The sequence below is a fragment of the Hesperophylax consimilis genome, chromosome 2 (assembly GCF_061612785.1).
Source record: "Hesperophylax consimilis isolate HC1 chromosome 2, BYU_Hcon_1.0, whole genome shotgun sequence".
Taxonomy (NCBI): domain Eukaryota; kingdom Metazoa; phylum Arthropoda; class Insecta; order Trichoptera; family Limnephilidae; genus Hesperophylax; species Hesperophylax consimilis.
In genome coordinates this window covers 39911724-39983812 of record NC_142837.1, presented here as the reverse complement: position 1 = coordinate 39983812, position 72089 = coordinate 39911724, and the positions used below count along the sequence as shown (strand labels likewise).

Here is a 72089-nt window from a genome sequence, read left to right as displayed (position 1 = left end):
CCACTGCGATATCTAGTCTTAGGCCTGGAGTCCACTGCGATAACTACTCTTAGGCCCGGACTCCACTGCGATAACTACTGTTATGCCTGGACTCTACTGCGATAACTAGTCGCGCGATGAATTGCGGCGACCAAAAAACAAGTCCAAGTTATTTAGTCGAATGTGTGCGCCCCTGTAATTGAAACAATGATTTTTATTTTCATGAATGAACAATCGCCTGACTATAAATCGCAGTGGAGTCCAGGCCTACGTAGGTACAGCTTTTCAGCCTCTATTATCTACAATTAACTTAATTATTTATTAACTACAAAATCGACTCCAAATGTGATGTAGATTCACCAGTTTCCCGCTTGTACTACAAGTTTCCGGACACCATGTATATGTTTTCGGATTCACTCCCCATATTTAAAAGGAGCAGTATGTCAATGATATGATCTGTTCAATGCGCATACATATACACACACTCACAAATATACACACACACGTATACACTATCCACGTCACTCGGTAATTATTATATATACATACCACATATCAAACATTACAAGGAAACATATCATTGGTATAAACCTTGAACTATTTAACAACTGTAATTTTTTTCATTACTGTCACAAATATACGGTTTGTTTCTATAATATAAAATAAATAAAAAAAAAACACAAGTTGTAAGTACAAAAAGAATGTATTTGTTTACATTAGCTCCACACAGGAGGCTCCGTGGAAAAAATATACTTAAGGGCCTATGTCATCTTTGGGGATGCCGTGTGGAGAGTCTTTTTAGGAAAAAGAAGGAGATGAAGGTCTGGTAAGGAAAAAGGTAAGAGTGCAAGGAGGTGGCTCGAGAGTCCGGCTGGAGAAGTCAAAAGGTCTCCCCTAAATGTCTCTTCCGATCCGGGCCGTCATGCAGTAGATGGGCAAACGCAACCGCCGCCAAGACTTAGACAAACCTATCCCCTTGAACCGGGGCACCCCTGCTAAGTCACCAAACGTAGCGAACCACTTGGGGTGACCTATGGCAGCGGTTTTGGTTATCCAATAATTTGTTCCCGCAGCAGCGGTACCGAAATAATGTATTTGCTCTCCGACTTAATATTTATAATGCCGATAGATTAATATCTATTAGACTAATAACATACAGTTACAATGCAGTAATGGATTCTAGACATTACTAGAAATATCAATTATTCTTGAAAAGACAATAAGGTTTTAAACGTTTGGCATTTCAATTTAAACGTACTGGACCGTAGTAAAACCGTGAAGCCTTTTGTAAAGCCTTTTGCCGCTGCGACTCTTTTAATTTGTCCATTGTTTCCTCACGTTTTGTTTTCCTTCAATATCTACATTATGCAAATTTTTCTTCCACTCCATCTGTTTACGCTCATTTTCATATTGTTTACCTTTGAAGTACTTCCTGTCGTAAATATAAAACAGAGTATATCTCTAAATAGAGATGTAGTATAAAGCAAAGTCGCTATCCGCGTCTATCTGTGCGCTTAATTCTTCTGAACTATGCAACGGTTTGCATAGTTTAGTACTGACGCCTACCCGGCGTTGCTCAACTTTTCTCTATGTTCTATAATTACTGAGTTACTCCAATTAATCAGCATCCACATACCCAAAAGATCTTGCCGAAATTTACTACCCTTTTATTTTTACAACACCAGGACACAGTCTCGGAAATAAATACTCTGATCTGAGAGATATATTTCATCTTAAAAATAATCAATATGAATATTATTTATTTCAATTCTTTTATATATCGAGACATAAATAGACATCTATAATTTCCGCAATATATATATTTTTATTATTATTTTGAATATCTATTTATCTGAGACTTCTTATCATTTTTACTAATGTATCTTATTTTATTATATGCTTTTGTTGTAACATTTAATATTTTTTTTCTTTTTTCGTTGTATTATGTTTCCTTTGATGTTTTAATTTTGTAGAATTTATAATAACTGTGATACTCTACTATTAAACTTTGTAGTGTGTAAAAGCCCATTAGGGCGTGTAATAATGAATAAATAAATAATTATAAAAACACAAAAATCTCTCTAAATGAAGGTGAACAACCATACATCAATGTGAACAACCTACATGAATGTGAACAATTAAACATATCTTCATGACAAATTAACCACACGTTTTTTTTATTGAATACCTTAAAAATTCATACACTTTAGGTTTAGAGTATGATTAGTCACCTATGTTTCTTTTGAAAATTGTAAATTCAGAACTCGACTGTTGCGAACTTCTGAGTCTGGTAAATTTAAGAGTACCTACTCGACAAACTAGGTATAATGACCTATTTCAAAGTCACTCTTCACAGAGAAATTAAGTACCTAACTCGCCAATTCGTCACCTAAATAGTATAGCAAATGAATATACCAATGATATCGACATACGTCGCCTACATGGTACAGCAAATGAATATAATTCGTCGCCTACATAGTACAGTAAATGAGTACACCAATGATGTCGACATTCGTCGCCTACATAGTATAACAAATGAATATACCAATGATATCGACATTCGTCGCCTACATAGTATAGTAAATGAGTATACCAATGATATCGACATTCGTCGCCTATATAGTATAGTAAATGAGTATACCAATGATATCGACATTCGTCGCCTACATAGTATAACAAATGAATATACCAATGATATCGACATTTTTAATGTAACAAATTCGATGTTTAAAACATACCTGAACAATTTTGATATGTCATGATATTATTTCTGGTGATTTCAATTTATAAATTTCTTTAACCAATTGTAAACCACTGTAATGTAAGAAATTAATTTTTGCACCATTTTTTATAATCCTTATACATAAAATTGTAAACATTGAAATGTTTACAGTGTACCAAATATAAAAGCCCCATGGACGTATAAAAAAAATTGCTTTGGAAATTGAATAACATTTGAATTTTCCGTCTCATGATAAAAATTAAAGAAATATCATTCGTTGAATTTAAACCCCCGGGCTAATTTGTTCGGTTTTGTAAACAAACAGCTAGTACCCGTAGAGTCATTTTGTTCGCTTTTGTGAACAAACAGCTAGTGCCCGTAGAGGCGATTTGTTCGCTTTTTTGAACTTTGATAGAAATTGCCTGATAGAAATCATTGTCTCCATTACTGTGTCATAGTTACGAATATGAACTCTGAGTCTCTTCAAGACCTTTGTTTACTCGTGCTTCTCCTCAAAATTAAACTCCACCCAGCATCTACAGAGATGAGGCTAAATATGTCATTTAATTTATTTAAGTTTATTAAATTTCTATTTTGAAATTATCTTTCTGTTTGGCGTTGATATTTTTATTATGTCATCCACCGAAGTAAATTATTTCAATCTTGCTATATTTCTATTCTGTCTTGTACAGATAAGTTAACATAATTTATTTATTTATTGAACAATTTGTATAGCGCCGCTTTTGTGAGATATTACCTCAGGGGCGCTTTACAGTTGATGCAGGTATTACAAAAATATTAATATTACAAAAATATTAATATTACAAAAATAAATGAAATTAAGTTTAAAATGAAGTACATGAACATGTGATGAAGTACAGGAACAGGTGATACGAAGATAGAAGATGGAGACTCTGCAGCAAGAACCCTAAGTGGTGACGAAACTGGACCAGCTGCTGCAGCGAAAGAGTGCACCGCGTCCACCAACAGTGCCAGCTCGAGGTTCGTCATCCGTCCAGGTACGTGTCTGCTGCTAATGAAGCGCTGACACAGTATCCTCACATAGATAACAGACCTTGGCAGCACCGCTGTGACGTTCGGCAATTCCATCATTCATCTCCATGTAATCTTGTTCCTTGTGATTGTGTTAGTGGTGCATTGTGCCCGCAATAAAAGGCGACGGTCGGAATAATAAATTACCCTGGACTTAACGAAACATTTCTTAGGGCCTTCAGAGTTTCGAGGAATTCCATTGAAAACATCTGGCGTACCTTCAGTTACCCTCGTCGCAAGTTCAACTTCATCGTATTTCGAATATTTTTTAGCAGAATTTTCGATTATTCATTTTTAACACACTGCACTCTAATCACATTACTATAATGTTCGGATTACTAATTGTTAAGTGAATTTAAAATGTTGATTGACTGATTTAAAATACTACAAATGGATGTGGCTTCATTTCCCTTGAAAATACTAAAAAAACACAAAGCGGTTGGAGGAGGTTTCGGCTGCCACGAAGGGCGCTACAATACTATGTTAGTTAAATTTATCATCTTATTATGTATTATGTTAGTTAAATTTAACATCTAGGTTTATAACTATTTGTTAATTATTATGTACCTCAATTAATTATTTTTTTACACCTTATAAACCATAATGACGCCACTCCCCAATTAAAACACGTGAAATAATTTCTCAATTGGGCAGTTGGGCAGTCTCGTTAAAATTAAAATAAATCACATTGCCTCGAATGTCTATATTTGTAAATTATTGTAATGTGTTTGTATATTGAATAAAAAAGAGAAAAAGTCCCAAGGAATATTATCTTCTTCAAGGCCTTGTGAGTGGAGTTAATGTAAAAAAAATGTTAAATAATAATAGGTTTTTAAAATGTGTCTAAGAACTAGGACATTAAATTAAGTTGTTCTTTGAAATTCGCTAAGACAATAATTATTTGATCGATCATTTCATTATGTAGAGCTTAACATAATAAGATAATCTAGAAATGAGTAAGATGCGTGAATTTAAACTAATCTCGTTTTCTGTGACGATAAATAATTCAATACTAGCAGATAAAAATTCTTTACCGCCGGTTTTTCGCTGGTAGGCCCTGCACTTGATTTTTTTTTATGTAGCCCAATTTAGTAACTTCCCTTCTAGTAGAGTTTTGCCGCTTTGTTTGTACAACAGAAATTATTAGATCAAGCGATACAATAGCCCACTATATCCAAAACTAGTTTATATTTATACTAACTTAAGTCAATGTACGTATAATTTACGCGTTCATTGGTTGATTGTATCGGTGATTCAATCCAATATTGTATTCGCATGCCTCTCTTGAAAGAATGTAGTTTGTATACGGACAGAACTATTAATTAATATTTAAAATGCGTATCAAATGATTCGTCCGAATATTTGTTACGCATAACTTGCAAAAAGTGGATTTTAATAAAATAATTAAATTAACGCCACGTATGATAAAACTTCAACTGTTTTTTTCAAATAACAGAGCGCGCCACTTCCGTTTGCAACAATTCTAAACTGTGCGGTCATTAGGATAATAATTTGTGCAAAAATTTACTAATCATATAGGCACCTATTGATTTTTCTAACCAAATAAAAACCATTTATGAATGCATGCGTAATATATGTAAGTTTGTCGTATAATTTCGTTCATTTCAATCCACTGGACTAATGAAAACTAATTTCTACCAAGTATGTAACAAACTTCCACTAACTAAGAAATATACTGCCAATCAGAACTCAATAAATTAAAGAAAGCCGCCGAAATTGTGTAATTTGACATGAAAATTGAGTTTCTATTGCAATTTTCAACCAAATCCGTTTGAAAGTTCCAAAAATTAAAGTTTCTCTTTTACACTAATGTCGGAAAATTTTTATTAAAACAGTAGCTGTACCCCGCCACGCGTTACTGTGACCCTATATGTGCAGATAGAGAAACAATAGTGCGTGTTGCTTTTACGTCCAACAGATGGCACTGTTTAAAAAAAAAAGGCATGTCTTCTTTACCTGTCACAGATGACATCTATATAATATAGGTATATAAAAACACACATGTATTCGAATGAAACGTTGTGTCAAAATTTCAAAGCAATTGGAAGATAAAATATGATTTAAGATTTTCACGGCCAAAAGTATTTTTGGTATTTGTTTTTGGGCTTTTATGCCGTGTTGCGCTAACTCCTTCTTTAGCCAACGTTTTGGACAGCATTGCAGTGTCCATCATCAGGGCAGATGTTTTATTTATTTATTATTTTTCGGAATAACTTATTGAGTAAAACCTCAAATTATAATATTTTTAAATATTGAAGACAATATTAGTGATTCTTAAACGCAAATCTGAAACAGAAAAATCAGAAAAGGAAACGGTCACATCCCAGATGTGACCGTTTCCTTTTCTGATTTTTCTGTTTCAGATTTTTATTTATTTATTTACAATTGGAAGATCTTTCAAGATTTAAGATTTCCAACAAACGGACAATTACTATCTTTTTATATAGATAGATAGATAGATGGTGGTGCGCAAATCCTTCGTTCGCAATTGTGCGGGGTTGGATGCGGTGGTGCGATAAAGACTAAGACAAACAAAAACGAATTGAATTTGCCTTAGTGTTTGCAAGAGGAAAATAAGTGGGAAAGGCCAAAGACTTACCCTGGTCTCGTTCTCCTTAGCCGCTGGTTCCTTTTCACTTATCAGCTTGCAATTCCCTTTGACATTCGCTCACTCAACACAAAACAAAACAGTGACATTCACTGCGGCGGGTAAAAAACGTTTCACTAGACGATGTGTGCTCCAAAACAATCACAGCCGAGTTCAACATATGCGGGTATTCAAGATGACACGAATGTTCGCGGTAAGATGCAACGATAACAATGCTCCTTGTCTTTGGGCCCGGGTCAAGGAAAGGGGACAAGGGGCAAAGGGGGGGTGAAGGGTACACATTTTAAGGCTATTCAATTTTAAAACCTCACGCGCAACTAATAGATTTATAGTTGCAGAGTAAATATTACAACCAAACTAACAACACATGTAGAATAAAACACGAGCCGAAAGGATTAAAACAATAGTAATCGCAACATCATACAATTAGTTACCGTTTTAGGTGTAATTTAAATTTCTATGAATTAGTAATTTCGATTGCATAAAGTATCTACCGTAGTGTAGTCGTTATGATTAAGTTAATATTATTTAATAACTGGTCAATGTCACAGCAAGCGCTCTTCACACAGCTGGGTAAATATTAAATTGATTCACATTTGCAGATTTCCGGGGTTTGCGTATACGGAAGCTGCCAGCTATTTCAAATCACTCAAATAATATCTCCAACTAAATATTCAAACTAATTTATTGACAATTTATGCGCACAGTAATTTACCTAAGTCTAAAAAGGGTTATTGTAGCTTCCGTGGTAGAGTGGTTACGACTCTTGTTTACGAATCCGGATATCGCGGGTTCCGGTGTGCGCAAGAACTTAAAATTTATTTTATTAATTTGAGTTATTTCACATTATTTTTATTAAATATACAAACACATTACAATAATTTACAAATGTAGATATTCAAGGCCAATTTCTAAAAAAAAAAAAAAAATTAACGAAACTACCCAACTCAATTGAGAAATTATTTCTAGCTTTTGAGTTGGGGATTGGCGTCATTATGGTTTATAAGATGAAAATTTTCATTAATTGATGTAGCTAAAGATTAACAAATAGTTATACACTGAGATGATAAATTTAATACACAATATAATTAAGAAAATAAGAAAGTTAATTACCAACTAAAAAAAATATAACTTAAAAAACATAATAGTTAAAAATAATAAATTAAACTTGCAAAAGTGTTCAAAGACCGAGCTGGCATTATTGTGAAATGGGTTCTTAATAAAATGCAACAACAATAAACGCATATTTCGAAGCTCATAAAATAACTTTAGAGGATATGTAATATATATATATATATATATATATATATAGCGTTTTTTTTTAATATTACATTTTATTTGTATTTTTTTAATGAATCATTAGTTAATTATCATTACATTCATAACACGATTCAATCAATAAAATTACAAATGGGCTCATATAATCAATTATGTGAAAAATGTATCCAATGAAATTAAAACTTGTGATTACCGTTGGGTTTATTTAAAAGTTGTTTGATTTGTGCTTTGAAATTTTTTATAATTTTGATTTGATCCGGAAGGGCATTAAACAATTTTATACCTTGATAATTGGTCTTGACAATTGTTAAAATAATATATTATATATCAGTTGTTAAAATAATATGTAGTATATTTATGACGGTGACCGGATAACTCATAAAAATGACAATTCAACACATTAAAAGTGTTATAAAGTTATGAAAAGTGATGAAACAAAAACTAGGTTTAATAGGTTACATATGTTGCAGGTACCAAAGCAGAAATAAATTCAGTAATGAACCGACTGCACAGTGCAGGGAATAAATATTACATGAACACCAATGGTACTGAATTTCTATCAGCCTATAAAAACATTGTTATTAAATCTGTATATCTATCTTGATAGCTTTGTAATGTTTGTAAATTTTCAATGTATCTAAATTAATAGAAATGTGCATACTATAGTTTACTCTGTTTGTTGCGTTTAAGCTAATATTTTTATACTTGGTACATATTTAATTATTGTATCTGTTTTACTCTCTGATTGCCCTATTTGGGCGTGTACAAATAAATAAATATGTAACTGTTAAACCAAGTTTTTGTTTCATCATCTTTAATGACTTTATGTCACCTTTAAAGGTTTGTTGAAATATCATTTTGAGGAAATATCATGGCACCATTTATGACACGTTCTAAAGTGTAAGAAGATACTCTCAGTATCTCCCTGGTGAAAGACAACTATTTTAACCGGCCTAGGGTCCAAACTCTGGGTGGGGGGCATCGGCCAGGAACTGATTTTTATTTATTTACTAACATTATTTATTTATTAACATTAACTCACAAGCGACCTCGACGGAAAATAAGTTTCTTATGGCATAATAAGTCGTTTTTGGTGATGAAAATGGTGCGCAATAAGGACACAGGACTTGAAATTTAATGGATAAAATTTTCGTTACGGCCCCAACGTCGGAGGGGGCCCGGCTAGGTGCCAAAATGAAATGCTTTGAGGACACAGGAAAAATATATTTCACATTTGCATGTGGGCCCCCATATACACAATTTCTAACGATTTATAACAAGTTTCTCGTTAAGGCGATGCCATACGTGGTAATGCAAAATCATGTGTTTTTGGTTTGAAATTTTGGTCGCCTAGAAATGTTTCAGATGCTTTAATTAAATACTGCGAGTAAAATACATCTTGGCCTTTGAAATAATCGAGTCTTTTTATAAGCCCAGAAAAAATAATGGATAGGCCTATGAAAACTGCTTTAAAGTTCAAAATCTCCTACTTACGAACCCATTTTCGGTTATGATTTTACTGTATAATGTGGCAAATTAAGTTATTTATAAAATGATTAAATATTTAAATATTAAATATTTATGCCTGAGCATAAAAGGCTCTTTTTGGCCATGTTTTTTTCTTGCATAAATCAAAACAGGCGGATGGTGTTAAGCGGGAATTTAAACCTTATAGCAATCTACGTAAGGGTTGTTATTGATAGCGGCTCAATTTAAAATATTACACGACGTAGTGCATCGCCTTAACTCTTTAAGTTATTAAGTTACAAAAGAATATATGTTATTTTTTAAGATAATATCTATACATTTGTTATCCCGAAAAGTTAATTATATGAAATTCCCTCGATAGAAAAAAATCGCAAAGTAAGCTCCAAAAATTATTAAAAACCCGTTTTGTTACGTTATTTAATATGTTATAAGCATGAAAAAATTCACAGTGTATCTTTAAATGCAACTAAAGGCATTTGTCTGGAGATTTTTGCTCTATTTCAAACGAGTGTTGTTTTATTAAATATTTTCACCATTTTCGCTTAATTATTATCTTCCTTTCAAACCATCTTTGAATGCGAAATCCGAAAAATATAATTTGAAAGCATTTATTGATTTGCGCTTCGACTTACAAATTTTTTCGCCTACGGAGCTTTTCTGTTTCTTTGTAGATGCAATCATTCATACTTCACTCCCTTCACCCGTACAACACGTCTATTCCGATAATGTTAATTAAGTGTTAATCTCAAGTGACCTACCAGGTAAGTATTGTACTGTATATTTTCTCCATAAATAGGTAAGTAATAACATAGATCACTGTAGAAATGTATTATAAGTTTGTACAGCGCCCTTGAGGTGATTTTGCACAAAAAACGGCGCTATGCAAATCATCCAATTATTATTATTTTATTTTATTATTCCAATTGGGGATAACATGGAAAAATGTAAAAAAGAGTACAGTTAAATTTGTATAAGACTACAGTGGTATGAAATTATGACTGTGAAATTAGACAATTTTTGAAGGTTGATTTATTTTAATTTTAAAAAAAGCAAAAAAGCGAGACGGTCTATGTCACTCCGCAGTAGGTTTTTCATCTCTGGCTTTCACCATTGAAGTAATAATCATGTATTGTTTCATAGTGCTTTCACACAAACGAAGTATTGAATTCCGTAAGTCTAAACTTAAACTTTAGGGTACACAGTTTACACCCGCGCTGTGCAAGCGAGTTTCCTACAGAGCATCGGACCATCCCGACAGAAGTAATTTGGAAGTTGTATATATGCAGTTTCAACGCTTGGTTTCACATATTCGCTCTATTATACGCTAGTGGTATCTAGGGAGATTTTAACAAAACAAAGACATGACGATAATAAACTATCTTTCTCTAAATCGTTCATAGATGTCATTGTGAATAGTTCTCTCTGACAGGCCCTATCTAAGAAACAAACCATTTCAATTTGCTGAATAATATATTGAATATCACAATATAAATCATCAATGACGTCTGTGGTGAATATCCAATATTAGCTAACAAAATAATATCGCTATGTAGCAGAGTTATACCCTTCCTAACTAAGCATTATATCTTCCCCCCTAAAACCAGATCGCACTTGATCCAGCAAACCATGTTCATAAATTTTATACTGATTACTGTATGACGAATATTATTTAAGAAAAATGACAATTTAATTAGTTAGAAGAGAATAGTGTTTTAGTGGAGAGTTTCTTAAAGTTAGAAATAGCTTGTCGCTTTTCAATGATTTTACCAGGGGCGGTTCTTCCCTTAGGTCAGTTGGTGTTTGACCCTCCAAAATTATAAGACAACAGTAATTATAAATTATGTGCATCAAAACAACTGGTCTAACTCTTAATTTGTTTGAAATGTACTCAGAGGCGGATTTGCCCTTAGGCCTATGTAGGCCCGGGCCTAGGGCGGCCAGATATTAGGGGCGGCCAATCGTGACAATAAAGTCACAGATGATAACAAGAAATTACTTCCTAAGTACCTAAATATTCTACGTACGAAATAGCGATATGCAAGAGCGTGTTCACACACAGCACACAGCGCGCCCCCACGCCCCGCAGCCGCCCTCGCCACACCTATTATGCTCCGTCGCTCGCCCCCTCGCGTATTTCCAATCGACAATTATAGAGTAATTGAACTAGCATATTTTTTTTACATTAATTCCACACAGGAGGCTTTGAGCAAAATATTTTCCCTCACGACCTGTGTCATCTTAGGTGATGCTGTGTGGAGGGTCTTTTTGAGAAGGGAAGGATAGGAAATTCTGAAAAGGAAAATGTATGAGGGGTGGGTAGGAATCTGGGGATTAGTGTGTCCAGGAGTGACATACGTATGAATACATCCCTCCAACTGCAGTGCAAGGCGATGGGTCAAGATAGTCCGGCTGGAAAGGTCAAAAGGCCTCCCTCACCCAGTCTCTCTCGATCCGGCCCGCCACGCAGCAGGTGGGCAGACGTATCCGCCGCCAAGACCTGGACAAATCTCACCCCATGAACCATGAATGATAATGGCAGGAAAATTAAATCGGTTTTGACCCTAGGAACTTACTGAAAAGTTTGGATACTCCTGGTCAATATGATGGGTACTGAGAAAGGGGCGGCTACATGGTCTGGGGCCTAGGGCGGCCAAGGCTGCAAATCCGCCTCTGAATGTACTGCGAAATAGCAGAGCTGAGAGCTGCGGCTGCGAGTGACGAGCAGTGACATTTATTGTCTCAAATAAAAGCTTTCATTCACAAGTCCACACGATTCGATGGGTCAATTTAAAGAATGTCTCCGGCTTTGGCAGCTTCTGTCCCCATGCGCGCCATAGAATAAACCAGATGGCATTATGTCTTTCTTCTGAGTAAAAATTAGGTACCGAAGAAAGCTTAGCGACGCTTAGGTCATGGCCCTGAGGGAGACAGCACGATGAATATTATATGTTTTAAAGAGCTCATTTTACACGCTTGTTATGTGTGGAACAATGGTTGTTTTTCAATTCGGAAAAGGTCTGGAAAGCATTATTTATGTTATTATGGCTAAATTTAAATGGAATTGATGAATGTCGTGTTGCTTCGCACCACGTAACCACCATACTCTTAGCTTCGCATACAGTATCTTTGGATACTGCAGACAGGTGTTTCAAAATCTTATTTTATTTACTTTAATGTTATGCACAACTACATTAAAACGTAATCTCTTTAAAATAATTTGCCGTAAGTACATGGATTGTGCAGTTATTTCTAATTTACTATATTAACATAATATGTATTTTGAGTGGCGAACTCATGACGTACTACAAATTGATATAGATAATAATATATTCACAATATCAAATAAAGATTAGTCACACATTTTTTTCAAATGACCTATCACGCCTGGATCCCTCCGGACAGCCGCCTCTGGATTTTACGTTTAATTTCTACAATTACTTGTACATATTCTCTTATGGATGTATTCTTTTGGTCTTTCCTTCAGGGACATTTTTGCAAGGGTTATTAAACTTTGGACTAAAAAATTACAAATAATGTCTGAACACAAGTTTGGAAAAATGTGTGATCACATGCGACACTAACGTGTTAGCGGAACGAGTGCTAACCAGAGACTGACGCACTGGGGCAGAAGTCTCGGCTCGCAAGTGAGTGACGAAAGATGGGACTTGCCCTTTCTGCTTCTCTCATTAAGTGAGCATTTTCTTCAACATCTGTTTTGCTCATTATGCAAATTACTCGTTATAGGAGATGCTTGTTATGAGAGGTTTCACTGTATTTTAATATTATTGTTGGAGCTTTTAGTATCTCTTCGCAGCATTTAGACGACTTTAGTATTAGTGTTTCTACTATCTTGGTACGAGATCACCCTATGGTAGGCAGGAAAACACTTTCTTCTTCTTCTTTTCTGCACATCAGTTTTATTTTTATTCAATAAAAACAAGGGTCTAAGTTCCCTTAATCTGTAGTGGTAATACTCTCTACCAATTGTGACAGCCTACCGTCTCAGACTATTCTTCGAGACTGTCTCTCGACGACTCTACATCACTGACTTGACTGCCTTGACTGCCTCAGTTAGTCTTGGTAGTTGTACAACATAACCAACTATACAACGGTTATTTGAAAATAACCGCAACTACGCTGGCGAGAGCTCGGTTATTTGGTTATTCGGTTGTGGATGTTGTTGGGTGGTTATGGATATTAACTCGCAACTCGCAACCATCTCGCAACTCACAACCATCTCGCAACTCACATCACCACATCACATGGGCCATGGGCCGTTCAAAACTATTCTGACCATGACGAAAAGAGTCGGCGCTATTTGGGCTGCATGTTTATTTTTTTTTTTCTTTAGTAAGGCGAAACGAGATAGGCGTATATAGTCTGTAAGACGCTATCCCTTTCTGTGGACCAAAAACTACCACATACCCCATACTCCCTCCATTGACACAACCATAACCTATAACAAATAGTTGGCAACTGGCAACCGTCAACTAGGTCAACAAGACAACTACCAGAATATCAAATATCAATCAGCCGACAGTTGTAAACCTATACAACGAAATAACCAAATACCCATACAACCGTTTAACAACCAGTTATTTAGAGGGTAATAACCAGATGGTTGTGTTATTTAAATTCTAGCCAGTTGCCCAAGACTAGCCTCAGTGCTTGTGACTGACTCAGTGCCGATACTCGGGGTATCTGCCTTTTAAATAAAAATACACAAACACAATAAAAAGTTGACCTTGCTAAAGCCTTTTTCTCCCACGTCTTGGTTGCTGTGTGGGGTTCATTTTTCCTTAGCCTAAAACAATAATTTTAAAGGGATGTGACACAATAGGAATATATCTACATTATCTTAGGGTTTCATTTTGCAATTTGCAAGCTCTTATTTTATTATAGCTTGCAATTATTAAATTCAGAGTGCAATAAAGTCGGTCTTTGAAGCTGAGAGCAATAAAATTTGAGAGATTTTAAACAACAACAAAAAATATGCAGAGGCTTCAGAAAGGTACTTAAAAGTAAAACATACCGACACTAAAAACATTTTCAGAGAAATAATTTTTAATCCTAGAAGGACATTGTGATTATAAATTACCAGGCTGTTACATATATCTTTATTTGGGATTTTACATATCAGATGTGGGAAGGAAATATTCTGTTGTACTAATGTTAAAATTAAAAATGGTGGGAAAATTAATCTTAAGTCTAAGTTATTAAAAATGGGTATTGTCGCATTCTGGAATGAACAATTAGTATCTCTCCATAGCATTTGGATGCCTTTAGTTTTATTGTTTGGAGCGTTTAGTATCTCTCCATAGAATAAAATGACTTTTATTTACTATTGGCGCTTCTAGTATCTCTCTGTAGCATTTTGATGCCTTTAATTTTATTGTTGGAGCTCTTAGTATCTCTCCATAGAATTTAGATAAATTTTATTTAATTATTGGAGCTCTTAATTCCCTATATGTCTTTCATTTTATTGTTGGAGATCTAAGAATCTCTCCATAGCATTTAGAAACCGTTAATTTTATTGTTGGAGCTCTTAGTATCTCTCCATAGCATTTAGAAACCTTTAATTATATTGTTGGAGCTCTTAGCATCCCTCCATAGCATTTAGAAATCTTTATTTTTATTTTATTTTTGGAGCTCTTAGATCTCTCCATAGCATTTAGAAACCTTTAATTATATTGTTGGAGCTCTTAGCATCCCTCCATAGCATTTAGAAATCTTTATTTTTTATTGTTGGAGCTCTTAGATCTCTCCATAGCACTTAGAAGACTTTAATTTTATTGTTGATAGTATATCTCCATATCATTTAGATGACTTTAATAATAATGGTCTTTATTCCATAAAGTGGGGAGGTAAGTGCAATGCCTCACATCCCATAGAGAGTATAAGTACATAGTTACATACGGGGCTTCAACTACACATTAACCGGTCAGCAACGTAAGCAGATATACACGATAAAATAACGATAGCAGTCAAGTACAATAAGCGTGTTTACACGTCAACGCGTGTGTTTCCACAAAAATCGTCATAACTCCGTTATTCTTCTAGTGACATCCCTAAAACAAAAAGTAGAATATTCGTATTGAATGAAGCTTCACATCTCTATTCAAAGTTATCCATAGAAACCCGTAAAAAGACCTACTCAGTGGAAGCAAATTTTACCCGCCAAATCGTAAAACGACGCCAAGAAAGCCGTTTGACGTGCCGACCCGCCTCGCAAGTTTAATTATTTTTTTAAAAATATATTTTGTATGAAATGGTCAAAAAGTGAAGTGACAGAATTGTTTATTGTACATTTGTACGATGAAATAAGTGTTTTTTTTTTACATTATCCGTGATTTTAGTATCGTTTTTACATAAAACATTACAGGTGAGTCATTTTTACAATTTTTTCATGTTTCCATTCTAAATTTAAATATTTACAAATGTTAATATTTATTTATGATACAACAATTTGAAAGCCTATTTTGTAACCTTTCTAAAACAGTTTTTACTATTCGGCTCCGTTCAGTAATGTTTCATTTATAGAGCTTTGATTGTGAGGCGGTAATAACACAACGTTTTCGTGAAATTGACATTTCGGTAAAGACATCTTAGCTTCAAGTTCGCGAAAAGTCGGAGGGGTTAAATAAGAAAAAAAAATAAGAAAGACACAAAGGAAATACAGTGGAACCCTCTTAAGAAGTTTTCCAAGGGACCGGCAAAAAAAAAACTTCGCAGGAATTAATTTTGTATCAAAATTAGGTACATCAAATCGAAGGATTTATAAATATTGTAATTGTATAATAGGTAGATGAAATAAAACATATGTTTCGTCTGCTTGCTACAAAAAGTTCACTTTAAGTTGATATTAAACAATCAAAAATTACTGAATTACAAAATAATATCTGAATTACAAAATAATATCTGAATTACAAAATAATATCTGAATTACAAAATAATATCTGAATTAAAAAATAATTACATACTTGAATTTCCGGTGTCAATCTCACTGAAAACACTATTTTTAAACATTTTTGCAGCATGTAGACAATATTTGATAAGATATTTTGTTCAGAAAATTTATTTATTGAAAAAATCATCAATTTTTGTTTGAGTACATTTAACACTAAAATTTTTTTGGGTAAAGTTGTCTAATTCCCACAGACACTTTAAAATGTTTTCTGGCACTCTATCCACTCCACTTAGATAACTTCTATAATTGTCTAGAAACCTCACGTCTCACCTTCACTATCATCTTCAACACTTTTTTCTGCAGTCTCTCCTTCACACAATTTGTCTAGATTTTGAATGCCACACGGTAACAACTCCTGGTCCACACTCACAAAGTCATGAAATGAAGTTGTTTGGAGATTCATTTTTTCTTGTAGATCTCTCCACGTTGTCTGTATGAAACAATCATCATCCGCTTGCTCTTCGATAGGTAAACATTCTAAATTTGAAAATCCCGCCTTTCGGAAACAATTTGATATTGTTTGTTGTGTGACACTATTCCACGACGAACAAAGGAAGGAAATCGCATCAAGGATATTTATTTTATATGTTTTTGATGTCTCCGTTAGCCTTTGGAGCAGCCTACAGACCAATTTTTTCCTGAAATGTTCTTTCAGAGAACGTATAATTCCTTGGTCCATAGGCTGCAGAACTGATGTGGTGTTTGCCGGTAAATAGGAAACCTGCACATTTTTCTGATTCAAAAATAGAATAACTTTGCGGTTTTGGGCAGCCATCTTCCTATCCATCGACAGCAGATATTGGTGAAATATTTTGCATGTCATCCACGCAGAAGAATTATTTGTGTATGTACACGGTAGTGTCAGTACATTTTTAAAGCAGCGGGGTTTTTCTGCTTTGCCCACCACAAGTAACGGCCACTTCTCCGACCCATCCATGTTGGCGCAGACGAGAACAGTGATCCGTTCTTTGCTCCTTTTGCCTCCATGACACTTTTCTCCTTTAAAATCATACGTCTTGTCTGGAAGCAAATTAAAAAACAATCCACACTCGTCAGCATTAAATACATCCTGTGGCTTACATTGAGCCAGGATACTTGGGAGTGCCGTTGTCTTCCATGAGTCCACTATTTCATTGTCTACACTTTTAGATTCTCCACTCACACTTTTGTACACAAGACCAGCACGCTTCTTAAATCTGTCAATCCAGCCATTGGTAGCCGTGAACTCCACATTCAATCTTCTGGCGATATCCTCGGCCTTTTCCCTAATGATGACTCCACTTAAGGGGAGGTTTAAGGCCCGTTTCTGCCTGAACCATTCAAGCAGAATGGTCTCCACCTTATCATATTTGCCAGGCTTCTGCTTTTTTCTGTGCAGTGGAGTGGCATCCAAAGATTGCTTTGTTATTATGGCACGTTTCGACATAATATTATTAAGAGTTGTTACTGGAACACCAAGATTTACCGCGATTTTTAGATGTGTTGTATTAGGAGAACTATCAACTTTTTTAATAATTTCGAGCTTTTCCATTAACGATAGTGGTTTCCGCTGAATACTTTTTGCTTTCATTATAGGATTCATTATAAACAATAAGGGTACCTACTACTCACTATCTAACAGAAATAACAATAACAGGATGATTCAACAACTAGAATAAAAAACTAATTAATAAAAAATTTAAAAAAGTAACAGTATAAAAATACAAAAACGAATTAAAAAGTTTTACTTAAAAAGATGGAGAAGATAATTTAATTTTAATATAAAAGTAATAATTAAAATAAAACTAATGAATTAATATACCTTTTATACACTTAAAAATAAATCTACAATCTAAATAATTATTAAAGAAAATTAAGATAAATAATAATAGGTTAATAATCAAAACTATAAAATATATACTAAACTATGTACTTAACTATCTACTATGTTCTAAACAACTGGAAAAAAGGAAATAAATAAAACTAAGAGAATAGATAATTAAAAGTGTAAGTAATCAAAACCAGAAAAAAAGTAAAAGAAACTTATATGTATGAAACTTATGTACATACTGAATTACTGAAAAAAAGATAAATTAAAAAAACCTAAGACTAACTTATTTATATCTACTATGTACTAAATTACTGAAGAAAAAACTGCCTACTTATACCAAATAAATGTAAAGAAGATAAACTAACTTAAAATACCAAATACCAAAAAAAAAAACTAAAATGTTTATTACGAAAAGGGGGATGAAAGTGAAATGTAACAGCGCAACCACCAACCACGAAACGTAAACCCAAACTAAAAGTTTATTTTCATTTTCATGATAAGGAAAGATGTTTAAAATATTAACAAAAAGGATAGGAAAAGATGACAAAAGTCAAATGTTTCGTCCTAATGCTAGGTCCCATTTAATGTAGAGTGTAAAAAGAAAGTAAGAATATCAGAGAAAAATAAATGTAAGTTTTAAATACAAATAAAAATAAAATCATTTATTGATAGTTCACATGCGTTATTGGTACATCAGATCAAAGATTATGGGGGCCAATATCTTTCTCCAATGTTCTTTGATGCTTGATCCTGAAGTCGACGGGGTTCGATGATTATTATATTTCTGGATCTATTAAATTTGAATTTTATTCTTGGATCTTTTAGTAAAAGTTCAAGATATTTTTTAATAGGCCATGATGGCTATAATGGTAGAATCTAACAACAATACAAAATTCTTAATTTTGTTAAAATGACTAAAGTCATGTGCCGTCAATGTAAGTGAGTACCTATCCTTCTTGTAGTGGTATGTCTGATCAAGGAACGTAGAAGAAGTCTATTATTTATTTTATTTTATAAATATAAAAAAAATTTCAATTTTGGTGACTTTCTCAACTACCACACTGGCTCATGCCCGTATTATGGCAGTCGCACATGATTCATGTAAGAATAACAATAAAAAAACGTAACAGAAAAGGAAATTGTTATGGTAAAACAAATTCTAAAAAAATGCACATCATTATAGAAACCATATTAGAAATAGATATAAATATAAAACTAAATAAATGATATAGTTAAAACTTTTATTTTTAGAGTGTCAGGAACTTATGCATTCCTAAAGAAGGCTCGTCCCCTTTCAAATAGCCAACGTTGAACACGGATAGTAAAAAGGGATACGGAATTAATTGACTTTATATCGGTGTTTAAAACATTGTGTATTTTAGGAGCGATGAACCAAAATTAACAATATCTTGTAACTAATTTTTCTCATATTTTTGTCAGCTACCTTTTTTAAATGACACAAAGTTTCTAATGAAATTGGTTTGTAACCTAGATAGTGTCTTGGATAAACATTTCAGATTTTTATTTATATGGGATACTTATTGACTTTTTTTAAAGTCTAAATGAATATTCGGGAAAAACTTTTTCTTCAACTTATTTTGAAGGTTATACCAAATGATACATTGATGGGTACATTTAACCTTCAAACTAAGTTAAAGAAAAAACTGTTCCTTTCACAAATAAAAGTACCTATTGAAAAACGCCATTAACTTTTGAAGGTTCATTTTATTTTAAATACATTATAATTATTATTTATATCAATATTTATGGGTACAAATATATCATTATTAACTTATATTATGTAAACAATTGTGGCTCTATAATCCACAAAGTTTATTTTCATAAGTCACTAGCTATACCACACTACGCGTTGCCGTTACTCAGTCTGTCTGTGCAGATAGAGAAACAATAGCGCGTGTTGCTTTTATGGCGCTGTTATGAAAAAAAAACATGTTTTTTCCTGCCACAGGTGACATTTATATAAATAATTTTATAAAGACACAGGCGTATTCGAATGCAACATTGTGTCAAAATTTCAAAGCAATTGGTGAAGAAGTTTCAGAGATTTAAAATTTTGAACAAACAAACATTTACATTTTTATTTATATAGATAGATTAGGTAGAAGATAAGGCTCGTTCACTCTCAATCTGAACAGGGTATTCGAGAATAATATATTTTTTTGCATCTAGCAATCAATATTTTTCATATTTCTGATTAATGCTGGAATTAATTGTTAATTAATCATAGGGGCCAACAATAAATTTTAATATCACTACACTTGAAAAAAGCGACTTTTTTTATTTTTGTCTTCAACCAACCAAAGTAATCCCAAGACAAATTGAATGTATAAGGTTATCACTGCAATTGCAGCGGTTCAGCGCATAGGAGTTAATAAGTTTACTTTTTGTCATTAAATTATTGTTTCTCCTATCACATAACAAAAAATAATTACTAAATGGTTGAGCATTTTCAGCAACATTTTGTCACCCACAATCTAAAAAAAGGAGTATCCCATATTTGGAAATATTTTTTAGAGAGCAAAAAACTGTTCTCTTTTACATTTTTTAAATGTTTTTCACTAATGGGGTAAAAAAAATCCATAATTAAACGCCATTAGTGAAACGTGTCACAAAAAAAAAAGTTTTTTTGGCTCTCCTACAAAATTTCAAAATATGAATGTGTGTCGTTAATAATAGTTCAGGAAAATTGTGAAAACATTCACAATAACATCAACCACAAGAAGATTTAAAATGATAATATTTCATCAATGAGAAAGACAGGAGCCTGTCATATGGAAGAAGCTAATGAAAATCCTCAATACAAGAATTAAAAATTAATACCATTCTCAAATATTGTTTCAACTGTTCAAACCCAGTGAACTGGCGTTCTACCAAAAGCCTGAACTGTCCCTATATGTGGCTTCGATTAATTAGCGCAAAGTTTTTACAATAATATTTATAATAAAATGGTACGTATGTAATCATATTGCGTGTGTTAATCAGTTTTTAGAAATTGGTGACCGACCAGGGCGCCGAATAATTTCTTCTGGGACAGTTCAGAGAGCACATTATCTTTTCAAGTGGCTATGCATCAGGAATAGCACCACTCAGTATAAGATTGATGGCGGCATGCACATCTCCCGAGCAGATGAGCAGAGCCCGCATGTTGACCCGGTGATTGTCCAGTCCCATCTCGCGCAGGCTGGCCAGCTGCTCCGTGAAGTTGGGCGCGGCCCCGCCTGCAGACAGAGAGGATGTGGGGTCAAGGCCCAGCGCTGAGCTGGAGGAGGAAGATGACGACGCGCCCGCTCCGGGCGAGGACTGGTACGCTTGGGATAAGGCGTTGCTGAACATGTCCGAGGTTATTAGTGACCGGGATGCAGCTGAAGCGCAAACAGTGATTTATTAGTCATTCTAAATGATTAATTTTAATATTAATAAAGTTTTATGTCATATTAATCTACATTTTTAAATATGAATAAATAATGTTCTACTTATTGAAATTAAATTAATTTGTGTAAATTTTTTTGTTTGAAACATATTAATCTACATTTTAAGTTATAAACAAATTACATGATATAAAGATTTGATTGAATTCATGCTAATGATCTTAGATTATTGTAAATTACTTGAAATGGTCCTACGCGTGTAATGAAATTCTAAATTAAACAATTATTATTAAGGTTAAACGCAATGCTCGTTATATTCTACGTGTTCATAGATGGCGTTGTTTAAAATATATGAACATGAATAAATAGTTTTGTTCGTTTAAAAACTCAATTCTTTAGAGGAAGGCATACAAATACAATATTTTACCTATGATTCAATCCAATATTGTATTTGTATGCCATTCTTGAAAGAATTAAGTTTTTTTACGGACAAAACTGTTTATTTATATTCATATTGGGTATGTACGGGCGCAAACAAATAATTTGTCAATATGTAAAGCAATACCTTGCAAAAAGCGTATTTTAATAAAATAAATTAATTAACGCCATCTATGAATACGCACAATATAACCAGCTTCACATTTAACCTTAAAGGAAAAGAGTTGTGTACAAGCAAGAGCATGAATAATAATTATTATGTATAAAAATAGTATTTAATAATAAATTATAGTGAAATGCAATACATTATTATGATCATAGAAATCTAAATTAATAGACTAGCCGATCAGAGAAAGGGGAACAAACCAAATCGCAAGGAGCGGGGAGGGGGCGGAACCGTCTCCTTTTCGGTAATCTCTAAATATGTGGTATAAAATAAAGTAATTATCCGCGTCCGTCTGTTTGTTGGCTTAGTTCTTCAAAACTAAGCAACGGATTTTGATAAGGTTTTCACGATCATTTAGAGAATTTCTTCCGGAAGGTTTACATATATAGTACATGCATATTATATTTATAGAAATTAGAGAAAAGTCAATGTTTAACCTAGAATTCACAACCAAATTATTCACAATCCCGAACAACGCCGGGTAAACGTCAGCTAGTTTATCAATAAATGAATCTTATAGTCTTCAGGCAACACACATCACTATGTAATTAGTCTGCGAAAAAAAATTACTAGTCTTTTTTGCAATAGCACACAAATCGCACAAAAAATCCCAATCGGTTTACCCACCTCACCCATATTTAGTGTCGCTATGCAACCCAATTTGAATGCGGTTCGGGTAAAACGGACATTCAGAATCTGCGCAGAAAAGTCCCACAATGGACTGTACTGCAAACCATTGCCGCATTACTTAAGCGAACTTTACTTTTCTGCGCAGGATCTGGTTATTTCAACGTGCGCTCGTATGACTGATGTCGTAATTTATTCAAAGCCCTGGTGCCAGTCTGGTGTTTGCCTCCAGCTCGTTGAAATGATACCAAGATTTAATGTTAGGGCATGTCTATCAATTTGATTGTCTATGATAATGATGCATAGTTACTTTGTTGAATTTTACAGGATTCAACATTTAAAAAAAATTTACTAGCCACGAGCTCAACATGAAAAGCAAGTGCATCATGTCAATAAATGAAGAGTGGGCTTGTGAATTCATAATAATATGTACGTAGAAACTTTCTCTTAGGAATATGCGGAGACTGTGACTTGTTAACATGTGATGATGATGACCATCTGGAGACTATGTTACAATGACCTGTCAATAAATATGTGGAAACTGTCAAGTGCAGCAATTTAACATTTCTGAAATTTTTTGATTTTCGTGTCAATGACCCTCATTGTGAAAATTTGGGATAACAACAGCTATTTAGTGGGTAACCGGACCAAACAGAACAGTCACAAAACAGAACATGATAAAAATAATAGGTTAGGTTGGGTTAGCCACTCGAGCGATAGCGTACTCGCTGACTGCATGGTACAAAACATTATCTACAATATTTCATGAGATTTATTAAATTTTTTCACTTTTTTGTGTTCTGTTTTGTTATAGAAAATATTTAATGCAACCACAGCGTCTAAATAGGTGACAATTTTTAGCAGTTAAATTGAATCTTACCCGCACCCGAGGTCTGTGGCCCTTCCGCCGCCAGCAGCGAGCCCAGGAATTCCCGGAAGCCTGTGTCTTGGGAGCTGGCCGAGGTGCCGGCAGAGGGGCCAGTGGCCGCTGTGGCCCCAGCCATAGCCAGCGCTGCCGACAATTGCTCCGGTGTGATGAGGCCACCCACTGGCCCCGCCTCGTCTCCGTCATCGCCTTCCTCCTCCCCTCCCACGTCAACCTCTTCATCTTCGTCGCTATCCACGTGCATCTCGGCCAAGAGGTGGCGGCCGCCTGGAATTAAAATATAACTATTAAACCATCACACAACTTTTTATAAGGGTTGGCAGAGAGGACAGAAACAACTCATAATGTTAAGATTTTTAACCACTCGAGCGATGGAAATTTCTGAGTGTTCGATTTGATTAATATCATATCTCCAAATGTGAATACAGAAACATATTGACTGCTTACTGTGGTTTAAAGCCAGTTAATCCACCTAGATTCCACCGTTTATCTCATATGATTAATATCATACCTCCAAATATAAATACAGAAACATATTGACTGCTTACTGTGGTTTAAAGCCAGTTAATTCACCTAGATTCCACCGTTTATTTCATATTTTTAATATCATACCTCCAAATATAAATACAGAAACATATTGACTGCTTACTGTGGTTTAAAGCCAGTTAATCCACCTAGATTCCACCGTTTATCCTATTTTTTAATGTTTATAATTTTTTTTTAAATCATTTTAAATCATAAAAATCACCTACCAAAAACTGGGTATCCATCGTTTAAGTGGTTAGGAGTGTTAACTCAAGGATTTGTAGCAAAGTGTGTGGTTGCTTTCAAACATATTATATATACGGTTTCGGTGTGAGGCGCTTCCAACATAGGCGGATTTACCATTGTGTATTGGCCAGAATGCCAATCCTGTAATTTTTTGGGTTACTACAATTGCCAAACCTGCGATCGAAACATAAAACATTTAAATTGAAGCAAGATTCATTCTTTGTTCAACAGTGCAGAGCGGTGGGAATTCGCTTGCTAAATTCGTCATAATTTTTTTTATAAACTGGAGACTTCATCCTTGCATGTTGAAAATCGGTTGACATCTGCTCATACTGGCATTTCACATGAAAAGAGCTGCTCTTTCTCTCTCGAGGAAGGATAAATTTTGGGACTTCCTGGCTTCCACCGCCGAATCAAACCGACTTTCAACATCACCATGAAATTGCACGGTATCACAATAATTAATAGTATGAATCAAACCCAATTTTTGCCAGACAGGTTTCAATTTTAGAATTTAAAAATATATAAATCTTGATTGCATTTCTTTCATTCAGATTGTAAAAACCCAATCCTTTACAGAAAATTCTGTTGCATCTCAGTACTCATGACTCTTCAAATGTGACCTTAATAAAATCATTAGCTTGTTATTGCGAGAAGTAGGTGTATTGGTGTATTCCAAGCATTAGAGTAAAATGTGATTGAATAAGATTATAGCCCTGAGAAGAAGGTGTATTGGTGTATTCCAAGCAGTAGAGTAAAATCATCACAGTAAATGGCGAAGGTAAAAGCAATTATTGAAAAAATAAAGTCTTACTTCTCACGGCGCTCTGCAGACCCTTGATGACCTTCACAAACGTGGGCACAAGCAACGGGTGCTTCTTCATGATATCATCAAAGGTATCCACATCCTGCAGATGGTACACCAGCTCCGGTACCATGAGGTAGGACAAGGCCACCGGGTCTTGGGCCAGCTGGGGCTCTATTTCCAGGATCTTCTCTATAGAGGAAGCCTCACTGAACATCTTGAAAGACAAGATCACCTATTTGTAAAATACCCCACCCCATTAATAATAAAAGAAATACAAATCAGTGCGGTTTTAATAAAATTTTGGAATATGCAGTAGGCACACGATAATGTGTTCACTCATTGAGATTAATATTCGCTTTAGAAACATCATTCAAAAAATCAAATAATATTATCAAAATCAACCATTTCCTTCCCAACTGATTTGCTTGACTTCTATATATGTAACAGAATGACAGCGCACTGCCTCATGGTGTCGTCATATGACCTCAGTGGTCACAATCCTTGACTATGAATCTGGAGGTCAGGGACTCCAATCCCGGCATACGCAATAAAAATTTTAATTGATTAATTTGTGTTATTTCACAATTAATTAATTAAAAATAATATACAGGGTGTATCGGCACGTACCCGACAAACTTTAACCAGCTATTCCTTAGCATATTTGGAGTAAAAAATCTTATGTGCACTTTGCTGTCCGGTAACGTTTTTTTTAAATAAAAAATGTATTATTCATATTTTCACCACATGTCACCACTGTTTTATCCTTTGTCAAAGTTTGAAAACCCATCTGGCAATATTTTATTCGAATTCCGTTGAATAATGCACGTGTGTACCTATATTGGCGCACTTTTACAGTCACAACGAAATGGCACGGCACCATTCGTCTCATTTTTAACTATTATTATTTAGTGTGTGCGAAAGAGCGAAGACGCTTTTTGACATACTTGCTTATAACAGCTGTTGAACAGGAAACGCAATGCCAATGACAGTGATGTAGTGTGGAAATTTTAGATTTTTTGTTTTTAATTGAAAAAAAAATGCTACCGGACAGCAAAGTGCCCATAACATATTTTACTCCAAATGTGCTAAGGAATAGCTGGTTAAAGTTTGTCGGGTTAGTGCCGATACACCCTGTATAGTATATTTGTGGTACATTTCAGAGTTATAGATACTTTCAGTATCGCCCTGGTGAAAGTCCATTACTCAAAATCGAAACGTTGCTGGAAATGGCTTTAGCCGTGTTTGTTACTTTCCCATATTCTTCCCCTCCCTAATACAACATGCCCAAATTGGGGATGCGATGTTCTCACTGGTTCCATACGGATGGAAACAGTTGGGACTCTTGTGCAACACTCACATTAAAAAAAGAATATAGCGGTTGTACCATATTTGAGAATAACATAACACACTTTGCTCAAAAAAATTATTTCAATGAATAAATTGTACAAAATAATGAATTTTAATAAAATACACAACTAAAACTAATTCAAAATTGATATGATTACTGAACCAGTCAAATAAATTTCGAAATGTATATCTGTGATTATACAAGAATAGATTTTGCACAAATGACACCTCATTTATGAACGATATTAATATCTTCATTGTACACAACCAGTTTACTTAATAAATAAATTTTCTTTAATAATTAAAATCATATCTAATATTCTCGTAATAAGGAACTCCAGTCCATTTTGAATTTTTTTTTTTAATCAACGACCTTCTAACTTAATAACGCACCAAATCTATGGATGTGACCTGTGACGTCACCAGTCTTAAAAAGCCTACTTAAGATTACCCGCTTTTGACATTGAAGAACACTAGGTAAAATGTTAGCATCTCGTCGCTACTGTTATTGTATTGAACCAAAGTGCAAAAATACATCCATGACCGCACCTTATAAACAATTTACCGGTGTTTAAAAACTTGCAATACTACGAAAGAAAAATACATTGTAGACCGTAGATATATTGCTCATGTAGACAGTGATGTCAGAATGTGTCAGAATCAGCAGATTCAGTCGTATCAACCTAATGGTGAGTTTTAATGTGATGGTGTTTTAATTATTTTAAACATAATATTTTTCACCTGAGTTGTGTACATGTGTACTTAAATTTTAAAATACTTATTAATGCATGCGTAAGTTTCTAAAGTAGTCAACGAATGCCCGCTCGATTCATTCCCCGGCGGGATTGATGAGGTTCACATGGCGACACCTGAGGCCCTAGAATGGCTAGCAGATTTATTTATTTATTTTTTCATGTTCTCCATAAAACGGTTATACACCAATATATCATGGAGAAGATTACAAATTAAAAGGTTTACACGGGCAGTTTTACTATTTTGTGACATGTGTAATAAGATAGTTACTGAATTGTCTGTAGGTGACGTTGAAAATGTCGATGGCTAATGCAGAATCGTTAAGCAGTTGAGTCGCTCTGTTTATAGGCAGAAGTCCTCGCTTTCGGAGCATATAAGAATGCATGGGATCTCCCTCGAGTATAATTGTTAGGGACATAAAAGTAGATCAGATCTAGATGTCCCCCTCTGATCCCCCCACCATACGAAAGAAGAAGTTTCTAATGTCTGGTACACAACTATAAATATTTTAATAATCGAAATAAATAGTTTTATCTGCTAAAGAACAGTCGGGACAAAAGTGACAACATTAACGAGTGCCTATCCTTTTGTAAATAAAGTTGGTTATTCGAGACAAAAACACGTTATTGCAAATACATATACAGAAAATAGAGACACGCTATTTTAATATTTAAAAAAAAAACTCTTAGACTATGAGAAATAAGATTTCAGTTTCCGGAAATGGAAAAAAATGTTTTTAATATTTAACTAACTAACCACCATGCCGTTTCTCGCAAGGGTGGGCAGAGAGGACCGACTGCCAAACAACTCTGTCTTGGCGCATACTCCTTGATTATTCAAATTATTTATAGTTATTTCGATTGTTCAATTGGCAGCCATTGATATTGATGCAAAAGTTTTAAGGTTAATTTTTTCTCTTCTTTTTGCCAAAATATTTTCTAAACCTAAAAATAGGTTCTTAGTTTGGGTTTAATCAATAAATAAAAAATACCATTTTTGTACTAAAGATTAACTTATGTTTACAAGACAAGGTTTTTATGCAAAGCACAAAGGATAAAAAAATTTCATAAGCAATCATTATTAGCCTGAAACACAAAAAAAAATGAAAAAAATCTTTGAAGAAGACGGGAATTGAACCCGCATCTTTCTGATTGCCGGTCAGGTGCACTAAGCCACTGTGCTACGCCGGCTTATTTTTAACCACCAAATAATTCAACAAATACTAGTATTTTATTCCACAATTATTGCTTATTGATTTTTCACCCAAGTGCAACTGACCGGCAATCAGAAGGGGGCGGGTTCAATTCCAGTGGGCGGCATTTATTTTTTTCAGATGAGTTTTTCAATTTATGTTTGTGCTTCAGGCGAATAATAATTGCATAAAATAAATAAAAACTAGCTTAAAAAGACGATTTTAATATTATTACATCGAAACCGGCAAAGATGTTGTTTGACAAAATGGCTTCTAAAATGCAATATTTTAAATTTCCGGAAACTGAAATTCTAAATTATTATTATTATTTGACTGATACAAAGTATTTTTAAAATAAGATGTGCGTATTAAGCGTGTCCCTATTTTCTGTATATTTACCATATAATTACTGTATGAATATGTTTGAGTGTAATGTTGCCTATTGTGAGAAATATAAACATGATAAATATATTATATTTTAAACTAGATACCCCGCCACGCGTTGCTGTGGCTCAGACTGTCTGTGCAGATAGAGAAAGAATTGCGCATTTTACTTTTACCTTCAACAGATGGCGCTGTTTTTTAAAAAAAGCATGTTTAAAAAAAATTATGTTTGTCCAACAGATGGCGTTGTTTTCCAAAAAAAAGCATGTTTTTACCTGTCACAGATGACATCTATATAATATAGGTATATATAAAAACACATGTGTATTCAAATGAAATGTTGTGTCAAAATTTCAAAGCAATCGGCTAAGAACTTTCGGAGATTTAAGATTTTGAACAAACGAACATTTACTTTTTTATTTATATAGATAGATAGATGTACTTTTGAGACTCATAAGAAATAATCTTTGATCGTAAAGCGTTAATGGTAAAACAAATATTTACTAGTAAACAAAAATCTGTACTAGAATATAATATAAGGTAAATTTTGGATAGGGCCTGACACGCTTATTACGAATATTTTTTAGAAAAAAACTTTATATTCGCCTTAATTACTATAAAAGAAAACTTTTTGCATTTCGGGCGGCGGAAAATTATGCATTTTGATTTTCAATTGCGTAAAACCAAAATTCACTTCGCGAATCGATGTGGCGACAATGCGCCGCCATTAAGAACGCACTGTTATGTTGGTATCACTGATGCATAACAAGAGCTAAATACGACGGTTGCTATCTTCGTGGGATACACATGTTTGTGTAACATGGTTTGTGATACAAAAGAAAGTGCCCCTTTATAACGCGTGCTCGCGTCAAGGCAAGAAAAACATCCAAATTTTCAAGTAGTTTAACGGCTACGCTAGGTTTGTGTAACATGGTTTGTGATACAAAAGAAAGGGCTGACTCCACGAAGTTAGCCATAGTCGTATCTACGCAATGTATCAAGGATACCAACATAACAGTGACGTACCTAATGGCAGCTGATCGCAGCTGATTGCCGCCGCATCGATTCGCGAAGTGAATTTTGGTTAACGCAATTGAAAATTTAAATTCATAATTTTCCGCCGCCCGAAATGCAAAAAGTTTTCTTTTATAGTAATTAAGGCGAATATAAAGTTTTTTTCTAAAAAATATTCGTAATAAGCGTGTCAGGCCCTATCCAAAAATTACCTAAAATAATATTGACATGAAAGAAGACGAACCTCCATTGCATTTGAAAATGATGAAACAGATCTAGTGGGTAGTCCATAGGTTTTAAATAGCAAATTAATACTTCCGGCAGTCAGTCTTGTCTTAGGTTCGACTGCGGGCTTTTCTATTGGCTGTACTTTCTTGAAAACGTGTACCATTTCTCCATACTTTATTCCATAATCCTTCAAACATTTTGCTTCATCCAAAACTATTCCGTGATAAATTAATTCTGAAATATAAGTCATAAATTACAAGGTTATTTGTTATAATACAGCGTAGAACGGGGAATATTCCGCAGTTCATTACATCTGATAAAATAATATAAGTAAACATAAATATTTACCCAATATGTCGACGGGTTTGTTGCTTTGTTTGGATGCCTCTTCTTTCAAATTTTTAACTTCATTGTCTAGACTGAAATTCTCTATTTTGACTCTTTTAATAGCACCAACTTCAACTTTCATTCCTAGTAAAATATGACTATTCATCTTTAGTCAGTCTTTGCCCGCGGGCTTGTCAAAAACTCGATTCAAAAGTACAAAATAATACAAATATGTTGTATGTAACCAATGAGAAATGACTGGCAAATTGGAGAAGTTAACAAAAATGACAGATGAATCAAAGTGTTGCAAGTAAAATTATTGTTTCTTCAGTTGTAGAAAAGAACTATTTTTTGTTAGTTTAAAAAGTAAATCACAAATAAATGTTATTTTGTTCGTTGAAATTTGATTTACTTTCTGGTTCTGGGGTTCTGCAATCTGAACACAATAAAAGTTAATAAAAATTCTTTAGTAATTGATAAAAATTATTGTCAATATGACTTTTTAAAGATAAATTTTATTATTTATGTTGTCTTCGAAAGCAAAAAAAAAAAATATTTGTGCGATTTAGAACAATCAACGTCACTAAAGATATTTTTGCTCTAAGGCTGTAGTCAAATTTCATAAATTTCTGACTGAATGTCATTTTCGCAGACTCATTCGTTACGAAGACCATTTTATTTTATGTTTATAAATTCACCAAATAATAAACAAAGCAGTAATTATGACTAATTGACCGAACCTAGCAAAGTCTTGTTTTGATTCGACCACTTTACATTTTATCGTCTGTCTGTTAATTAGTTTCACTTCACATTAATTTGCGTCGCAGTTAAAATGCTTAACCATTTTTTGTGTTGTCTGTAGTAATATTATTTTTCTCGGGGAACATTTTTTATTCCGATATAAGTAATATAATATTGTTTCCCGATGAAGACAGGGTTGCAGCTTCGCTCTAGAATGCTGTAGAGTGTAGAGATCATAAATAATGGTAGAAATACAGTGCATTTTAAAAAATGATTCCAAACTAGGGTGTTATAGTTGTAATACTCACTAGCGGCTGCAAGTGCCTGGCTTAGTAAAGGAAACAATTTTTAATAATTTAAAATAGCGGTTTAGCAAGCTTGCAACACTAGTCGTTAATGTCAGTTTCCTGCCGGTCGGCATCTCGGGGAAAAAGGAAATCTCGTTGAATGTGATCAATAAACAATAACATACAAACATACTGACATCCATACTTTGATGTTGCACTCTATATATACTGCTTTATTGCGTTCAATCTGCAGTCGTGTATGTTTAAATGCTCCTGGCATCATTTTTAGCGGTTAGATTTTCGCCAAAGTTCTACAAGTATCGATGAAGCAAGAAAGTTTTTAATTGCTAACTTTTTTTCCGCAGTTATTTGCGGCTCCCGTTTGCTTCAGAAGCTTATCAACCATGACGTTTCAACATAAATCTATCACTGATTTGGGGTATGGTTTCAACTCGGGTGAGTACATCAGGAAAAATAATATGAGTCAATGAGTCACCGTTTTGTTTTTGTCTTTTTATTTTCATTACGTGTACATGAACCATTCAGGCCTCCGGCATATTGACTTTTATATTTCTCAATGATGCTGTCAGAAAGTCGGAATATTTGTGTGTATTTCCGCTTCTCAATAAAATCCAAATAAATTTATATATCTGAATGTATTGGAAAAAAAACTGTTTGAAAGGTGATAAAATATGCTTTTAAATATTATTATTGGAAACTAGCTGTACCCCGCCATGAGTTGCTGTGGCTCAGTCTGTCTGTGCAGATCAATGACTAAAGAAAATACCCTACTCTATTCAACGGTGCCGATAGAGAAACAATAGCGCGTGTTGCTTTTAAGTCCAACAGATGGCGCTGTTTTTTAAAAAGTATTATTTTACCTGTCACAGTTGACATCTACATAATATAAAAACACATGCGTATTTGAATGCAAAGTTGTGTCAAAATTTCAAAGCAATCGGTGAAGAGATTTCGGAGATTTAAGATTACAAGATAACAAACATTTACATTTTTATTTATGTAGATAAACATATAATTTTTTTAATATTAAAATTTTTAAATCATCAATAAATAGTTTTAAAAAGGGCTTTCCTTATGATTTTCGTCTAAACACTAAACTGAAATTACTGATAGCGAAAAAAAAAACACATTTTACTGTACAAATTTATTTATAAACATTATTTCCACCTCACTTTTTTTTTTGTTGTGTCATAAATATAATTAATAAAAAATTTCATACATTTCTCTCAAATTGCGGTCGGAACCTTTGGTTTCATAAACGTGTACATTTTTAGTTTTCTGTGGTTAACTTCTATATTTGAATGTAAATCTTGGTAGGTATTTTTCTTTCAAACACCATTTAGTTCATATTTCTAACTTTGACAGTAAGGGTCAGTACAAATTTATTATATTTATTGATCATATCATCATTTCAGTGGGTGAACTGCGACAGATTGACAAAGAGACAAATAAGTTAACCGAACTTCCATTCCAATTCCACCTGACGGAAAATCATTCCGAGAACCAGAAGCACTACGAACTGCTAGGCGATGCCATCACCGAGTATGTCTACGGACTCCTGAAGAGTGAGGGTCTGATCCAACTTCCTGTACCCAAGAATGCAGCTCCTGACGAAGTCAAGAGCTTTATATACGCCACTGAGGATGCTCTGACGAACCCGGAAAAGTTGATTGTGTTGATCCATGGTTCTGGGGTGGTGAGGGCCGGCCAGTGGGCTAGATCGTAAGTATAACTTGAGACTATTCTTGTTATTTTTTTACTTTAGTGATTTGGATTCTTGTATTAAATTTAATAATTTGTAAAAGTTCTTAGGTTCTTACTTTGGCTTTTATTAAATTTTTTAAAAATATATAATTAAAATGCATTATTATCATAGACATTCTAATTGATAGAGCACCTAATCAGGGAAAGGGGAATAAACAAAGTTGTGCGTAGCTCCCTTCCTGTAATTTCTGTCGGAAATGACGGTATACAGGAAACTCCTCGTAAATAAAATGTGCTTACGAATTACTAGCTGCGTAAATTGCTGGCTGCGTAAAAAACTTAATTGTGAATCCCAAATCGGGTAAACAAAAGTTCTGGCTTGTTTCCGAAATTGAATATTTTGTTAAGCTTTTTACTTTTACAAATGTGTTATAATTTACCCTTCTCATTCATTTTTGAGCGTCTCTACGACAGGTGGTTTGTTTAAAAATGAACATTCAGATGCTGCGCGGAAGTGGACAGTGGACTGCGCTACGAACCAATTGCCTTATTTTGGCGAACTTTATTTTTCTGCGCGGGGTCTGGTTATTTCAATGTGTGCTCTTCGGCGGTCAATGTACGACTGATGTCGTAGTTTATTCAAGCATTCTCGAACTCTCCTGGTGACAAAAATATTGTTACTTGGTTTGCCCCAGCTCGTCAAAATGATACCCCGATATCATGTCACGTCAGGTCTATTAATTTGGATGTCTATGATTATGATGGTTCTCCGTGAACTGAAATAGTTGTTCCTTATTGTTTTTAAACTGACCCAAAGCTTTTTTAAGTCCGTCCGTTGAAATGCGCCAGGTTTTCGGTTTTTGTCAATTTTGTACCGTTACCAAGTTAGTGGGACGACGGGCTTAAAGGGGGTGACAGATTACGCCATAAGTTCAAAGCGCTTTATATAACTCCATATTGCTCGCCATACAATCCCATACAGACCTGTCACACCTTAAAATGTGAGGTGTTATAAGTGTGAGCGTGGCGATGATATGCGCTGTGATCTGCTAGCCAGGCATTATTTGAAAATTATACCATATACATGCAGGAGAAGGGATCAGAACAATTTACGGAGCGCCACAATTACGCGGCTGTCGTCTTCCAAAGTGACAGATCCCATACAAAGAAATGATGTTTGGCAGCAGTTCCCCAATTGATCTGACCCCCTCTCCTGAGTAAGATTATAGCCTAGTGTGTCGCCCCAAAATATAATATGTATATGCCACGCCCAAATTATGCGCGCATAATTAATAATATGTGCCAATTAAAGATGAGGTGTGCCTTTTAATATTTATCGAGGTTCTTTATTATAGGAATGTGGCACTAAATATGAAGAGAAGAAAGCTCATATATTTTGGTCACATCATGAGGGATACAGTTTGCAGGGTGAAGATAGCTTCGTTGATAGTTAAACTTGGATGGGAAATAACATCCAAAGAAGAAGCATGTTCAGATTTTCTCAGGGTTATGAAACAATACCTCGTAAGTGATATGCTACATTACCGTTATGCTACAAAGGTCATCAATCAATCATATATGTTACGTTGAAGTGTTATGTTCAGTTGATTAACCTACACTATAATATTTAATGAAATCATCAAACGGAATAGAAATTTCGACCCTGGTATCAACAAACATGTCATATTTGGAGGACTTTGAAATGTGAGCCTTCAAGATATTTCATATTTATTTATTCATGTTCTCCATTTAACGGTTATGCACCAATATATTACGGAGAAGATCATAAGAATAGAAAGTCATGGGGGCAGTTTGTGTCGAAAGATAGTTGCTGAACTGTCTGTAAGTGACATTGAAAATGTCTATGGTCAATGCAGAATCGTTAAGCAGTCGCTCTGTTGATTGGCGAGTTCTGATAGGCAGAAGTCCTCGCTTTCGGAGTATGAAAAAGTGCACGGGATCTTCTACGAGTATACTTGTTGGGAATGACTGACTATCACCGCTGGCTGCATAGCTTTTGTAATATTTTAAATTGAATTTAAATATAATATAAAACTTCAGCCTGTGTATTTTTGCGCTCACAAAACTCGAAAAGTAGTTGATCGCTGTCACTGAAAATTTCAAAATTTGTTCTTATTAGTGCCAGTAGGGGTTAGAGAGTGGTTTGAATGGTTGAAAAAGTCAGGGACACCCGAGGAATACTTAACGCAATATCTCTGCACCGGTATGAGATATGGAATCGAATTAAAGTCAATGTAATTGTACTGGACACCTACGCCAGTGACATCGACTGTAAAATGCCGGTTTCCTCTTGGGGTTACCTTGGGCAAGGATGTGCAAAGAAACACAACTTGCGAAAGTCGTCGGACAACCCTTTAAGAAGATACCTTGCTGTCCGAGGAAACTATTTGGTGAAAAATACTTTTCCACGTTGGGGGTGTACCGGACAGCAGATGGATATACCTAAATAATTATTAAATAATCAAGAAAATGAATATTTGTCTGGTGTCACACATTTTACGATGCCGACTCCTTTGAGTCTTGTCTCGTACGATGATAAGATTTTTAATCACCGCACACGTGTCATATCGCCAGTTAAAGGATGAATTACTCGCACGACAAACTGTGGGAACTTAGTAATTCATTCTCGGCGCTGTGATGCCTTATCGTATTTCTGTTTAGATATTAGAATAATTGCTCCACATTAACACGTGTAGAAATTATTGAAGTCGAACCCAATAAATACGCAAACAACTGGCCCAACCAGTTAGTTGTCCGACGACATTCGTGAAGTTGTGTTTCATTGCAAATCCTTACCCAAGGTACCCCCGAGAGGAAACCGGCATTTTACAGTCGATGTCACTGGCGTAGGAGTCCAGTACATTTATGCATCCAGTTACTCTGACGAGTTGCACCGTGTGCATTTTCATTTTCTTCATTTTTATGAAGCATCTGCTCAGAGGTTGACGGTAACTGTGGAATGTCCAGCTCAGTGACGGTGTCATGTTTCCTGATTTCTGAGGAAAATCCGGCTCGAAGGACCATAAATGTACTGGACACTTACGCCAGTGATATCGACTGTAAAATGCCGGTTTTCTCTTGAGGTTCCATCTGCTGTCCGGTACAGTAATGTAGTTTTTTAACGGTAACATAGTGGTATGCAGTAGTGAATGGTGGAAGATGTTGGAGACACCCGAGAAAGATATTAGCAATAGCGAAGTATTGCGGGGTCACTAGTTTCTTTTAATGGGTTGTTATAAATACTATGCTATTTATTTTTCAGAATCATCATCAACACCAACATAGAAGCTGGCACCCAACTCCAATACATCGCAAAATGCAGGAGTCTCGGATACGGAGTCATAGTGATGAACCCAAACGACAACCAACGCATTGTAGACGACAGAAACTTCCTAATTCCGCACAGTTCTACGCCCGAGGAACACGCCATCTCCGTGTGGAAAGACTACATAGCGAATGCCAAAGCCAAGTTTATTGGCATCGTCGCCCACAGCTACGGAGGGGTAGTCACCGTCAAACTGGCCCATGCTATCCCCGATTTCTTCGATCGGGTTAAAGCCATCGCCATGACGGATTCAGTGCACAGCTTTAGGAGGGAGGCAGCTTCGTCCAATGTCGAAGTTATACTAAGACATGTACGTATATAACATTTGAGTCGTGTAATTTCTATACCCGCTATATCAACTTTCATTGATTTGGAGAAAACCGCAAAAAACTGTCACATCTCTAGCGTACATAAGTAATTTCATTACAATTTTTTATATAATGAATTGGAGTAATAACATTTCGAAAAGCATTTATTTTTCTATATATGTCTAGCAATAATTAAGTAATTTCGATAAATAAAATGGATATAGCGGATTTTGATACTCACTTCGTGATATAGAGGCTTTTGAAAGTCAACTGAGCCGACATGGCGAGTTTAGAAAAACACACGTAGATCATTTTGACATACGAGCGCGGCCATATTGTATTTTGGCAAAATAACCGCTTGTGATTGGTTGAATCCGATATAGCGCGTTTTGATAGTAACTTTCTGTATGACATAGCGGATTTGGTTTCTCACTCGCAGTTTTAACATGGTTTTTGGTCATGATAAGGAGGGTTTTGAAATTCAATTTTAGGCTCCTCTTGTTGCTCGCAAAAATGTGAACAAGATGTCATACTCAGATCATTTTGTCAAAAATCGGATATAGCGGGTATAGAAATTATAGGATTCATTTATTTTCTAACAGAATTATGTACTGATTTTATATAATTTTTTTTTACTTCAAAAATAAGAAAAAAACAACTATCAAAGAAAAGCTTTTGTTGTATTATATATTTTACTCCATTGAAATGCTTGGAGTAAGTATATCAGACGGCCATTGCCACCAGAATGCCATCTCTAATGCACAGACGCAATGTGGGCATGCTGAGTCTGTTCTACAGGTATTTTATTGGATCCTGCTCTAAGGAGCTAGCCTTGACTAAATTAAACTGCCTTTATACTGTACAGACAGGGGCGTTCTTGTGAGATGTTGCATAGCAAAAAAGAAAGCATAGCAATGATGTTTCAATATCTACAATACAATATCTGTATATATTACAGACGCACAAGAGGCAAGCAAAAAGTATGTCAATTGTAGTGCTTTAAATTACTTACTATTATCGATTATTATAAATAATACAATTGTTTCCAGCCTGCCGATTTTATGCGTAGTTAGAGAAAATGCAAGACCGACTAGCGTACATGTCTGGGCGGCACAACTGCCAAGTTACAAAGTCACTGCTTTCGTTAAGTGACCTTCACTGCTTAAAATAGTCTACTCTCTTTGCTTGTATGTTTGCGGTAAAGCTACATACACGTGCAGTAACGAGTATCAATAATCAACGCCATTTGCAAACTGTTGTTGCTCTATTGTGGCAGGGCACGACTTGATCACTTTACTCCTCAAAATCCGTTTACGGGCCCAGGGGCCTTAGCATGAGAATCGATCGAACTTAACGATATCGGATTGCTAAGCGTATCTACCGTCGATTTTATAACGACTTCCCTAGCATGAGAACGCTATTGATATCTTTAACGACATCGATAAGGCAATAAATAAAAATCGATATACGCTGGCAATACTGGGACGGAATTGTCTATGAATTGGATAGACGTCAAACGTCAGATTTCAAGCGTGACCATTGTAACCGCCGTGTTTTTTTAATATTTTACGATGTCGCAAGCAATGGTAGCTGGGTAAGTTATTTATTTATCTTTTTATGTGAAAGAATTTCCATTATTATCAAAGAGATATACTTACATTCTATTGTGTCAAAATTTTGAAGTTATTTTTACTAATATTTCAATCATACGCAGTATTTTAAGATATTCAAAATGCTGATATTATGATAAATACAGGTAAAGTGCTATATAGTCAATGAATAATGACTATATAGCACTTTAATAAGTTTTTATGTTTCCATGTTAAAATTCGAAGTTATGATTTTTTAAATGTCGGCGAAAAATTATCATCTGGAAATCTCTAGCAATCGAAGCAAATTTATTTATTTCACGTGGTCGTTCCAGTGGTGGATAGATTTATATTGTGTTTTTGTTTTACTAAGATATCAATAATATTTAATACTCTCACTTTAATGTATACTGGAAGTCCTAATGTATTTTTTGACACTAGAAAAGGAGTTAATTGATCAATGAGATCTCTAGCCATAATACGAGATATTCGAAACAATTGTCTGAATTCCGTCTCTGCAAGTTCGAACGGATTCAATTGATCGCGTAAACGACGCCTTTCAATCCTACGATCTTCCCTAACCTGCCTCCTTTCATTGAACCAGAAATTGTGCATAATGAACGACATTATTAAAAAAATACGTATATCGACAGCCAACCAAAGTTTTAATTGACACTCAAGACCCCACGTTATATTCGGCGGACTTTTAGCAACCGTCGGTCGGAAGTTATCCTATCGATACATTCTCATGCTCGCAATTTTAACGATACCGTCGCTACTTTGACCATAGACAAGGAATTTTAACAATCGTCGGTTGTTATATTTTGATCGTGCTAGCATATGTCGTTAAGTGCTCATTGATGACGTATTTTAACGATATCGTATTGCTATAGGGCTATATCGACTTCTCATGCTAAGGCCCCAGGTCTGTACTCCAGTCGGCCTCGAGGTAGTATTCGAGGCAAATTTTGAATACGAAAATGCTCATTCAAAATACGCCCGGTCCTATCCTTTATTTCCTTCAGACACAGATATTTTTTGAATGTCTATATTTGTCAACTATGAAGAACTTTTAAATTAAGAATTTACTGGAAACATTTGGTTTCTTACTCTCCCCATTTTATCTTAATTTTGTTATACAATAAGAAGTCTAGATGTATTGTAACGTCTTTGTGACAAAGCATGCCTTATGATGCGATTCAGTATTTGATTCATGGGAAACTGATTTTCATAATATTTATGTATTGTTCGAAAGGAACATCTTTTGTATTCCTTTTGAATTTAATTAAATATGTAAGTTAACTCATAAAGATATATCTGCACCATATTATTCAATTTTGCTTACATCAACAAAGTCATAAAAGAACAATGCTTCATTATTTATGAACTGCTTATATAGTATTTATTATTTATTATAACCCTTCAGGTCTCTGGCATATTGACCGTTATATTTCTTAAAAATGCTGTCAGAAAGTCGGAGAATTTGCGTGTATTTCCGCTTCTTAATAAAATGCAAGAAAATGGGATATTTCTGGACGTATCCAAAAACTAAAAACTGCTTTTGAATGGTGTTTTAATACGCTTTCAAATTTTAGTGTTAAAAATAAACACAATTTTTGAAATGTCAAAATTGTGAAAAGAAACGCAGAAAGTTTTAAAAATGGCTCAGCTTACGTTTTTTCGTCGAAACACTGAACTTAAAATTACTGATAGTGAAAAAAAAATTCCATTTCTATTTATGTATTTATCTAAGTCTCAAACGTTGCAATGTCAACAGGTATGTGCCATCTATGGGTAACCTCTTAAACTAGTATCAATTACATTCTGAGGTTATATCTCTCGTCTGTGACTAGCTTTAAGACCTACTGATTTTGGATCGCTTGTATTGAGTAACGTTAACACACTTTGATCGGGTTATTTTTTCGCCGGCTGACCGCTGAAAACGGGCGAAAATAAAGGTCACGCGCGAATTTGTTTAATTTGTTTTAAATCGCTATATCTTCGTAAATAATGGAAATATTTCAATAAAATTTTCTACATACTAACTCAGCATACCCAAGCTATATAATTTGTAGCTGAAAACCAAGTATTATTTATAATGCAACATAATAAATCGAAAACAAAGTCATTGTTGAGTCATTAGTGTTCAATTTTTTAAGTATAAACTAGGTTTCAATTTTATAAAATTACAAATTATTATATTTTCACCAAGCCCAAATCATTATAAAAACAAAAACAATTGCCACTTCTCAAGTATCGTCAGAGTAACACATTATTACTCATTGAAATACCACGTGTGCAATTGCCTCTCGCACGATACAGCGGACCAAAACCATCGGAACGTGCTAATAATATTGGTTATTTTTTCAAATGAAATTTTAAATAATCACTTAGCGTAGAATGCTTCTCGTATTGCTCACATAATATTGTTTATTTTTTTCACCATACACTATTAGTTATTATTTTTTTTTTGATAAATTAATGTTTTAAAGACAAGATTTTATTTATGCATAGCACAAAGGATAACAATTATTTTTATAAGCAATAATAGTTCGCCTGAAACACTCATCCACATTGAAAAAATCTCCTGATAAAAAATACATGACGCCAACGGGACTCGAACCCGTGTCTTCGAGTCCCGTTGGCGTCATGTATTTTTTATCAGGAGATTTTTTCAATGTGGATGAGTGTTTCAGGCGAACTATTATTGCTTATAAAAATAATACACTATTAGGTTTAAGTTTTTAATCACCTTTATATAATCAGTTACAGTTTACGTCTAAAAATTGTTCATCTAATATTTCCTTGTTCTTCCTCAATATCACTTTCTTCAGAATCACTGAACTGTAATGGCATCACTGACATTCTTCTCCTACAAGGAATTTCTTCACTTCCACTAGATTCTTCTCTTTCACTATGGAATTCAGGCAAATAATTACTAGAACAGGCAGATAAATTATCTGCGACGATTTCGTTATCACTTTCGTAATTTTCAGAATCCATTTTGAAAGGTTTGAAAAAGCAAATATAAATATTATCTCCTCGGAACACAACCGTAGGACAATTTGCTTTTTAAAAACTGGCATGCACTTGTAAATATTTATTATGGTCCGCCTAACTGTGTTTGCCGATACCTGCTGTTTTTAAATGCTCGACACTCTCCTCTCGCTCGCACCTAGAAGTTGAGTGGGTGCGGAACAGAGATAGAAAGATTTATTTCGGGTTTCATGGTCATAAAAACCCTGGTTCCAGGAATTGAATTATTAGAATAACAGAATATGTTATCTAAATTACTTATTTCATTGATCTTCAAACGCAATACCTATCAAGTGTCAGGTGTTCATTAATAATGGCCATTTTAGTTGAAATATCGATGTACACAAAAGACTCCAAGATAAATACAAAAAAAAGACTTGCATTGCAATTTGATAATTATGTACATATAGTTGGGACCTTTATAAAGAGATTGGTATATAATGTTCATATAAAAACATCAGATAATTTCTTCATTTCTGCCATTGAAATGAGGCGGGCGCAGAAGGTAGAACTACCCTTCCCGACGTTAAGCATCAATCGACCGAACGGGTAGAACTACTCTTCCCGATTAAAGTGTGTTAAGTGTAGCATGTATATGTACGGGCTTTAAATTGATTAATATTAATATCTTGTATTGTTTCCTAGATTGGGAGAAACTGGGTGTCCAGTCATGATGTCCTGGATGTCCCACAAAAAGCACCGGAATATGAAATCCTCCGATTTTCTGCAGGTATGTTGAATAATTTGTTGGGTTTCCCCTTCTTCATTGAACTTTTCTGTCCTAGTGAAATGTGTAAACAAAATCAATGTTTAATGTGAAACAGACAAAGACGCAGCTAATAAAAAGGTAACGGTCGTAATGCTGGGATTCCAAACCAGGACCTTTAGTCTTATCGGGACTGGCGTCTCTTCCAATTGACCTATTCCCACCTCATTACATCTCACATTTTTATCAATCTCACTGTACTGACACCTACGCCAGTAACATCGACTGTAAAATGCCGCTCTCCTCTCGGGTGTACCTTGGGGAAGGATTTGCAATTGAAATCCAACTTCACGAATGTCGTCAGTCAACTGACTGATTGTGCCGGTTGTTTGCATATTTATTGGGTTAAAATTCAACAGTTTCTACACGTGTTATGTGCAGCAATTATTCTTATCTCTAAAGAAGAATGCATGGAAACGTCATAGCGCTGAAAATTAATTGCTAATGTCCCACATTTTTGTCATGCGATTCATCCTTGAAATGGCAATATATGGCACGTGTGCGGTGATTTAAAATCTTATCAAAATGAGTCATCGTCCGAGAACAGATAAACAACTATTTTAATTTTATTACACTTTAGGTAATATCCATCTGCTTTCCAGTATACTCATACTTCAATTTTTGAATTACATTCAAATTATCTTCAATTATTTCCCATTAAGGTAATCGAGCCCTTATGCGGAAAAAAAGCTTTATTAAAATCTCAACCACAGGCGAGTACGAGGCTTATCAAGGCCGGCCATGAGCCAAACAACCTGAGTACAAAATATTTGGTTTTCATTTTTACACAAATCATAACAAAAAAAAGAACGATTTCCGCGTCTCCAGTGCCATAAGTGCAATGATTTATTACTCATTCTACAGGTTTACTATAGTTTCCTTTTGATTAAGTATTATTCCACACAAGAGACAAGAATATAAGAAAATGAGAGACGTGTATCACATTGTTTATTCATACACATATTTATAGTTGGGCCAATGTCCTACTCTTTTGGGAACAAAGCTCAGATACCTGGGAAGACACATTGTAGAACCAGAATACACAGCCACATATCCATCGACAACCCTGGTGAACTTTATAAAAGGGAACGGATTACTGTTAATGGAATGAGGTAAAATGGGAGATATCACAATGGGCTTATGGCCTAAGTGCTCACAGGAACCTTACGTCAACTGTATCCTATTAAAAAAAAATTTATTATAAAGCATTATTTTTTTCCTTTTTCTTTTACGTTTTTTGTACTCAGAACATATGAATAAGTTAATTAAAATACATAAAACATGTTGTCTCTTAGTTGAAATATCTTATTACGTATGAATTTATTTGACTTTGAATGTATGCTCACTATAATGAAATTAAATGTTTAACCTCTCAGACAAAGGCATTTGTATGCTATGTGTTCCTTTGCGAACTGTCAAAACGCGGAAATTTTTGTGTTATTCACGACTTTTGCTAAAAGCATCATAACTCACGTCTTGGGAAACGTAGCCTCATTCTAAAAAATGTTTTGGAAAGATTATGAAATTCACTATCGTATTGTTTTGTTATACGTAAATATTTGCGTTTCTAAATATACATTTTCTGAAAACGTCAAAAATATGTAAAAATCGCTGACCATTATTTCAAAGCTGTGAAAAATGTACTTTTTTCTGAGTATCATAAAGAAATAACACTTTATATATTGAAGAAATATAATTAAAAACTATTGGTCACCTCAAAATATTAACCGTCCAAACTAAAATATTTTTAATAAATTATTTAAAAACGCAATAAATTACGAACGAACAAGCTGACAGATTCAATCGACTCAGATAATGCACCTCAAGATTCCATAGATATTTTTGAATGCAGACGCGTAGCGTTATTCATTATCGATACTCTGTTTTTTAAATCATGGCAATCCGTATACTAGTGATGGAAATAAATCGATTTTTGTAAAATCTCGCGCGCTTACGTGAAAAGACGTACTAATGTCTTGACCGCTATTATCATATTTACGTCTTTTGACGTTCTAATGTTCCGAGTGGTTAACAGCCAACAACTCACTTTTTGACAAAATGGTGTTTTTCCGCGTAGGGACTCAATTGTGATCTCACATTTGTTCTTGGCATTTGCTACAATGTTATCACTTTTGTTTATAATTCATTGGAAATGATTTAGAGGTTTTGATGATAGGTGGCAGTGCTTCAATTAATTGTGACCAATTCTTATTCAAATTTAAATATTAACACATTTCGGCCGGGTATTTTTTGAACTAGCGCTACCCTGACTCCGGGCGAAAATAAAGGTCCTGCCCGAATTTCTTTAATTTGTTTTAAATCGCTATATTCGAAAATAATTAAAATATTTTAATAAAAATTTCTATGTAGTAACTCAGCATACACAAGCTATAAAAGTACTAAACGAAAATCGAATATTATTTGAAATACAACTCAATTAACCTTGTAAAATGTTTATTACGGTCTGCCTATCGGTTTTTGCTCATACCGGCTTTCTTTAAATACTCCCGACATCTCTTGCTTGCTTGCACATGGAGTTGGGTGGGTGCGGAACAGAGAAAGAGATTCGAATCGTGTTTCACGGTCATAAAAACCCTCATTCCAGGAATTGATTTATTTCAATAACAAGTAATATACTATCCTTTTGTTGCAATACCGATGTAAACGAAAGGCACGAAAGTAAATATAAAAAACAGACTTGTATTACGATTCGATAATTATGTACATATAGTTGGGACCTTTATAAAGAGATTGGTATATAATATGTATTAATATAAAAACATTGAATATTTTCGTCTTTTCTGCCATTGAAATGAAGCCGGCGCAAAAGGTAGAACTACCCTTCCCGGCTTTAAGCATCAATCGACCGAACAGGTAGAACTACTTTTCCTGGCCGAAGTGTGTTAAGGTTAAACGCAACGCTCGTTGTATTCTACGTGTTCACAGATGGCGTTAATTAATTAATTTTGTTTAAATACGCTTTTGCAAGGTATTGCTTTACAGTATTAAGACAAATTATTTGTTTGCGCCCTCATATACGCAATATGAATATGAATAAATAGTTTTGTCCATATAAAAACTCAATTCTATCGAGAAAGGCATACAAATACAATATTGGATTGAATCATCGGTAAAATATTGTATTTGTGTGCCTTTCTCGAAAGAATTAAGTCTTTAAACGAACAAAACTATTGATTTTTTTTTTTTTTTGTTTTTTTTTTTTTTTTTTTTTTTTTAAATTTTTTTTATTGAATAAATAGTTAATATATAATATCAAAAAACAAGTCCTGCTAAGCCGATTGAATTCATATTCATATTGCGTATATACGGGCGCAAACAAATGATTTGTCTTAATACTGTAAAGCAATACCTTGCAAAAGCGTATTTAAACAAAATTAATTAATTAACGCCATCTGTGAACACGTAGAATACAACGAGTGTTGCGTTTAACCTTAATGCAAATTTTTTTTTCAATTATATAATAATGCAACCATGACATTCTTCTTTCAGGATAATGTGAGAATGATAATGAAAAATTGTATGTTACATAATATTTGTTACGTTATCGTTTTGGAAAATAGGTAAATACATCCATCGCATCCAACATTTGGCGACACTTAGCGATAATGAAGCTAAGGTGTTTTTAGGTCATAATTTTAGAAAACACAATTTTCAGCAATACCATACTGATTTCGGCAAAGAGTGAGATCAATGACTGTCTGGTGCAATTTGATGGAAGCACCCTCCCCAATAAAGACTCCATTGAAATGCTTGTAGTAAGGATATCAGAGCGGCTCAAGTATTATGGCTCTGTAGAAGCCCTTTCCATTGAGTCCATTGTTAACATACCAATTGCCATCTTTCATGCACAGATTCAATGTAGGCATGCTGAGCATGTTCTACTGGTATTTTAATGGAGCATGCTCTAAGCAGCTAGCAGCATTGATCCCCGGCACACGTGCGTGTAACTCGACAGACATGAGCAGAACACCCGTTTACATGTTGGCTTCATGAGAATGGGTCATTTTTTAACTCGTTTTTGTGTAAATCTGCTCATATGTGCGAGCTACCGGCATATTCAAGACCCTTATTAATTAAACTTTCCTATAGCCCCTTTTTTAACCTTCCTCAATACGCTGCTCAACCGGAATGGCGACATAGTTCCCCTATCTTTATACTGTACAGACAGGGGCACTTTTGTGAGGTGTTATAAAAATCAAAATAAAATTGTAGAAAAATTCTTATGTTTTATTTAGATTTACTTAATATATAGCAGAAAATCTGTTTGTTTGTCTCTTTAAAACTCTCAAAGTGTCTCTTCTAGGAAAATGAAAAATAGAGGGAAAAAATCAGAAAAGGATACGGTCTCATCTATTAGCTCAGTTGGTAGAGCGGTGTACCGGAAAGACAAGGGTCCTGGGTTCGAGTCCTAGATGTGACCGTATCCTTTTCTGATTTTTCTGTTTTAAAGTTTCGTTTAGAAATCGCTAATATTGTCTTCAATAATTAGATATGTTTTTAGTTTGAAAATTTGATTGTTTAGAAATATTGTTGGTGCTCTAATTAAATTCGAATTTAGAACATATCTTTGCCTTTGAAACAATCAATAATTTGTATACGCACTGAAAAAATTAAAATTTAAAAGTATCAGGCTGATAAAAACTGCTTTAAAGAGTCAAGTCTCCTGGTTTTGAACCCTTTTCGGATATGGTTTTTATTGTATGGTGTGAAAAATTAAGTTCTTTCAAAAATGATGGGAAAAAATTTCAATATTTTTGTGGCTGAGCTTCAGAAAATAAAATCTTTTTGGCCATGTTTTATTGCACAAATCAAAACAGGCAGCTGGTGTTAAGCGAAAATTGCAACCTTATCGCCATCTACATAAGGACTGCGTGAATTCGCCTGATTTCGAATGTTCCACGCCACAATGCATCGCCTTAAATCTAAGTGACCGTAAAATCTCGTTAAATACTGAAAAAACATTTTTGTTGTAAATAAAAAAAAATTGCATTGCTTCTTAGTAAAGTTCTCATTATTTATTTCTTTTTTTCCAGGTCACCCAAAACACGAAATGACATCCTACAGTGCTTTTGCATCTGTTATGAGATTTTTCGAAGCCCGGTGGAACCAATGTCGTTGAGCACGCCATTTTACCATTACTTCTGATGTTTTATCAGTTTTTTTTAATGCTGCCATGTATTGTAATCATCTTTATGTTTTAAAAGGAAGAAAAAACAATATTCTTATCTTTATTTTATAATTAAATATATGCAGGGTCTGTTCAGTGATAACCTTTTGTCTGTTAAAACAAAGATGGTGTCTCGTAAACTGCTACTGAACATGTAAGTATATTTTGTTTTTAAAATGTAAAAAATATTACCTATTTTTGTTATTTGTTTTTGGGGTGTTATGCCGTGTTGCGCTAACTCCTTCCAAATAACACATCTGCCCTGATGATGGACACTGCAATGCTGTCCGAAACGTTGGCTAAAGAAGGAGTTAGCTCAACACGGCATAACACCCCAAAAACAAATAACAAAAATACTTTTGGCCGTGAAAATCTTAAATCATAAATATTACCTAGTTTACATTTTATTGCTGTAAAACATTGACTAAGGTTTTCAAACTCTTGCCATATTCGATGACCGTCAAATTATTTAAATCAAATTTATTTATTTATTACACCCACTAGGGCGTGTAATAAATATATAAATAAATAAATGTCTAAAAATCTTCGAATGCCCCGTTAGACACTGATTCTCTACCCGTTTCAGCTTTTGATCAAATTGTGATCAGTTGTCAAGCTAACGGTCATTGTTCTGATCATAATTTGATAAAAGCTTAAAACAGGGTTGAGAATCAGAATTTAACGAGGAACGTTAAAAAATTAAAAATGTTGCTGATCGACGATTTAATCCTTGGAATGCCAGCGGATCCGCTAACGATTTGCTAATAACTCACCGCCCTTGCCTCAATTTTATGGTATTTTTAACCTTAAGAAATGCTCCTAGCATACAGAAATAAATCTTATTCACTCGGCAAGGAAATAATGTATCTTAATATTCGTCACGTGTAAACATTGATTTTTTATCTGTGAAAAGCATGTTGCAAATTCTGTCTTAACCTTCCAGCGGGCACGTTAAGAAATTTCCCTTGAGCGGGCGCTTGTCGTAAATTTTACTTCATCAAGTTTTCTCCATGTAAGTGGTGTTTTCTTTATACAAACGTTAGGGAATTTCTTTAAGGATATGAAAAATCATAATGGGCAGTACTTAAAAAAAAATATTTGACTTTCTTAAAAAAACGAAGCAACGCTCTAAACATGTTAATATTTCAAAACAAAATATTTTATCGACCTATTTAGTCAGAATCAATATTCTCATCCTTACAATTGTTACAAACCACCTCAACTGAAGAATGGTTCTTGCATGTAAAGGACTGGCAACGGCAACACTTCATTGATGCTGAGGGTCTTTTCTTATCCAGTGCACATAACCAACAAACACCGCATTTTGGAAAGCTTCCGTTTTCTTCTTCTGTTATCGGTTCAACTGCCCTACCGTAATTCACTTTGAGAAAAGCATTTATATCGTGCGGTAAATGTTTGACACTTGATTTGACTCTAGCATAGCTCGAAGCTCGATGCTTACAACTAAGTCGCAAGAGTGGGGGAAGCGATAAGGCAGGTTTGTCGTAAATTTTACGACAGCGCGCCCGCTGGAAGGTTAATTTTAAATTTTCAAATCAAGCCTCATGTGACTTATTTTTTATTGTGAAGAACGCCTATTTAGCTGAAAAACAGTAAAATTCAAAAATGTTTTCTTATTTCTTCATTATATTATAATTTTTTCTAACATTAGAGAGAAAAATAACATTACTCTGAATAGCAAACATTCTTGAAAAACTCCATGGGATAGACATACAATTTTTTAAATGTAAAAAAACATTATCCGGTAAAATGGAACAACTTACAATAACACCAGTTTTCAAAAACAAGTAAGTTATTATGAAAATAGTGTCAGCTGGCGCATGTCATTTTAGTTGGCAACTAAGGTCAGGTTGTTTCGGAGAATTTGAACAATTCATCAAATTTCAATGTTCATTTTCGGGTTCTGTGAAAGTCCTATTCAAGTTCTGTTATTATATCACTATAGGCTAGTTGCTTGACAGAACTTGAAAAAAATCTTTCACAGAACTTGCAAATTAATTTTGAAATTTGAAGAATTGTTCAAATTCTCCGAAACAACCCGTCCTAAGGGTTAGTGGTCATTAAATGTGACGAGAGTTTGAAATAACCCAACCTTATCTACTGTGTGTATTTTTAAATTTTAATTCTAATTATAAAGGCACTAGATGAGATGACAAATGGATTGTTAGTATTAACATTTTTGTTGCCATTTAGTAGTCTTAATTTTTTCTTCTCAGATTTCATAAATGGTTCATACATATAGCAGTCATAATTGTGTATAGTATAATGTTTCATTAACCCCTCAGGTCAATTTTTTCACTTTTGGGAACAACTTTTAATATGGTCTCACAGAAATCGTTGCGTCTCCCTTACTGTCATGGTGAGCAATATGATCTAATCGGTGTTAGAAAGAGAAAACACCACTCTTTTTATTAAAATCTAGAAGTTAACCATAGAAAAATTAAAATATGCCCTTTATGAAACCAAAGGTTCCAACCGCAATTTGAAAAAAATTATGAAACCTCGTGAATTTTTTATTAATTATTTTTATGTGAAATGACAAAAAAATGAGGTGACAATAACGATTGTAATACATTTGTCTAATAAAATTTTTGTTTTTATATATTTTTTCTTCATCAGTAATTTTAGGTACAAAATACTTCAGATACATTCAGAAATATTCCATTTATTTGCATTGAATATGCCAGAGGCCTGTGGGGTTAATGTTAAACGCGACGCTCGTTATATTCTACGTGTTCACAGGTGGCGTTAATTAATTTATTTAAATTAAAATACGTTTTTTGCAAGGTATTGCTTTACAATATTTAGACAAGTTATTTGTTTGCGCCTGTACATATGCAATATGAATACGAAAAAATAGCTTTTTTGTTTAAAAACTCAATTCTTTCGAGAGAGGAATACAAATATGTACAATATTGTACCAATGATTCAATCCAATATTGTATTTTTATGTCTTTCTCGAAAGGTTTGATTTTTTTACGGACAAAACTGTTCATATTCATATTGCATATAATATTTTTTAAACTAACCTAACCTACTTAACCCAGTTAATAAAGTTTTTGTTTCATCCCTTTCCATGACTTTATATAACTTTTTAAAGATGTGATGAATTATCATTGTGATGATTTATCCGGTCTCCGTACAGGCGCAAAGAAACAATTTGCCTTATGATTGTAAAGCAATATCTTGCAAAAACCTTATTTTAATCAAATAAATTAATTAATGCCATCTACGAAAAATGTGACAAGCGTCACATTTAACCTTAAATTTTTATTAAAATTTTTCATATTATAGAATATTCTAGTATATAAATCAGACACTTTTTACATTGTAAAAATATTTTACCATGCACAGTTTTAAATTTTATTAAATTACATTTATATCAATTTGGTTGTTACAGTTTCGGAAGGCGTATTTTATATATTTTATGATATATGTATTATAGTTTCTGTGACCATTCCGTCGTGTTCTTCTTAAAGATAAGGATGTATAACATTGATGTACTTAAGTATTAATTAAATGGTATAAAATAAACATGTCTATTGCAAAGCACGAAATGTAATTTAAACAGTGCTTGAATCTGCCTTTAGATTATACTATATTTTATCTAATATATATAAATGTGAGCATTTTATTATTATTTTAAGAGCTGCTATTTGTATAATATAGTAAATACATATTAAATTTTAATGTGTAATCGAATTTTTAATCTGGAAACACCGAATTATAGCTATAACCAAGCCACAAACTTTAATTATGTATATTATGTTATTCTACATGTGAAAATCTCTATGTAATACCTAATACCCTATAATATTATTTATGTCCAACTTCTGACATTTCATATACACTCTGATGGCAGTGTGCCCCACTATTGCCTCCTAGCGGCACGAGTTGTGCGCCTTGGTTTTCTTTTTCAAATCATGATGAATTGTTTGTTAGCGCATGTACAAGGTTTTCCAATAAGAGGTGTTATTTTGAATAGCCTGCTATTTCAGTAGATATTACTTTTGAAGCTGTCATTTTTTGACATTTGACAAGTAGAAACTACGCCATTAATAAAAATGGAACTATACACGCTTCAACAACGCATTGAAATTATTAAAATTCACTTGAGTGAATCAAATGCAAATCATCTTGAGTGATGAGGCCCATTTCCACCTCGGTGGCTTCGTCAACAAGCAAAATTGTCGCATCTGGGGCTCGGAAAACCCAACAGTTATTGTTGAAAAGCCTCTCTATCCTCAACGTGTGACTGTTTGGTGCGGTTTATGGTCCGGCGGAGTCATTGGACCTTGCTTTTTCGAAAATGAGGCTGGAGTTATAGCTAGCTAACAGTTACAGTGAATGGATTGCTCTATCGAGAGATGATTAATGATTTTTTATGGCCGGAATTGGATGGTATTGATCTGGACAACGTTTACTTTCAACAAGACGGCGCTACGTGCCACACAAGCAACGAAACCATTGATCTTTTACGATTGAATATCAAAATAACACCTCTTATTGGAAAACCTGTATATACGGAATATGAATATGGATACATAGTTTTTTCCGTATAAAAACTCAATTCTGTACAAATGTCATTTCAAAATGGTCAGAACATATACCGTGTGTTTTGTAAAAATAATCGGCGCCTTTCACATTTACTATGTAGATTGTCTAAATCCCTTTTTTTGCATACCTTTATCCAGGTTTTTAAGCTGAAACCATGATAAAAATGTGTTTTGAACATCAACATTGACAGTGATTTTTTAAAATACATTTACATATTTGATTTTCACTTTTGTTTTCGATAATGACTGAATGTAAATCTTGGAAGCGGAAATTAACCCACTTCCCGACATCTGACATTCGACAGCTGAAACTCGGCAGAAAATTCGTTGTCGATGACAATGCATTCTATCAACTTTTGGCGTCAATCGTGTACACACATGCGCGTTTCTCTTAAATCAGACGACATTACAGCAGTTAATATATGAAATAAATATCGGTCCTACCCTATCGGCATTTGGCGAGGTTGCTAGAGTTGTCGACTCCAGTTTCTGGGTACGAAGGTTCAATTTTCAGTCAAACCTGTTATTTATTTATTTTTAAAAACTCAAACTAAAAAACATACATTTTTTTAAAGTTTTAAAATAGATGTTTACTTGTTGATTTTTTGTAACTTCAACTTGAACACACAATGCTACAAGGAACAAATACAGCTTTGCTGAATTAACTTTAAAATTTTATTACTTAGGACGGGTTGTTTTGCAGAATTTGAAGAATTCTTCAAATTTCAAAGTTGATTTATCATGTACAAGTTCTGTTATTATATCATTATTGGCCAGTTGTTACAAAAAACTGAAATTATGAAAGAACTTGAATAGAACCTTCACAGAACTTGAAAATCAACTTTAAATTTGATGAATTGTTCAAATTCTATGAAACAACCCGTTCTTACACTTTTCATGTTTTAAATAATCGACTTTTGTTCAAATAATCGAGAACATTTTATTTGCTGGAACTTAACGAACTTATATTATTTTCCACCAACTAACCTGTCAACGTTTTTTGGCAACCTGAAAAATGACTTAGGGTGTTTTTGTTGTTTGTAATAGTACATCCGTAAACTGTTCACAAAGAACCTACTTTTCAGGACATTTTAATATATTTTTTTAATCAATTTTTGACAAAAATACAAATTAGAAAGCACAAAACACTGCCACCAAGTAATACATAATTTAAATTTGCCATGATTGAAAGGAATGTCAACGTCAACATGCTACACTCAGCACCTCTAGCGGCTAGCGTTGGTGATCCTTCCAATACTTTACTGGAGTTGGACGTATTATTAATATTATTATATTTTGTTGTATGTTAAAAAAAAAAAAAAAAAAATTATAGGGTTTTGGTAAAACAAATAATGGGGATGGGATATAGACAACTTATCATTCAATGTGTAAAGTGGGTTTAATTTATGCCTCTCATTAAAGGCGGCTAATCTGTTCGAAGATAGAGAAAGTGGTATTGTTTCAAAACCGAGTAGGTATTGTCTTTGTAGATTTTCTTCAATAATATTTAAATGTGTTCCTTTTATGTGTATGTACTAATAAAATAAAATAAGTCAGTTTTGATAGATTATTGGAGGGAAAATACAGTTTAGGCGGGAAATAATTTGGTGAGAGAAAATGTCTGCGACTGGTTGGAGTAGCATTTTATATAAATGATTTTATGTATGTAATTTGAGGATAATAAATAAAGTAAAAGGGATTTTGTCTAATTTATTTTAATCAAACTTTCCCAAACAATCTAAACACTCTCAGTATCACCCTGGGGGAAAGATCACCACCATTCAGGATTTATTCTCCATCCTGCATCAAAGCAAAAATAATTAATTGTGAAAGAAACTGATATGTATTTATGTTAATAACATATGTAAGTTATTATTACATAAAGTAAGTTTACTTCTATTCAATTCAATTCAATTAGTTTATTCCTAAAAACATTACAAAATTACATTTTACTTTGTTTTTAAGTATATTTGTAAAATGGTATTACATAATAAGTAAGCGGTGTATCAACTATACCAGCATCAATAGAGCTTGTCTTTTAAAGGCAACTTCACCGATGCTAAATATGTCGATATCCGAATTGATTCTGTTCAACAGCAAGACTGCTCTCCCCACCGGCATGACCTGCAGGCAAGTTGGTCCTGCAGGCCGGGAGATAAACCAGTCTATGCTGTCGGTGACGGAGATAACCATCAGGAACATGGAGACTAATACTCTCCATGATAGTTGGATTTTCAAACCATCCACGAATCAGTTTGAAGAAGTGTGATACAATGTGCACATCTCTTCTGACCCGTAGATGGTTCGTACCTAGCATGCCCAAGAGTCAGAAGGATAGAGCCACGGGTAGTAGCCATACTCCCTCAGGTAGAGGAATCTCAGAAATTCTTCTGGCACGTTACAGAGTGAAAGATACCCTCAGTATCACCATGGTGAAAGACCACCATTCACAATTGAGACGTCGCTTGAAATGGCTTTTGCCGTGTTTGGTGACCAGATCTGATTAGCCAGATAATCCCCCACCTTCCTCTTCCCAATCCCTTTCAGCCTTACAACATACCCCAATTGGGGATGCCATATTCTCATTGGCTGCAGACGGTTGAGAGCAGTTGGGACTCTTGTGCTGTATTCACATAAATATATTATCTTACATCAGCTCTAACAAAGTTCTAACAGAGGGAACTACATAATCTAAAACTAAAAATTAAGTGATATATTCAAAGTCTTGTTTCTTCTTTTAAAAATATTATTGCTTATCTTCCTGACAAAGTATCATTCTCTGAAAACAAAACGATGTTATTATTGTATTTTCCAGAATAATATTGATTGGCCATTAATGATTGTTGCCAGTTAGATACGCTGTATCTTAGGCAGTCTTCCGTGACGGCAGTTATTGAGGCAACAACATTCACGTATCACATGACACGGGTCGTAGGTTATCTCCAACGCGAGCAGTATTTAGTATTATGTGTATATTTCCACATTACGTCTGCTCCCAATAACTGAATGCTATCAATGCGGCAGATTTCTGCTGAAAATGCATCTTATTAGTAAAATACTTAACTACGTAAGTACATAACTACCTAATTAAACTATCAGCTGGGACTATGGCATCCACGATATTCTACCTGAATATTCAGATGTGGTCATCAAGCACGACTAAACCGTTTTCAAAAATAAAAAAATATTATAATGTACCTACACAACAGACATAGAGTCATAAAAAAAAGAAATAACAAAGAATAAATTCCAACTGTTCAATAACGGTGGACAATAATATCTCTAAATAGTATAAAATAAAGTCGCTATCTGCGTCTGTTTGTTTGTGTGCTTAGTTATTCTAAACTACGCAACGGATTTTAATTGAATTTTCACTATCATTTAGAGAATTGTTTCCGGAAGATTTAAATATATAATACGCATATTATACTTATAGAAAGTAGAGAAATGTCGACGTTTAGTAATCAAGTAGTAAAAAATATTTTCCGGCGCTTACATTGCTAACGCTGGCTAAACCTTATGAGATACATCAAAATAATTTACTACAGAATTGCATATCTTAAAAAGACCTACAGAAAAGTCCTCAATGGGATATGTCTATCTCCTGAGGATACCCTCAGAAACGCCGGCTACACGTCAGCTAGTTTAAGAATAAAATAATAAGAACCTATGTAAAACTACAACAAAACAAGACACAACAGAGTTTGGGTCAAGTGAAAACAAGAGATTCAAGAAATTTTGTAATGTTTGTCCTGTATCTTGCTACTAGAGTAGACGCTAAATAGTCCACATATTCGCACAAGAGGTTGGGATACGGTAAAGTTTGATTTTTGGAAAGGGATATGGAAAGTGTCGGGGTTATTTAGCACTTCAATTTGGGTGGCAGGTATGGTTACCGCTGTCCCGGTAACCATCTATTGAATAACCAACATCTCTGCCATAGGTCACCCCAAGTGGTTCGCTAATTTTGGTGGTGAAGGTGTGTTTGGGATGCACCTGCCCACCAGCTGTGTGACGTGCCGGATCAGGAGAGGCTGGTTTAGGAAGACCCTTTGACCTCTCCAACTGGTCTCTTTTCACCGCAGCGCGAGGGATAGATCATGCGTCCGCCACTCCCGGACAAACTGTTCCCTTGATTTCTACACATCCATCATACATTTTTTCTTCCCAGAACTTCCTTTTCTTAAAATGACCCGCATCAGCACAGCATCCCTAACGATTACATCGACCCTGAGGGAAATTATTTTCTTCAGGACCTCATGTGTGGGTTAATATAAAAACAATAATAATTAGCCACTGGTTGCGCCAAAGCGCAATAGACATTAATTTATACATACATCTCATGCACACATACACACATACCTGCGACCACTGTACTGAGATAGTATTATTGTCCTTTGTCCTACCTTCCTTTCCATTCCTGCTAATTTATGTGCCCTTTGGTAATCAATCAGTATGTTGCAATAACCCGAACCGCTCACAATAAAACCGCATCCGCGAGATTTCATCTCCCTTACCTCTAAGACGTTATAATTATCATCCGATATTGTGCAAGCCGCTCCGTGTTAAGTGACATTGTTGTGAGGAGAAAAGACGGGAAGAAACAAGTGCCCTTTCCTAATGGTGAGTCCTTCCTTTATCCGTACAACAAATATTGTCTTATGTGCAGTGGTCATTGCTCAATCATCCAAGGTCCTTCGACAATCATTTCTTACACTATCACAAAAACAACTTCATAACTTCTTACACATCAGCCACAAAATGATATAATGTATTGCAACATTTCGAAATGTTATTATATCATTCGAATTAATTAGCGGAACAAAAATAAATGGATATTAAAAAAATGTTTTGTTATCTATTTCAAATGATTTTTCTCTGAACCGATACGTTTCAGAGATTTCATTTTTAGCAAACGAATAACAAAGTTGACGACACTAACCATATTGAGATATTTTTTGTAATATGTAAATAGTTTCGAAATCAAATATTTCGATTAAGGCGATGCCATACGTAGTAATGCATAATCATCTGTTTTTGGTTTGAAAATTTGGTCGCCTAGAAATGTTTCAGATGCTTTAATTAAATACTGCAAGTAGAATACATCTTGGCCTTTAAAATAATCGAGTATTTTTTAGATAAGTTTTTTTATAAGCCCAGAAAAAAATAATGTATAAGGCCTATGAAAACTGCTTTAAAGTTCAAAATCTCCTACTTACGAACCCATTTTCGGTTATGATTTTATTGTATAATGTGGCAAATTAAGTTATTTATAAAATGATCGAAAAAAAATTAAATATTTATCAACAAAATAAAATAAAAGGTACTTTTTGGCCATGTTTTTTTCTTGCATAAATCAAAACAGGCGGTTGGTGTTAAGCGGGAGTTTAAACCTTATCGCCATCTACGTAAGGGTTGTTATTGATAGCGGCTCAATTTAAAATATTACACGACGTAGTTCATCGCCTTAAGTTAGGTACCGTACTACGTTGTAAACACCAGTACTAGCGTTGAACTTTGATCAAACTCCTATAGATGTCACCCTTGTCATTTTAGTTTATTTCTGTCACAAAATGAAATCACGAAATACAATCACAAAATTTCTGTCACAAAATGAAAATCGTTCTAATAATTTAATTACGGTATAATTGCAGAATACCGCTGCACGCATAATACGTGACACTTGATTTCAGCTTCATTAATACAAGAGTGTAAGATAATCTCAGTATCGCCCTGATGTAAAACCACCATTCAGAATTGAAATGTTGCTTTAAAAATATCTTAGGCCGTGCTTGGTGACTCGATCTGAATAGCCAGGTACTTCCTCACCTTCCTCCTCCCCATCTCCTCCACCTTCCCAATATCTTCAGCGTCACAATCCCAATTGGGGATACCAATGTCTAATTGGCTCCAGATGGTTGGGAACATTCGTCACTCTTGTGCGGTTTAATATTAAAACATACATATTATAAAAAAGTTTCGACTATTTATAAGATGAAAGATAGGTAATTAGGTTATTTAAATAAATTATCATATTTCCAAACCATCAAACGTCCTACGACAAACGTCATGATATTTTAAACTTTGATTGAAAAAAGGAACTTTTGAATCATTTTGATTTTTAATTATTGAAGATAATATTAGCGATTTCTAAACGAAAATCAGAAACAGAAAAATCAGAAAAGGATACGGTCACATCTAGGACACGAACCCAGGACCCTTGTCTTTCCGGGACACAGCTCTACCAACTGAGCTAATGGGACCCTATCCCCCTCGGTCACTTTTAACTGTGTCATACTTCGAATAAGAACTACCAACATTGTCTTCATTTTTTCACCGCACATTTTTGTTTGTCCGAAAAATAAATATTTTAATTTTTGTTTAATAATATTGTTATTAATTTAGTTTATTAAAAAAACGTATTTTTTTAATAAATTAAAAGTAAAAGAACTGTACCTACCTATATTGAAATGGAGTTATTAAAATTTAACTAGACTTTGATAACAATAATCAAAAAAAAATTGTAGTAATTAAGCTGAAACGAAGTGTTATTGTAAAAAAATAACTCTTAAAAAACAAAGTTTAAAAAAAAACTGTTATGCTTAGATTTATTTTGAATTTTCGACCTAGTTGCGTCATCTCTTGGGCCGACTAGTAGACAATTTCAAAGATTTTTTGTTTGATTGAGGATTGAGCCTTCCGCTAACAACTGAGCCCAATCCCAATTGGGTGGGACCGACATTTACTTCGTATATTAACTGCTTTATAGCATATTGTCATCCAATTCAGAGAAATACGAATGTCCGCGTATATATGCGCACGGAGAAAACATAATTAAGTAAAATATTGATAATTTATAAAAAAATCTGGTAAAATTATTCGTATTCATGTTAAAAACGGGACTGAAGGCCTTAAACCTTTTCCAACAAACTGTCGGTTAAAAACGAATTAGGATGTTACTAAGATGTCGGAACACGTGGTAATAAAAATTCTAATATTGTCGCACCTCATCATTATATTTATCATGAAATACAGCACTGCATGAACACGTGTTCCGACATATTCTGAATGGAATAATATTTCACCAGAAAATGGATTGCAATCACGTTTTTAACAGGATTTCAATAAATCAGCTATACTCCTTTTTCTCCGTGCTTGATTGCCACCAAAAACTAACAGAATGCGTTATCTTCGACAACGAGTCTATCTGCCAAATTTCAGCTCTATCGGATTTCGGGAAGTGAATTAATTTCCATTTCCAAGATTTCACTTCAATCATACATTCGTACAAGAAAACAAATAGATGTATTTAAAAACTGCGTATTTAGCGTGCAGTGGATTTATTTAAATTTGCCTACTGAACTAGTTATTGTTCTACATGTTTTCTAATTCACCGTCGTGTGCGTATCTTATTTTAAATGGGGCAGATAAAGCCACAGCGTGTTTGATATAAACATTTCACTACGAATAGATGATTGTTGATTGATTACATTATTTGAACTCTGACGAGATAATACCTCAATCCAGCATCCATCCACCAAGGGAACCTCGCCAATCTATCGAGCCACGAATGTGTTTATCAGCAGCCTAAATAATCACTCACTAAATATCGTCTTGTATGAAGCAAATTGGTACTAAAAAACCATAGATATTCCAATATATAGATAGAAAAATTCTCATTCGGAGCCTACTTATTATGTTATACACCAATGAAAAACTCTGAAAGTTTATTGCATAGATTTTTAGAGTTTTTCATTGGTGGATATAGTTTGGCAATCGTATGACGTCACAATATTTCGGTTACAATTTCGATCGGAGTTATACCCCCCTGATCAGCAGTGTCAACTACGGGATCACAATCAAAACCATATCAAAACTAATCGTGGTCTCGCGAGACTCGCAATTTTATGGGTTAAGAATAATAATTACTGAGATACACCAATAAACTTTTGGCAATAACCCATTACACCCATTAAATTATTAAAATCATTGAAGAAGAAGATAATACTAACAAATCCAAACGAAACATGAAAAAGAACAAGACACAGAAAATAAAAATAAGAAAACGGGTACAACTAGGAATGGATGAACAACATATTACATTGATGGGAAAAACCTTTAAAAAAGTTAAATAAAAATTGAATATTCATTTAGACTTTTAGAATAAGTTACTTAATAGGTATCCCATATAAATAAAAAAAATGGGTATGTTTATTCGAGACACTATCTGGGTAACAAACCAATTCATTAGAAACTTTGTGATCATTTAAAAAAGGTATAGCTGCGAAAAATATGAGAAAAATTATTGTTAATTCTGAACTTGAAATATGAGAACGACAAATAATAATTAGGTTCAAATGGTCGAGTGGCTATAAACACGCTGTACAGGTAAGAGAGAGATCCTGGGTTCGTTTCATAGTTGTAACCGTTATTATTTTTGTTCTGTTTTTTAGTATTATCTTCTTCTAATTTGTTGTTATCATCTGCTTCTTCAATGATTTCATTGACCTTCAAAAGAATTAAAAAAAAAAGAATATTACATCAACGAGCGCCGACTTTTTCGATTCCACGATTGACTCCGCACCCCTGCAGGTCAAAGATGCTGCCACTTGGTCCGCAGATCACTAAACGCCGGACTTCTGTGCTCCTGTGTCAACTGAGGGCGTGAGAGACAGAGATAATGGTTCGACTCCGTGACATCTTCTGACTTCTGATGGCTGTACGACTCTTGATAACTCTCCATCACCCCAAAGAAGACCTTTACTTTGTAGGTTAGTGTCGATTGTTAATTAATTTGCTGATTTCATTTAAGCAGATATGGGGGATTCTTAAAAAATTGCAATTGTTTAGTGAGTTTTGTAATTTGCTTCGCAAACCGCGCTTTTATTTTATTTTATATTATAGAACAAACAGTACATGATTTACATTGATGAAACAATATACAGGAATTAGATACTACATATGATATGTTTCCTTGTAATGTCTTCTAAGTGGTATGTTTATTCATTAATTACCAGGTGACGTGTGTAGTATATAAGGGTGTGTATGTGTGTGTAATGTATGTGTGAGTGTTTGTTTTGAGTAGATTAATGCTTTGTTTTTGTTTGCTTTGGTTTAAATTGAAATCCATGCATAATAATAATGCTTGTTTTTACTCAAGTACGCACAACAATTGAATTTCGGAGCCATCTCTAAGATAGAGCCACTCAATCTTTATCTCTAAATAGTATAAAACAAAGACGCTATCCGCGTCTGCCTGTTTATGCGCTTAGTTCTTCTAAACTACGCAACGCATTTCAACAGGGTTTTCACTATCATTTAGAGCAGGGCTTCCCAAACTTTTTTCAACTGTGACGCCCTTGGGAAGTTTCCATATTTTTGCGACGCCCCCCCCTAAAATAAAATCTATTTTGAAGCCCCCCCCCCCCTGAACGGGTCACGTAGTATGGGTAAATTTTTATTAGAAAATAAAGAACACAACATAAAAACAAAAATGGAAGCAAACAAAAAGGATATAAAAGCAATTTTTTTCTTTGGTATTAATGAGAAGGATGTGCTTGCTTTTCTGAGCATAGTTTCTCAAAACGAGGTTGAAGTTATGAAATCGCCACTCTCGTCTCTGCCTCTAAATTTATTTTTGAACTGTACCCAGTCATATTGCTCCAGATTTTCGGGAAAATATTTTTCAAAATGTTCGCTCAAAGATGACAAGTGCTGTGTAAATATTATTTTTAAAGAAGGATCGAGAATTTCTGTCGATTTTTCTTGTAGAATGCCTTGTAAAGCAAGGAAACATTCGGAACTTACTTAATCTTCTTCTAATTTTCTTTTCCATAAGAGCAACTTCTTCTGAAAGCCAGTGATTTTATCTGCCAGTTGTAATATGTGAGTATTATTTCCCTGCAAGGACTTATTGAGATCATTTAATTTTTGAAATATGTCGCAGAGATATGACAATTTTATTAAAAACTCTGTTTTAATAAAGTTTTGTGCATCATTGTGTGATTCTGTATGTAGGTAAGTGTAAAACTCATTTCATAATTCGTATACACGTGCGAGTACATTGCCTCTGGATAACCAACGAGAGTTGCAATAATAAATTAAAGAGGTGTTTTCAGCACCCAATTCTTCACAAAGCTTCTGGAAAAATCTTGCTTTTACGGGTCTTGTTTTCACATAGTTTACTACTTTAATAATTATATCCATCACAACATTTAATTCCACACAGTTACTCATTCAATTACAGCGCAGTTCACTGTGAGACTTTTCTGCGCGGCGGCCTGAAGTGGCGCGGGACTCAGTCGCTCCGAAGTGTGCGTGTGGAAGACGCTATAAAGATTGCCTCACGACGCCCCTGGGATGATCCCGCGGCGCCCCGGGGCGTCGCGACTCGCAGTTAGGGAAGCCCTGATTTAGAGAATTTATTTCCGCAAGGTTTATAAATAATGCATCAAATTATATTTGTAGAAAGTAGAGAGAAGTTGATGTTTTGTAATTTGTAAAAAAAACATATTTTCGTGGGCTTACATTGCTAATGCTGGCTAAACCTTATGATATACACCAAAATAATTTACTACGGAAATGTATAGATATATTAAAAAGGCTTCATGCGAAAATATATAATCCTGTTAAAAAAGTGACAGCATGGAACTTCCTGATATAATATTAGTCATTCAGAATATATTGAGAACGCGTGTTCTTTTCCTGATAGATATCATGATGGAATTCTACAATATGAGTATGTAAGTATCAATAACGGTATTTGTATGAACACGTGTTCCGCCGTCCTCACAAAACATTTGATTTTGACCGATACTTTGTTAGGAACTCTTTAAATTCATTCGTTATAGGCCTGCAGTACCATTTTTAACAGGAAAAGGAATAATTTGACTGTTTTCTCCGTACAATCTCAATACTTAATTTAATTTCACCAAATTAAAAGTAAGATATCACGGAATGGTTGAAAAGCTTACATGCTTCATGCTTCTTTTTTTTAATATTTATTTATACATATACTTTTTTCTTTTTGCATATTTTTTAATTCCCTATTTGTATTTTTTTGACTTATTTTTATTCTCTATTTTCTTCTAATCTCCTTTCTTTCTTTTATCTATTTTTGATTCTCTAGCTTATTAATTTCATTTAAATAAAAAGTAAAATTTCAATTTGATAAACTCACATGTCAATAATTTTTTACTATATTGCTATTTTTGAATTATCATATATGAATATTCTTTTAGTCTATTCTCTACGTTTTATTATTTAAAATATATAGTTAGCAACTTCTTATATCAACCAAGAAAACTTTTCATATTATTTATAAAGTGCAATAACTAAGTAAAAGTCAATACACTAGACCAGAGATGGGCAAACTTTTTAAGGAAAGGGCCAGATAAAATAAAAAAATTATCAAGGCGGGCCGGAAAAAAAAAATAATAAAATAATTTTTTATAAGTGATATAAGTACTTTATTTATAATTTTTAAATCATTCAAGCGCGAGGTTGTGTGCAAACTAATATTAGATGCAATAATACCGTACTTAAAACACAATGAGAAGGAAACCGTTAAGTATTCTATTCTATCTACGTAGAAAATACATTTTGTTCAATTGGTAAATTGTGGTAGGGGTATTCAAAACAATGTCGCGGGCCGGATTGACTAGCCTGGCGGGCCGGACTTGGCCCGCGGGCCGTACTTTGCCCATCACTATAGACTAAACAAGAATCGCATTTAATAAATCTGCCTATTTCTGACTGTCCTAAAACAGGTAATCTCCTAGTTGGACAGCCAATGATCACTGTAATATGTAATATGTCATGTTTTTTTAAAACTAATAAATAAATAAATACTTAATAAACATTGCTTTTTTCTTTGGTGTACTTCTAAAATTTCTAAAATATAAGGTATACCAAGAATATACACATTTTTGGCTTGTAGCTTCCTCTTAACCCGCCTCACAACGCTACCCAACCGGGTGGCGACATAGCTCCCCTGCCTTAACACTGTACAGACAGGAGAGCTAAATAAGGTAATTTTACAAAAATACAATTTTTTAAACATAGTTTTAATTTCGCAAAAACAAACAAAACCGATATACGTTTAAAAAAGCAATCAAGTCTAGGAATCTACTCGCGAATACAAGATATGTCGGCAGAAGCCGCCGAAAGACCCAAAAAATTAAAACATTGAAAATTATTTAAAATTTGCATTAAAAAAAAAACAAATATACTTGTATGTTTGAACGTCATTTAAAAAAATTACATTAGCTCCACACAGGCCCTGAGGAAAATAATTTCTCTCTGGGACTATGTCATCTTTGGGGATGCTGTGTAAAGGTTTTTTTAAGGAAAGGAAGGAGAGGAAAATCTGGGAGGGAAAAAATATATGAAGGGCGGCAGGAATCTGAGGTCAGTGTGTCCAGGCAGAGGCGGATTTGCAGTCTTGGCCGCCCTAGGCCCCAGACCATGTATCCGCCCCTTTCTCAGTACCCATCATATTGACCAGGAGTATCCAAACTTTTCAGTAAGTTCCTAGGGTCAAAACCGTTTTAATTTTCCTGCCATTATCATTCATGGTTCATGGGGTGAGATTTGTCCAGGTCTTGGCGGCGGATACGTCTGCCCACCTGCTTGTTGCGTGGCGGGCCGGATCGAGAGAGACTGGGTGAGGGAGGCCTTTTGACCTTTCCAGCCGGACTATCTTGACCCATCGCCTTGCACCGCAGTTGGAGGGATGTATTCATACGTATGTCACTCCTGGACACACTAATCCCCAGATTCCTACCCACCCCTTATACATTTTCCTTTTCAGAACTTCCTATCCTTCCCTTCCTTAAAAAGACCCTCCACACAGCATCACCTAAGATGACATAGGTCGTGAGGGAAAATATTTCTCACAAAGCCTCCTGTGTGGAATTAATGTAAAAAATACGCTTGCTAAATTCGTAGGTTCAATTACTGTATAATTGTCGATTGTCGCAGGCCGGATTGATGACATTGGCGGGCCGTTGTTTGGAGACCCCTGATATAGACTATAGACTACATAATGAATTTACTTTATTGACAACTTTTATCGAAATCGATTCAGAAATTTAGTTAACTATAATAGCTGCTAGTTCGTAATACTTTCTAAGGTTTCAAGGATTTGAATAAAACATTTAAAACAGTTTTAGGTTTAATTTATTTAACTAGTTTCAGGTTTATTCTCATACAATAATATATAAGTGTTTCACAGTTACAGTAAGGTTTGCCAGATACGGGCTGGATAAAAAGTTATTATTAAGTCTCCAAAAAAATAAAAGAAATCAGCACCTCTTTTAAATAAAAATCAACAAGGTACATATTCGAATATAATAACTAAACTTAAAATACAATTTACGTAAAGCATTATCTAACATAAAAAAAAACTGAACTCAAAACAAAAATCTGGCAGTTACAATTCTCGTCTGCACTTAAGTGCAACAAAATCATTAATAGATCTTCGCAATCCAATTTCCTAAAAAAATCTGCTTCCATGTTAAGCAAAGCAAGATTGTTCAGCCTTTGCTCCGCCATTGTTGTGTGTAAATATTTTTTTACACGTCGTAAACAAGAAAATGATCGTTCTCCAGAACAGTTACTGGCGGGAGTACACACACACATTCGAAGAGCAATATCCACGTTTGGATAAATGGTTTGAAGATCTTCAGTTCGTAACCATTTTAACAAACTGACAGCATTGTTTCGATCTTTATTTTTTACACTGCAGTGAGCACGAAAATGGAGACATTCTTCTGAAAAATGGGCTTCTAAATTACTAGAATAAATCATTTGCAATGATTTTGCCTTTTCTTCGACTTCAGACGGGCTTAGTTTTGTCAATTGAGTAATAAAATTAAATTTATTATAAAGTGATTTGTAAGCACCCAGTCGTTTTTTTAGTTCTGCTGATAAGGAATCGATTATTACTAAAAAAGTAGCGATTCTGAAATTTTCGCGGCCCTTTTTTTGTTGCATCTCTTCACCTGTATTATTCTCGCCAGGAAGAAGCTTAGGCTTTCAATTGCGTCGAAAATCTCTTTCATATTCCTGTAAAAAGGACAGTTTTTTTGCTTGGTTTTCGAAATCATCGAAATCATCTCGCATTTCGCCAATAAAATGAATAAGTACCTCATACAGTTCTATGACAATGGTGATGTCAATTTCCACACTCTGAAGTTTTTTACTTGTGGCGTTAAAGCGATTCAGTGAAAAACCCCAAAACACAGTCATGATGGCCGTTTCAAAGCGTTCCAGTTTTAAACGAATACCTCTTGCTTCACATATAACGGCTTTCTTCTGTTCTGTGTCATTTTCGATCGAGACTAACGCTTTATGGATTTCATGCCACGATTCGCGTAAACTTTTGCATGCATCTGCACGAGCTGACCAACGAGTCGTTGATAGACTTTTGACGGTGAAATGGGCTTGTAGGAGTTCCCAACGCTGAGTTAATGCTGCAAAGAAATTATACAGCTCTTGGAGTAGAGAAAAGAACGAACAAGCCTCTTGGCTGCTTTCAGCTGCACACTCACCTACTAAATTGAGCGAGTGTGCTGAACAGGGAACATACTCGGCAAGGGGAGAAAATTCCTTTATTTTAGCTTGTAGGCCGTTGTATATGCCTGACATGTTAGCTGCGTTGTCATAAGATTGCCCTCGGCAGTTTGAAATATCGATTCCCAATTCAATTAAAGTTGAGGTTACAATATTTGTCATTTGTTGTGATTTATGGCCTGTGTTTTGAATGAACATGATATAGGTGTGGCGAGGGCGGCTGCGGGGCGTGGGGGCGTGTGTGCTGTGTGAACACGCTCTTGCATATCGCTATTTCGTACGTAGAATATTTAGGTACTTAGGAAGTAATTTCTTGTTATCATCTGTGACTTTTTTGTCACGATTGGCCGCCCCTAATATCTGGCCGCCCTAGGCCCGGGCCTACATAGGCCTAAGGGCAAATCCGCCTCTGTGTCCAGGAGTAACGGATGTTTGAATTCACCCCTCTCACTGTGGCGCAAGGTCGAGAGAGTCCTGCTGGAGACCTAAAATAATCTCCCTCAACCTTTTTATTTTTAAAATTATTAAAAAAAAAATTATACTACATGATATATGTTCATAATTAAATTCATATGTAACTCTGATGATATATTAATTTTCTTATAATTAAATTATACATAATATGTAAATGAAATCCTCAGCACGGGAGATCCCAGTGAGGATATCATTATATCTATTTGTTACAAAAAAGATAATAAAACACTTATTATTATTCTCTCTAAATCCATCCCGCCCCACAGTAGTTGGACAGACGCATCTGCCGTCAAGACAATCCTCACCCCATGAAACCGGACACTCCTGCTAAGCCACCAAACGTAGCAAACCACTTAGGGCTATCTATGGCAGAGGTGTGGGTTATCCAATTAATGGTTCCTAGGGCGGCTGTACCCATACCCGCCTCCCAAATTGAAAAAAAAAGTAATAAATATAATTAAAAAAAATTACATTTTTCAATCGAGTTCGCTACAAGCAACTTGGTGCACAAAAAACTACAGTTCTTACAATATTGTAAGATTCTTGTATATAAAAAAATAATAATGTGCTTGCCATCTCTAAATAGTATAAAATAAAGTCGCTATCCGCGTCCGTCTGCTTGTGCGCTTAGTTCTTCTAAACTATGCAATGGAGTTTGATAGGGTTTTCACTATCATTTAGAGAATTTCTTAAGGAAGGTTTATGTATATAATACATGGATATTATATTTATTGAAAGTAGAGAAAAGTCTAGTAACGCCGGGTACACTTTAGCTAGTATAAAATTAATAACAATAATGTATATTGTATATTGTCTCTTGTGTTCATTGACCGATTATTTTTTTTTTCAATAAAACAAATCGTCTTTTTACAGCTTTGGAAAAATAGAGACGAAAAGGAAATAAACAATAATAAATAATATGTTTTTACCCTGACGCAGTTATCTATAATAATAACATTATCAATATTATTTTCTTGATGTTAGCAACAGCAGTAAAGAGTAAATATATACGCCACGTGAATAATAAATGATATTCTCTATAATTACTTGAAACCATATCTTAAAATAATATTATTTCTTATAAATTGCTGCCATTAAAAAAATGATGTAAATAATTATGAGTAGTATAAATATTTTATTTTCGTGTGTTAGTTAGATGAAAAGTTGCTTGAAATTGCTTTAGTCGTGTTTGGTGACCAGATCTATATAGCCAGGTAGTCCCCCACCATCCTCTTCTCCATCTCATTGCCTTCCACAATATCTTCAGCCTTTCAACATACCCCAATTGGGGATGCAATAGTCTCACTGGCCCCAGACGGTTGGGATTCTTATGTGGTATTTACGCAAAACAAAGATAACTACAGGCTTATAATAAAAGCTAAAATTACAGCTTCGTCCTTCTAGTCTAGTAACCAAGCCAGCAATTTTCACGATTGAATTTAGAATTTAGGAACATACCTCTGAATTACTTTGTTTTTATTAATTGTGAATACCACACAACAGTCCCAACTGCCCGGTGCCAGTGGGACTAGTATTCCAAATTTTATGTAGCTGATGGGAATGGGGAAGGGAAGGATATAGGGAAGAGGAAGATTGGAACATTTCTCACAATTCATATCTGGTTATTAAAGACGGCTAAAGCCATTTCAACCAACGTTTTGATTCCGAATGGTAGTCTTTCAAAAGGGCGATATCGAGCGTATCAAGTACTCCATTATTTGAGCCCTTTCTGAACACAACCATAACCTAGAAATAGAAAAAAAATACAAAAGAGGTTTGCTACGTAGTGTAGTTGCTATGGATAAATGTGATGATGCAAAATAAATTAATGAATAAAATATTAAAACAAAAGGAGTCTAGCCCTGCATCATAACAGGTTGCGTTACCTGAGAGATATATATTTTTAACATTTTATTTTATTAGTTTCAATTGCAAAGTTTGTACATGATGTAGGTATAAAGTTAGTAAAAGTATAAATTCTATTTTTTTATTAGTTTCAATTGCAAAGTTTGTACATGATGTAGGTATAAAGTTAGTATAAGTATAAATTCAATTTTTTTATAAGCTTAAATTGCAAAGTTTAATGATGTAGGTATAAAGCTTGTATAATTATAAATTCATTTTTTGTTAGTTTCAATTGCAAAGTTTGAACATGATGTAAGTATATTAATTAATTTTTTTATTAGTTTTAATTTCAAAGTTTGTATATGATGTAGGTATAAAGTTAGTATAAGTGTAAATTCCATTTTTTTCACAGTCCTTCTCACTAGGGTTTCCCGTTTTGAGGCGGCTTGTAGTTTTTAAACTTTTGTATTTAGTTTAAAGTTGTCTTTGCACCGTCTTCCTAATATTTTGTAAGTTAAATATCATTTTGTTCTCCCAGCCATGTTTTTAATTTTGTTTTAAATAGAATCATGTCCGTTATTTTTTGTTTCATTTGGTAGAGCATTGTATAATTTCTTAGCATAGAATTTAATATTTCTCTGTCCAAAAGATGTGTTCAAACTGGGAGTAACCAGTATATTTTGGTTTATTGCTCTGTTGGGCAGTGGAGTACTTGGATATATTTTATTTTATTTTGAATAAAGTTTTTGTATATTGAAGACTTGGAAGTTTTTTAATATTTCTTCTGTCGGAGTTCTAAGCGGAACTTTTAGAATTGTCTTTAGTACTGATTTTTGCTCTCTGTGAGTGCTCAAGGCAGACTCCCAACCAGTTATCCCGTACTCTATTAGTGATTGACACAAAGCTTTATACACTATTTTAATGTCGTTTATGTAGAGGATATTGCGGATGTTTCTGTGAAGAATATTTACCTTGTGAGTTTTTTGTAATTACGTCAATGTGCAAGTTCCATCGGAGATTTTCATCGATTTCGATTCCAAGATATTTGATGCTTTTGGAGTGCGATATAGTGGGAAAGAGGCATGAACCTTGATTATGTTGATAGATTCCTCGGCATGTATGTAATTTGAGAATTAAATCATCCGACGGCTGTCCTCTGGCTGTTATAGCAAATGTCAGATATTTTGTTTTATTGACATTAAGCGTGAGGGAATTTATCTTAAGCCAGTTTTGCAGGAGTCCAAGTCCGTATTCCGCTTCTTTGTAGGTACTTTTCCAATCTCTTTCTTTAAATAAAATAACTGTATCATCAGCAAAACTAAATATATAAAGGATATACGTTATACCCATTCCTGTATTCATACTTGTTTTAATAGGTATGCTCGATTTCAACTCCTTGAAGCACGTAATATTTTTTTGAACTAATCTCTGGAACTATATTTAATCCACCTGGAATAGGTTAACTTATATGTCTAACTACTATATTTGTGATATATAGTTATATTTTATTTATTTATTTAAACGCCATAAAATGGCTTTTAAAATAGAATGATAAATCGGAATATAAGCATACAGTGGTACACAGGTGAATATTAGTAATAAATTACAAAACAAGTAATGTGTTCACAAAAATATTATTGCAAGGGATAAGTGCAGTGAGTGTAATAATAGTTGAGTGAATACTAGGTTTGTATAAGACCTGACATAAATCGAAGTATGAAGTGTTTATGATAATAAATAGTAATTAATATAAAATAAATTCCATTAAGGTATAGAATGTTACAATAACAGAGAATATTTTATTTGAACAGAATATTAATATGAATAAAAAAAGTGTCTTTTAACATGTATAATCTAGCAATATATTAAAATACAGTAATTAGTAGTGAGTTTATTGTTACCTTCGAAATTAATTCTACTTGGAATAGCAGGTATCGCAATTTGGCTTTAATAATTCAGGGCTGTCAGCGATTTAATGATACTTTTGGATAATAAATAATAATTTTTAATACAATAATACAAATGATAGCTAACACTATAAGATACCTGGAGTAAATAGTTTAGATATAGTAAAATATGATATAAGACCCACGCAGAAGAATTTTATCATGCCCAACATTGATTATTATGATTGAGGTATGTTATTATAGCCTTCTTATAACTATATTCCGTGAAGTTGAATACATCTACTACTTCTGAGAAAACATTGTAAACTGCATGCAATCTAGGTATAAGGGAGTATCTAAATGACTCAGTCCTGATATTGTTGTCGCAATTAAAAATAATTTTGGATCGACTATTTCTTGTAGGTATATGGAAGGTAATGGCACTGTTGACGTATATCTTTCCGCAACAGAAATTCTCTATTACATAGCGGATATCGTCCCCCACTCAGAATACTACACACCGATCTGAACTCATTTTTACCAAGCCCGTAGAAAGAACCAAAAAAATCAACGAAAAAATTGTAGGCTTATAAATTTTAAACTAAACTTTCATTTAATCAATTAAATTCCACAACTTCAACTCTATTTCAACAGGACATTTCATTTTTGATTACTTTCTATTACATATTTAAGATTCTGAACAATGACCTGGACTCTCCTGGACTGTCTGAACTTACCAATTTTATAAAAATCTACATTTCGTCAATACCACAAGAAAAACCCTATTTTTTTCTGCCCGCAAGCCAAAATAAACCGTAAAAAATCCTCAAACACTCATACATAACATACAATGTCATAACATCGACACTCGACAATAACTTTCATAATTCTGGCTAAAATAGGATTCTATGTCCCGAATAATTTCACGTGAGGTCGCTAACATAGGCATTCAATTCTTCCAAGGTGAAGAGCTAACTTACCTATGGTGATGCCTCTGGGAAGACTCACTATGTTTATTAACTGCCTTTCAGGAGACGTGGTTATTTTTCACATGTCCTACAACAAAATCAATCAAGAAATATTATTTAATCTGTAACTGGGTGTACCTGTTTTTATCCCCGCATGTATGTTTGTAAAATATATGTTTAATATGTCAAAGATTTTTTTGTAATTTCCTTTACCGATTTGCAATATACTGTTTTTACAAAATAAAAAAATAACCAACACAAATAATGTGAGTTTAGAATGTATCCAGAATATCTCCTTTCCTTATCTTTAATTTACCTTCTGATTTATTATTTTTTTTAAATTTTTATGTGAAAGCACACAAGAGTTTCAACTGCTGCCAACCGTCTGGAGCCAGTGAGACTATGGCACCCCCAATTGGGGTATGTTGTGAGGTTGAAGGTAGTGGAGAGGGGTAGAGTGAGGTGGGGAAGTACCTGGCTAATCAGATCTGGTCACCAAACTGGCTTTCAAGCAACATTCATA

At 34.2% G+C, this 72089-nt stretch overlaps 2 protein-coding genes across 4 annotated transcripts; one reads left to right on the top strand and one right to left on the bottom strand.

The window, feature by feature from the left end:
• Positions 1-19631: 19631 nt before the first annotated feature.
• LOC149426017 (ubiquitin-like protein 7) lies at positions 19632-30539 on the bottom strand. Of its 3 annotated transcripts, none has more exons than XM_089642849.1 (5): positions 30278-30539; positions 29946-30163; positions 25018-25243; positions 23427-23699; positions 19632-21309 (listed from the first exon to the last, which is right to left on the bottom strand). In XM_089642849.1, exons 1-5 carry the CDS (start codon positions 30420-30422, stop codon positions 21011-21013), a joined length of 1161 nt encoding a protein of 386 aa, XP_089498975.1. In that variant the 5' UTR covers positions 30423-30539; the 3' UTR covers positions 19632-21010. The 3 variants fall into 3 exon arrangements, with proteins under 3 accessions (XP_089498975.1, XP_089498977.1, XP_089498976.1); XM_089642851.1 differs by having other exon boundaries at positions 19632-21165; XM_089642850.1 differs by having other exon boundaries at positions 25018-25225.
• Positions 30540-31400: 861 nt separating this feature from the next.
• LOC149426016 (FAM172 family protein homolog CG10038) lies at positions 31401-51780 on the top strand. The gene is made up of 6 exons (XM_089642852.1): positions 31401-31575; positions 31650-31740; positions 32721-33027; positions 36293-36665; positions 41934-42018; positions 47109-51780. Exons 1-6 carry the CDS (start codon positions 31552-31554, stop codon positions 47192-47194), a joined length of 966 nt encoding a protein of 321 aa, XP_089498978.1. The 5' UTR covers positions 31401-31551; the 3' UTR covers positions 47195-51780.
• The last annotated feature ends 20309 nt before the right edge of the window (positions 51781-72089 follow it).

Bases quoted from the DNA above. Each gene is read 5' to 3' on its own strand.
- LOC149426017 (XM_089642849.1), bottom strand. From the start codon at position 30,422: ATGAATAGTCATATTTTACTAGGAATGAAAGTTGAAGTTGGTGCTATT. The intron at 30,164-30,277 runs GTAAATATTTAT...CTTATATTTCAG, and splicing joins CAAACCCGTCGACATATTGG to AATTAATTTATCACGGAATA. The intron at 25,244-29,945 runs GTTCGTCTTCTT...TTTTACAAATAG, and splicing joins CATTTTCAAATGCAATGGAG to GTGATCTTGTCTTTCAAGAT.
- LOC149426016 (XM_089642852.1), top strand. From the start codon at position 31,552: ATGCTCCTGGCATCATTTTTAGCG. The intron at 33,028-36,292 runs GTAAGTATAACT...TTTATTTTTCAG, and splicing joins GCCGGCCAGTGGGCTAGATC to AATCATCATCAACACCAACA. The intron at 36,666-41,933 runs GTACGTATATAA...ATTGTTTCCTAG, and splicing joins TCGAAGTTATACTAAGACAT to ATTGGGAGAAACTGGGTGTC.